The sequence below is a fragment of the Humulus lupulus genome, chromosome 5, assembly GCF_963169125.1.
Source record: "Humulus lupulus chromosome 5, drHumLupu1.1, whole genome shotgun sequence".
Taxonomy (NCBI): Eukaryota; Viridiplantae; Streptophyta; class Magnoliopsida; order Rosales; family Cannabaceae; genus Humulus; species Humulus lupulus.
Genome location: NC_084797.1, coordinates 241057126 through 241117467, shown reverse-complemented (window position 1 = coordinate 241117467; position 60342 = coordinate 241057126). Strand labels below are relative to the sequence as shown.

The following is a 60342-nucleotide window of genomic DNA, read 5'->3' as shown; positions in this document are numbered from 1 at the left end:
CATTGGCCTCATTTCCCGACCGCGGACTTCTCGAGCGAATTGGGAGAGATGCTTTCCTTTCTCTCCTCGGAGGAAGGATGCCTGTGGGCAGTGGCACTTCCTCCCAGCGTTCATATTTTTTACTGGACCAGTCAGAGGTTGACTGGCCCTGTCCCAACAACCCACAAGCTCGTAGCTTGTCCTCATGTAATAGAAATGAGAGAGACCTCCTGCCGTAGGGGAGTCAGAGCAGGGCCTCTCTGTGCTCCTTCATTGTTTCGTCAGGGGTGGGACGCTGAAAGTTAGCTGAAAGACGAGGTACACTTCAACTAAATATGGATTTTAGGGCTAAAATTCTGAGCTTAAAAATAGAAAGTAACGAGAACACTTACGAATCCGCCTGAACGAACGGTGTCGAGACGGGGACAGACCGTCTGTCCAGAAAAAAGCCTTCTTGAAGTCAGGAGGGTGGTTCGGAAGATCTTCAAAGATCTTTGTCTCTTTGGGGTAGCTCGAAAGATAGTAAAAACCATCTCCTCCCCGAGCTCGGGAGGGATTACTCTTCAAACAAAAGAGATATAAAATCTCTTGGGGTGAAGGCCTTGTCCACCCTAGCTCGTGGAACAAGGACCTCAGGGCAGACAACACCCTGTATGAGTTGGTGTTGAGTTGGAATGGAGCCAACCCAACGAAATCAATGAAGTCTCTGAAAAAGGACTTCAGGGGCAGCAAAGCTCCTGCCCTTATATGTTCCTGGCTCCAGGCCGCGTATTTCACACTGGAATCGCGGCCCCCAGGAGCGAAACAGCTCCGTTCATGCCTTGTCGGAGCTCGACACTTCAGTGTGTCCAACGAACTAAGGCCATGGAGGGCCAAGATATCAGTTATTTGGTCGGTGGTGGTAACCGAGCTATGGTAGAATTCGGCTTCAAACATCCCCCTCCTAGGCTGCGAAGACGAAGGCTCCGCCATTAAGGAAAACTGGAGTTCCCCTGGGTGGTATGCAACCGTGACTTTTAACGCTGGGTCGAGGGGAATTGGCCTAGGTCCAGGGTTGGGCTCCGGATAGATGGCTTCCCGAAGAACTCTTCTCTTCTTTTCAATGACCTCGTCTATCTGACGACGATAGTGGGCTCGAATGTCCTCCTGCTCACGCGCAAGCTCGTATTCTTTTATCCGACGTTGGTCCCGGGCAAAGACCGATTCCGGGCTCGGAGATTTGGGCTCGTAAGGGATTGCTCGTAATGACCCCCACCGTCTTTCCGGATTCTGTGACATCTAACGAGAAAGAAAAAATGGTGAGGGCCATGTATGCAAGAGTCACGAGCTCGATGGAATGAGCTCGGAGATTTAGGAACGAGACTAAATACTAAGACCCTTTATTGAAGTGTCAGGGGCGTGTATTCCACGAAAAAGAAAAGGAGTGTGGATAATTTTTTGAAAATCCCGAAATTCAAGGGAAAGGAGAGTGGCGGTTAGCCAGGAAAAGCCTTTTTGGGTTTCGTGCATTTGTCAAAGCCCATGTTTTTATCCGAAAGCTTAATGTACAAGAAACGCTGCCTAAGAATTTCAAAACCCAGAAAATAGGAACCACATTCAAACGTCGAAACTGGGTATAAACCAGAGACAAACATCCAGAGTGAAAATCCATAAAGCATAAAAACCTATCGGTTCAAAACCTCCTATCGTATCATGCTAAGAACGTAAACTAGCATACACAGCAAATACAGTATAAAAAGAACAACAAAAATGGCGTACTTACACAGTGATGGTGATTGCAGCGAAATCGTCGATTGGAGAAGAGGTTGCAAGAAAGAACTCACTGACTCGAACAGACCAGGATTTCTTTGTTTCTTGGGTCGAGAAAACATGCGCAGGACAGAAGCTTCTTAAGAGAGTCTGGTTTTTTGGTTGTTTTTCTTTTCTTGTTTATGATGAACAAATGTGAAGAAGAAGACAAAGAGGGGGGTCTTGTACATATAGGTGGAAAAACTAAATTAATCAGGAGCGTTGATTAAAATTCTCAACAGATCGAATGGATGGGGATCGGTGACAAGATGGCGCCGAAAAGTTGTCAGACGAACGATCATGGGCGTGTTCCCAAGGTACTCAAGTACCTAAAGTGAGCAATACCCATCTGGCACGTGTCCATTTTCAAGAGTGTGACGGTATGGTTCCCAGAAAGAGTAGTTCAAAAGTTTCCTTCTCTTAGGATTCGAACAAATACTTTTGAGGGGGCAAGATGTTATACCCAGATTTCGAGCCATAGTAAATATGACCTCGAAAGCTGAGTTTGCAACAAATGGTCTCGTGAGGATTAGAGTGATCTAGGATTGTAAGTTGAGCCTGCAAAGTATAATATATGATCTCGAATGCGGTGATCTCGATCTCGAAAGGTAGTTCCGAGAATACCTTCATCTTCAGGAACTTCGGAGCATGGGTCTTGAGCTCGATATCCCATCTCGAAAACAACGTTAGCTCGGGAGATGTCAGTGGCTCGCATAATGACATGAAACCTGAAATGCTAAAGCCTTGGAGATACGCTATAACCACCTTGAATATCTACAAGTATTGTAAACATGAGATGTAATCCTCATTTATTGATGTAAATCCCCAAGAATCGTGAGATATTATTTAGTCAGTTATGCGTTCCCTGGTCTTCAGGGACGTTTCCTTTTTTATCTGATTAAAGGCATTTAAAGCCATTTATTTTTATTCACAAAAGAGTAACTACCCAAAATATGTGGGATAGTATTCTGCATCCTTCTCTATAAATAGAGAAGCCATGCACTATTGTAAGGGACCGAAGTTCTGATCCTTGAGAGAAAACTCTGTAGAATTCATGCTAAAGAATTGTTCAGAGATAATCTTGAGGTTAATAACAGAGACTCGTGGACTAGGCAGATTTAACTGCTGAACCACGTAAAAAACCGTGTGTTTGATTCGTTTGTTTCTTTTGGCCATTGTCTTTAATTGTTTACGTGCTATCTTCTTTTATCTGTTGACGAAAAACGGCGTCAACAACAGTGATATTGTTTTTGGACAGATATATATACATATTATACTCAAATAATATGTGCATCCAAAATCTGCACCAAAACATTACATACAACAACGTGACACAACTTTTTAAAATAGTGGGTCCCAGATTTGATAAATATGATTGGCTAGCTTAAACTAGGGCTGGGCATCAGTCGGTTTGGGCTGTTTTTTTCTATTCTAAAATCCAGATTTTGGTTTTCGGTTCGGATTGGTGCGATCCAAAAACCGACCGATTTAAACCACGGTTCGGTATGTTAAAACCGCCCAAACCGAACTTGATTTTTTTAATTTATTTTTTAAATAATTTTTAAGGAAATTTAAGTTAAAAACATGTAGATTATTAGAATCCATTTTTTTAGCTTTTTTTTTTTAATATGAAATTGATTTATTTAATTTGTTAACTTAAAGATATTAATTTTATGATTTGAAAACCTAAACACATTGTTACAATGTTATATCCATAAATTTGGAACCTAAGCATATTCGGTCGGTTTCGTTTTGTACGGTCGGTTTGCGACCAACTTATAAACCGACCGATTTAATGTCGGTTTTCGCCAAGGCGATTTTAACAGTTTTTTGTTCCGTCGGTTTCGGTTTTTTCGGTGTTCGGGCAGTCGGTTTGAGCGGTTTATTCGGTTTTTTGGATTTTTTGCACAACCCTAGCTTAAACTGACACATCACTATGTATAATGTTTGAGTGCATATTTTGGGTACACATTCTAATACTCATATTATTTATACACCTAGCTAGTTAGGTCCGAGTGGTCCATTAGAGATTCCAAAACCCTTTGACAAGCCACTAATATGTAAGCTAGAAGCTAGTATATGTCTTTTCTATATAATTAAAAATAAATAATAAGGGCAAAAAAAAAAGGTATGTAAAACATAAATTTATTATCTAAATTTAATTTAATATGGAGGTTAGGAAGGTAGCTAGTATTACATAAATTTCTTAAGTAGAAATTAACATATCAATATAAATTAGTGGACTCTGTTTAAACACGTGTCCTAGAAATTAATGCATATAAATACTATCAAATCACCTCTCAATTATTATTTTTTGGTATTTTAATTAGTCTATAATCAAATAAAATGACTTCATTTTTTTTTTTGAAAATATGAAATGACTTCATTTACCACCTTATATTGTTACTTGTCTTAATTAATTTATATATATTTTCTTCTCATCACACATTTTGATTTCTTGCATATTATATACTAGATTTTATGTTATGTTATTAAAATTCACTATTGTTTGATATAAGATCGAGCGAGTCACTACATAAAAAAATGTATCAAAATTATATGTATCATTATTTATAATTATTATTATTGCAGCATTTATAATTATTGAGTAAGTCTAATTAATGGCTAGAAAATATGATTTTTTTTTTAGATTTCGACAAATAAAATAAGCACTCTTAAGATATAAACAATGACCTAAAATGATCACTTAATACTTATAAATACTTTAAATACAAAAAATAACAAATTATAGTAAAGATTAAATTAGCATGTATTTTTCTATTTTTAATACATATATAGAATAACTTTAAACTACGATTTCAAACTCACACACTTCAAGAAAACGATAAGAAATTTAAAATAAAAATTAATCGATTTATTTTTGGAAATGATTTCGTACTTGTTTTCTGTGTTGTAGAGAAAATAATGGAATATAAATTGATTTCCATTAAGCTCGTGAACATCGATTCAAGGCTCATATAGTCTCTATTCAAATGGGAGAAATGAGTTTGAACATTATTATATGAGTCACAAAAATGTAAATCTTACCTAATTAGTTTTAAAAAATATATAATTTATCAAATTAGTTTATCTATCTATAAAAAATGAAGGTTCGTATATTATTTTGTCCGAAAACATTGAAAGGCTTATAAAATAAATAATAATAAAAAAACATAAAATATATACATTGTATACTTGACTAGGCATATTTCCCAAATTTAATTGTAGTTACCAATTTTTTTTTAAAAAATAATATAAAAGAAAAGTTTATTTCTTCATTAAAAAAGCAAAAAAATTATCACGTACATGTTATTTTCAAGAGTTATTACCAAATATATTTATACTTTACTAGCCAACGATTAAATGTAACAAAGAACTTTTTATGTCTCATAGAGCAAGATATAAAATGCTCCCTCAACTTTTTTATGTCATCCAACATAAAATAGTGTCATTGTTTCTATAAATTGTAGTAGTGTTGTTTTTTTTTAAAATATTAAAAGTATAAAAAAAAAGAGTAATTGGTGAAAAAGAAAGTTCATTTTGCAAAATGACATTCATTTGATATTTTTTTGTTTAATAACACCTCTATTTGGAATCTAACCAGAGTGTCAAGAATTTCTAACAGAATATCGAAGAAAATCATTATAAAAAATTATTGAAACAAGACTTCATTACAAAATTACTATAAAAAGAATAACCCTAAAACGAATGTGTTACCAACACAACACATGTTATGGACTTTTTAATATCATAATAACTTCAAGATACAAGAACATGTTAACAATCAATATTCAGACACATATATTAAAATTTATATACAAGAATATTTCAAAGAAAAATAGTTTTGTATTTTAATATCATAATAACTTCAAGATACACTCTCTTGTCGTATGGAACAAACTATTTATCAATCAAGCCTCTCCTCAATAAAACAACACGCATGCTCAAAATCCTTTTGAGCTACATGAAGGATGAAAAAAAAAAAGTTATTCTCTTCAAATAATACATTTTTTTGAAATATTGACTGCTATAATACACGAATTTTTTATTAAATTTTTTTACAAATCTAACAGTATATTTAATGGAGTGCTAAAAAAGTAGAGCATTGTTAAATTTAGCATATTTGAACAAAAAAATCACTCTCGTGGGATAAAAAATATGTCAAATTTGACACATGCTAATAGTTGTGATATAACATGGTTGAAATTTGACCCAACAATAAATATCAATTTTTTATTTACCATATTGATACTAATTTATTAATTAACAATTAATTACTAACCATCTTACTTTTTAAAATGTAAAATGTAGCTCTCTTAGCAAAAGTAGATACAACTGCTAACACTATTGCAAATATAGGTTTTCTCAGCGTTTTTTTTTTTCAACCTTAAATAAAAAACGCAAAAAAAAAGTTTGAGTGAGTCTAAAATATCACATTTTATACACACGTACTATTTTATTGCGGTTCATTGAAAGATCTAGTTACAGAATCAAATCCATCGCCACCATCTACTCCACATATTTTTCTTATATAACCGAATCAATTACATGGATTATATATATATATATATTTACATTAATTATTATATCCAAATCAATCTCGATGCCTTAGCACCAATTAAATTGATATTATATAAGGAATAATGAGAATATATACCAGCAAAATGATATCATAAGATATAAGATACATCAATATCTTGTTGTTAAATCAACCATATTTTAATTTTTGTGTGCAACAATAATTTAAAAAAGCCTCCCCTCAATGAAACAACATGCATGCTCAAAATCAATTTGTTAAGTAAGAACATTTTTTAGTTAATATCCTTATAGAATCACTTGTGTAAGTTTTTTTTGAGAGATAATATATAGTTAGATCAAAAGTCTATTAATTGATTGCTTTTTTCTGATACAAAAGATGATGATTAGAGATTTATTTATCTCCTTTGTCTTTTGTTTTAGAATTATTATATACAAATAAACTCTTTAACAAGTACTAAATCACATATATTCTCTAAAAAATACATATAAAATGATATATTATTCTTCATTATTGTATGGTTGGTCATCTTTTTGTAGTGATTAAATTTATGGCTCATTTACGTGTGTGGCTAGCATTAATTTATTACTTGTGTCCCAATATAGGGATAACTTAGATAAATATTGAAATTGACCAATCTACTTTTTTTATTTTTATTTTTTGTTTACAGATGGCAAAAGGCATCTCAACAAAAATTTGTGGACCAAACCCATTATATATATATATATATATTTCTTTCTAATTTCAGCTTTCACTTTGGAATTGGATAGTGATGTTTTTTTGGATAATCTTATCTGAAATATTATTTTGGCATATTTATGCAAAAGTCTAAGGCATTTTGGATCACAAATTTAGGAAATGAATGAATATGAAATTTCATTGCTTTTACTTTTCTTGTTTTCTTTATCTATTAACACTTATGCCTTTCAGACCTTATTCATGGGAATGTGAAACCAAAATTAGTATATAATTTATTAAAAAGCAAAATAAAAATAAATAAAGAAAGGTAATTAAAAATGAAAGAATAGAAAACTGTAAAATAATTTTGTGAATGGCATGAAATGATGGGATATTGGTATTAATATATTTTATTTTTACTTTTTTTTTGACAAAAGATATTGGTAAAAATACTCACTCTGTTCGGTAACCATTAAAAAATCAATTTTTTATTTATTTAATAAAAATTTTGAAAATAAAATTAAAAATTGTGTTTGCTAACTGATTTTTACTTTTTAAAATTTTAATTAAAATGTATTAAAATTTGAAAACAGAAATTTCTTACTTCTAAAATTTTTTAAAATAGATTTCTCAAAAAAAAAAAAAAAACAGAATTTTTTCTTCACATTACTCTTCACGATCTATGGCTCTCTTTCTCTTCCATTCCATGATGTCTGTTTTTTTTTTTTGAACAAAAATAAAAGTTTCAAAATGTATTTTTTGTTTTTTGTTTTCAAAAATAAAAAACAAAAATGGTTACCAAATACATTTTTATTTTTTTTAAAATCAAATAACAAAACAAAAAAAAAATTTCTATTTTTGTGTTTAAAAAATAATTTTTTTACCAAACACCACCATTAAATTAGAATAAAATTCTGATAATTTTTCTATATATTATTTAATTTTAATAAGATTGGACGTTCCTATGCAAACAAGCTGTGCCGGCCTCACCTTAAGGCACGTGAGACAGTTGCCCTAAGCCACCGAACATACGAGGCCTCATCTTCTATATATTATTCTATATATGTATACATTACATTTTATATAAAATTAATGTATATTAATAAATGACTAATGTAAAATCACGTATAAATGTGTGGAAAATATAATAAAAATAATAATAAGAGAAAGACAAAACAAGAAAGGAAATTGAATAAGAAAATGATAAACAAGATGATTAAATTATAATAGACTGTTTTTTTTTCTGTTTTAAAATTCTCATTATTAGTGTTAGATTATTTTGTATCAAATGTCAAAATTTATTATTTATAGAAAAATAATTAGCTGAAAAATGACATATTCTATGTAAGTACATCTCAGTTTTATAGGTAATAGTTTAGAGTTTCAAATTCCCAATGAAAAAAATATGCATAAAATTATATTAATGTTAAAATTTGAAAGGAAAAAAAAACTTAAAAGAAAAAACCTTTTTTTTTTGTGTTCGCCTATGGTCCCGGATTTGCTCGGACCGACCCTGCAAACAAGTTATTACTTTATTACCTATCTCTTAACATAAAATAATCAGTCATTTTCAAATAAATAAATAAAATAATTCATAATAAAATTTAATAAAATAGAGTTTATGAATTGAAAATTTGTTAGTAAATATGATGTTTTCAAATTTAAATTTCAAAATTAAGAGGACAATAATTATAGCACAACATTATTTTTATCTTAAAAAGAAAAAAATATTAGAAAGAACAACCAACATATTCGAATATACTAATTTATACAAAATTGTATAAATATGATTACATACAGTAACATAATATGTAAAAATTGAAACGAAATTAATGGGACAAACTTTTTAATTTAATTTTGTGTAGAATAGAATTCTTTTGTTTTCAACATCGATAGAGAAATGAAAATGATCACTCTTATTAATCACTTTAATTTATATATTTTCACTCTAATAAAAAAAAAACTACAATATTTTCATGCAAAATATCACCAAATCTAAAATATCTATTCATATTTATAAATAAATATATATTTTTAAAAAATAAAAAATATGTATATATTATATATAAGTCCACATCGAAACGACACCTCTTAATATAAAGGGTCGCCGAGCCAAAATTAACAATTTCAATTTTCATTTATTATTTTTATTATTTTCGTTCAAACCAATAAAACGGCTCCGTACGTCCGGTTATATGGGAGCGTACATTCTCCGATAATCCGTCGAAAAATCCGCCGATCGCCGGCGGAATCTACTCGGTGGTGCGGGTTCCGGCGACGTTATTCACTTCTAAATAGTGTTATTTAGGTTTCTGATATGGCGTCGGAAGACGCGGCGAGAAAGACGACGAGTGAGTCTGCCGTCTCCACGATCGTCAACCTGGCCGAGGAGGCAAAGCTCGCTAGCGAGGGAGTCAAGGCTCCTAGCCATGCTTTCGTTACCGTTGGCAAGTCCCTCATCGCCGGAGGTGTCGCTGGTGGAGTGTAAGTTCATGTCAATCTTTCGCTTTCTTCATTTCTTTAATCTTGGTTTAATTTCTGTGTGTGATTTATATTCTGTTTTTTCTTTTAATTTTTGAAATTTTATATGTAAATTCTACTCTTTGGTTGCTTTTTGAGAACCTTAATTTTTGTATTTTATACTATTAATTTTTGAAGTCTATATTTTTTTGTTTAAGGCATTGTAAAGTGGTTTAGGTTTTGATTTTAAGGTTCCAATTTTGATTATTCGAGTAAACTGTCTTAAGTGCATAGAATTAGGACTTATAAAAAAGAAACTAGAAATAATGCTAAATTGGAAATGACGAATATGAATTTTGGATGAATAAAATTACGGTGAACTGTGTGGTTTACTGCATTTTGGCTTGTTCTTTCGCAAGTTTCTAACTTGATGGATCATAATTTTTCATCTGGGATGCTTGAAGACTTGGATTGGATTTTTGAGATTGTTAATCATAGTTGCATTTATATTATGTATTATAATTCTTAGGCCAGTGAATTAAGATTGAAGTTTTCATTGTATCTAAATGTTTATCAACTTGGCTGCTGTAGGTCACGCACTGCTGTTGCTCCATTGGAAAGATTAAAAATTTTGCTCCAGGTTCCTCTTCTAGCTTTGAACTGGAAACTGGGGGTTTCATTGTTAAAATCTTTAATTACTAGAGTCAGAATATATTTTAGCATTAGTTACCATAGAATCACCTCCCATTGCACTGTGCAATTTATTTATGTTTTGTGTGAGGAGGTGGAGGGCATTTATGGTGCTTGTTAATTAGGTTATGGAGTTGGGTACAAAGAAATAATAAGGCTACTTTTTATTATTTACCATTGACTACAATGGGATTATGTGGTCATTTTTAATTAAGTTAGAGTAAATTGATTTGCATTCGCATTATGCAGGTACAAAATCCTCACAGTATCAAATACAATGGAACAGTTCAGGGCTTGAAGTATATATGGAACACTGAAGGACTCAGAGGATTGTTTAAGGGCAACGGTACTAATTGTGCTCGCATTGTTCCAAACTCCGCTGTCAAATTCTATAGTTACGAGCAGGCATCTAAGTAAGTTTCTGCTTGTCACTTTATTTCTCCTTCCTCCTTCGAAAAATCATATGTTCATTGTCTGTATTTGTTGTTAAGACTGACTTTTATTTTTCATTTCTTAACTTTTTGCCGAGCAGGGGCATTCTATGGTTTTACCGGCAGCAAACTGGAGATGGTATGAATAATTTTATGCTCAACCCATCATATGAATGAGTTAGACCTGTGAATTTATTATTCTGTTCAATTTCTTAGCTTTGAAGGCACTATGTTGGTCATGATATGGTTCTATATTATTTGGATGTGTCAAATGAGAAGATTTAAAAAAAAATTATTCTGTTGTTGTTGTATCATTATTGGTGCTTTGTTGTATCGTACTCATCTGCTTTTATTCAGAATTTTGGGGGTATGGGAGGAAGAATCAAATAACTTTTTAACTGTTATAATGATTCTTCTTTTGCTCTTGCAGAAGAGGCTCAATTGACACCTCTTTTACGGCTTGGAGCTGGAGCATGTGCTGGAATTATAGCCATGTCAGCAACTTATCCAATGGATATGGTACGAGGTCGACTGACTGTCCAGGTATCATTTATGGAACTTTACTATGAGATAGAACCTTACTTCGTTCCATTTAATGTAAAGGTTTTATTTTAGGTGGATTAATTTCTTTTTAACCTATATTTTCACCAGACGGAAAAATCTCCTCACCAATACAGAGGAATCTTCCATGCTCTTTCAACAGTTCTTCGGGAAGAAGGTTTTCGGGCTTTATATAGGGGCTGGCTACCTTCTGTCATAGGAGTTGTAAGTTTATTTATCTGAAAATTTTCTGTACACATATATAGTCTGCTACTATGTTATTAATTTTTTGACTTGTCATTCGCATTTAAAAAGGTACCATATGTTGGTCTCAACTTTGCTGTCTATGAATCTTTAAAAGACTATCTGGTCAAAAATAAACCTTTTGGATTAGTTAATGACTCTGAGCTGAGTGTGACAACAAGACTTGCATGTGGGGCCGCAGCTGGAACCGTTGGCCAGACAGTTGCTTACCCTCTTGATGTTATTCGGCGAAGAATGCAGATGGTGGGCTGGAAAGATGCTGCTTCAATTGTGACTGGTGATGGGAAAGGCAAGGCCGGACTTGAATACACTGGGATGGTTGATGCATTCAGGAAAACAGTTCGGCATGAGGGATTTGGAGCTCTGTACAAGGGCTTGGTGCCCAATTCCGTGAAGGTGACTTTCTAATGCCATGATCAACATCTTCAAAATCTATTAGAACTAGTAATCAAAATAAACAAGTCATGGTAGCAAATCATATTTGAGCAAATGTGTTGTAATAAAATGCTGATCATTCTCATTAGATTATGAACAATCACAAGTTCAAATGTGAATTGACTCACTCATGTACGAGACTCACGGTACATAACCCACACATATCTGATCTTTGGAATAATTTTCAGGTGGTCCCATCTATAGCAATTGCATTCGTGACTTATGAGGTGGTTAAGGACATTCTTGGAGTTGAGATGAGGATATCTGACTGAATCAAGAAAACTATCAATCTATTTTGAGAAGGTAAATTGGTGGATTCTTTTTACCATGAATGTAGAAGCCAAATTTGAAAAAAGCTCTTAGAGCCCATTTTAACCCTTCCTTTGTGAAAAGCCGATCTAGTTTTTTTAGGTTGTTATATTCTTGTGCTTTTGCATCGTGGAAGGAAATAAGAAGTTATGCTTCAGAGAATCATTCACTATGAGGTGCCTTTCTGATGGCTTTGTAGAAAATGTAAGAGAATTACTATCGCACTCTCAGTAGATGCCCTATTCGATCTTTTAAAATACTTCACCAAAACACTAATTTTTATATTTCAACTCAAATATTTACATTACATCATACAATTTCTCTATTTGTTTCTCTATATCATTTAAATATTATATTTTTATTCATAAAAATAAAAACATATAATATAAGAAAGAAATGAGAAAAGAGTGAGAAATTAATAAAAAAATACATATGTAGCTAAGGAATAGTGCATATGTAAAATACATATGCATTTTACCTCATTTGTTGGAGCTGAATTTTAGCATTTTTTAGCTAAATATGTAGCTATTCTGTTGGAAGTGCTCTTAGTTAAAACACTTTGTGGCGATGATTTATAGACGCATTTTTCTACCATTATGTGCATTTATTCTCATTCATATATAGAGTAAAACCTCTATATAAGAATACTCAATATAAAAATACTCTACATAAGAATAACTTCTATTTTATTATAAAAAATTTTGATCCCAATTTGGGTTAGTTATAAATAAGAATAACTTCTAAAAATGTAATTAGTTATACGTTTTTTATGTCTTCCATTAAGAAAGTATACCTTTATATAGTAATAATTATATATACAGTCAAATAAATATATATATTAAGTTATTTATTTGTACATAAATGAGAAAATTAAATATTTATTCTGTATTTGAATTACTTAAATTACTTTTAAATACGCAATAGTTATTGTAGAGTTTCTATTGTCATTGTTGTTAAAGTTGATATTTTTGAGTGTTGAATTTTTTTTTTTGTTCCAATACTTCTATTCAGTTATAACGTGTATAATCAATGCATCTTTAGTTGGGGGTGGTTGTGAAGCATGCTAAAACACAAACCATATGATAATTGATTTTAGGATAATTTTTCTGAGCAATTTGAATGATAGTGCATCATTCATGTTGTGTCAGCAATTATGATCAAAATTTTGTGTATCCATAATTTAGTTTCGTTATCAAACATTTCAATGTTGGATAATTTTTTTTAATTGAACATGCTTTACATTGTTAAATTTATATTCTTCTTGTTGGTTTGACTTGAATTCGAATATGATAATGAATAGTGATGTCAACTTACCTCGTAGGGTAGGGTCCTTGTGGGCTCTCGCCTGGCGGCGGGGTTGGGACATGACCCATTTTATTGTAATTATTTTTTAATATAAGTATTATTAAAAATATGTAATATAATAATTTATATAAAATATATTTTTCTTAAAGGTATAATTTATTTATTTATTATTTTATATTAAGAAGTATTAAATTATTTATTAATTTAAAAATAAAGTATATTTTTTTTAATTAAATGGGTAACTGATAGCCCCACCCCTATAGGCGGGACATGGATGGGGAGCTATCTTCGATCCCACCCCACCCACCGTTTACATCCCTAATGAATATATTTTGGTAAAATCTTAAACCAAAATGGGAAGATGATCTCATGATTGTATTAAATACTAATCAATAAGGTCATGACTAAATAAGCATGTGCATTTTTTGTTTTGGTAAGGGGAATGATAAAATGGATTCGTAATTTATAAATTACAAATGTACAGGATCTGAAATATATAAGTGTTGTTATTAAGTATTTTAAGGTGTCTAACACTACATAAATTGACATCTTATGGTTAGTTAGCGATATTTTATAATACTTATTAAATTCAAATATATGAGACCCGATATTGAATTACATTAATAACTTTATGTCATCTTATTGTGGTATTGGGCACCAACAGTGAGCCTTGGCATTTCTCTAAAATATAATAATAACTTTCTAATTAATATAAACAAAAATAGAACATGATACTATCACCATTCTTTACTCGATGAATTCCATATCTCGTAAGCTCTGAATATCTAACCAAAACAAAAAACAACGTAAAAGAGTATATAATAGAAATAGCAGTCTTATTAGTGATGACCAAACTAGCAAAAGCAAAATTTGAACCAAACCCATATAATGATATGAGGTTTTGTTTTACTAGTTCTAAAAATTTACACAAAGCACACTGACTTTCTTTTCGACTTTCAACTTGAAGAGTGAAAAAAAAAATTGAAATAATATGAAACAACGCAAGCAAGCAAGCATTTATAACAAACTCCTAATCAAATGGAGCACATGATATAAAAGCAAATTAAAAATTTACCAAGAATGAATAAACATAATAATAACTGGGGCAAGAAGAACTAGGCTGCCCTCTGGCCTCTCAACGTCGTCGTTTTTGACACAACTTCCTTGAGATAATCATATCGACTCCTGTGATAATCAATCCACACACAGAGCTGTCTAATGGCCTCTCTCTTCTCTTCTCCCAAACCCATAATCCCCTTGTTCTTCTCTTCCATCATTTTCTCCAATTCTCCCACTTTTTTCACCAAATTCTCTTTCTCTCTCTCTCCCTTTGTCGTTATTACCTCCAACTTCTCCACCCTGTTTGACAACTCCAACTCTTGTCGTTTCGTCTCTTGAAGTTGTTCACTTAGGTAACTGACCTCCTTCTTCAGCTTCTCCTTTTCGTCGTTTCTTTCTCTGACCCAATTCTTCGCCACTTCAACGTCATACGACACTACGGAGATAGACTCAACGTGGCTTTTGTATTCCTCTTCGAATTTATGGATCACTGTTTGGAGTCCACTAATGGAGTCGTTTGCTTTTTCTGATATATCTTTGATCATTCTTTGATGAGCAGTTATGGCTTCGGACAATGCAGTTACTCTGTCTTCGAGGGCTCTCTTCTCTTCGAGGTATTTCTGTTCTGCGATTCTGAAGCTTTCTTCTTTCTCAGTTAATAACTGCTCTGTTATCCGAAGCTTCTGGTTTGAGAGGCGTAGCTTGACTTCAATGTTTCGAATATTATCTTGTAAAGTACGATGTTCATCTTCTTTAACTTCCAACTCTCCTCTCAAATCTTCGAGCATTATTTCCATATCAGCTACTCTTTCATCTTTGGATTCGAATTTTTGACTGAAGTCCCCGACCATTGTTTCGATCTTCCTTTCTGCAGCTTCGAGTTTCGCTTTGCAGTCATGAAACCAACCATGGACTTGAGTGTGTTCCTCGTTCAACTTGTTATGCGAATCCTCTCGTTCTTTCAGCATCCTCTGGTGATCGGCTATTGAGCTCGATAATTCGACCTTGTGATTCTCCAGTTCGGTTAATCTTTCTGAAAGCTCTTGCTTTTGAGCTTGCACAGAATCCAACTCCTTTTGCAGATCACTAACTTGTGCTGTTAAGGCTATTATCTGAGCTGAAGCTTCATTCTCTCCTGTACTAAGTTTCTCCAGGAGGGAAGAGAATTCACTCTCTTTCTCTGCCAAAGTTGTCTCTAACTCCGAAACTCTGTCCTTTAGCCCCACCGTTTCTTCTCTCAACTCACCATTCTCATGGATTTTGCTTCTTACTTGCTCCTCAATTTCATTGTTCTGTTTCTGAACAGATTCAATCTTGAGCTCCAAATTCTGATTCTCCGCAGCTAAACCTTCTTTCTCTTCTACAATTCTCTGCTGATCCATACTCTTGCTTGTGATCTCTTCTTTCAAATTTTGTATCTGTATCAAGAACTCGGATATCTCTTGATTTTTGCCCTCTAGTTCTGCTGCCAAATCGCTTTTCTGCTTGTGGAGGGACTGCAGTTCTTGCTGCAATGAATTCACCTGATCCAATAATCCTTTGACTTGAATCGATGCTTCGTCGCCTTTACTTAAGATCTGCTGTTCCAGTTCCACTTTATGAGCACGCAAAGAATCCATATCGGCTAGCAGATTATTGATTTGTGTCGTCAAATCTGCTATTCTAGACGTTGATTCATTGTTGTTGTCCTCGAGGGTCTTCGTGAGAACTGAAAGTTCATCTTCTCTCTCTTTTGACATTGACTCAAGTTTCAAAACTTGGGATTGAAGCTCCATATTTCCATCTCTTAACTGAGTTGTTTCAGCTTCCTTACTCTCTATCCTCACTTCCATATCTCTGTTTTCACTTCTTACAGATTCCAGCTCCAGTTCCAGGCGTGTCACTTGTGCCTCCAATTCTTTAATTTGAGCTGATTTTTCATTTCTGTGTAACTCGTGCATCTCGGAAAGACTTGAATACTCCCTTTCCTTCTCACTGAATTTCTCCTTCAACTGACTAGTTTCAGCCAAGAGCTCTTTAATTCTGTCCTGTGCTTGATGAATTTCATTTGAAATCTCTGAAATTTGGGCCTGCAGTTTCTCATTGTCCTCTCTTAGTTGTCTTGCTTCAGTTTCTCTACTCTCAATCTGCATATCCGCATCGCTTTTCTGACCTTTAACGGATTCGAGCTCCAATGCTAGACCTGCCACCTGTGCCTCAAACTCCTTAATTCTATTTGATGTCTCATTTCGATGCGTGTCATGCGTCTCTGACAGAGTTGAGTACTCTCTTTGCTTCACCCCAAATTCCTCCTTCAGCTGACTTGATTCTGCCAGCGCTTCTTTAATTTTTTCCTGGGCCTGTTGAATTTCATTTGAAAGTCCTGAAATCTGGGCTTGTAGCGTTACATTTTCCTCTCTCAGTTGTGTTGCATCAGTTTCTTTATTCTGCAGCTCCAGTTCCAGGCCTGTCACCTGTGCCTCTAATTCCTTAATTCGAGTCAGTGTCTCATTCCGATGCGTGTCATGCGTCTCTGAAAGAGTTGAATATTCCCTTTCCTTCACACCATATTCGTCCTTCAGCTGACTAGATTCTGCCAGTAGTTCTTTTATTTTGTCCTGAGCCTGTTGGATGTCATTTGAAAGTCCTGAAATTTGGGCTTGTAGCATTACATTTTCCTCTCTCAGTTGTGCTGCATCAGTTTCTTTACTCTGCAGCTCCAGTTCCAGGCCTGAGACTTTTGCCTCTAATTCCTGTATTCGAGATGATGTTTCATTCCGATGTGTCTCATGTGTCTCAGAGAGAGTCGAATATTCCCTTTCCTTCACACCAAATACCTCTTTCAACTGACTAGATTCTGCCAAAAGCTCTTTTATTGTGTCCTGAGCCTGCTGAACCTCAATTGAAAGTCCTGAGATTTTGGCTTGAAGTCCTGCATTGTCCTCTGCCAGTTTCTTAGCTTCAGTTTCTTTGCTCTCAATCTGCAGCTCCAGCTCTCTTTTTTGACCTTCAATGGACTTCAGCTCCCGATCCAGTTCTGCCACTTGAACCTCAAGTTCCTTTATTCGACTCGATGTTTCACTCCGATGTGTCTCATGTGTCTCAGAGAGAGTCGAATATTCCCTTTCCTTCACACCAAATACCTCTTTCAACTGACTAGATTCTGCCAAATGCTCTTTTATTGTGTCCTGAGCCTGCTGAACCTCAATTGAAAGTCCTGAGATTTTGGCTTGAAGTCCTTCATTGTCCTCTGCCAGTTTCTTAGCTTCAGTTTCTTTGCTCTCAATCTGCAGCTCCAGATCTCTTTTTTGACCTTCAATGGACTTCAGCTCCCGATCAAGGTCTGCCACTTGAACCTCAAATTCCTTTATTCGACTCGATGTTTCACTCCGATGTGTCTCATGTGTCTCAGAGAGAGTCGAATATTCCCTTTCCTTCACACCAAATACCTCCTTTAACTGACTAGATTCTGCCAGTAGTTCTTTTATTGTGTCCTGAGCCTGCTGAACCTCAATTGAAAGTCCTGAGATTTTGGTTTGGAGTCCTACGTTGTTCTCTGCCAGTTTGATAGCTTCAGTTTCTTTGCTCTCAATCTGCAGCTCCAGCTCTCTTTTTTGACCTTCAATGGACTTCAGCTCCCGATCCAGGTCTACCACTTGAGCCTCAAGCTCCTTTATTCGACTAGATGTTTCATTCCGATGTGTCTCATGTGTCTCAGAGAGAGTCGAATATTCCCTTTCCTTCACACCAAATACCTCTTTCAACTGACTAGATTCTGCCAAAAGCTCTTTTATTGTGTCCTGGGCTTGCTGAACCTCAATTGAAAGTCCTGAGATTTTGGCTTGGAGTCCTGCATTGTCCTCTGCCAGTTTGTTATTTTCAGTTTCTTTGCTCTCAATATGCACTTCAAGCTCTCTTTTTTGACCTTCAATGGACTTCAGCTCCCGATCCAGGTCTGCCACTTGAACCTCAAGTTCCTTTATTCGACTCGATGTTTCACTCCGATGTGTCTCATGTGTCTCAGAGAGAGTCGAATATTCTCTTTCCTTCACACCAAATACCTCCTTTAACTGACTAGATTCTGCCAGTAGTTCTTTTATTTTGTCCTGACTCTGCTGAACCTCATTTGAAAGTTCTGAGATTTGGGCTTGGAGTCCTACGTTGTTCTCTGCGAGTTTGATAGCGTCAGTTTCTTTGCTCCCAATCTGCACTTCCAGCTCTCTTTTTTGACCTTCAATGGATTGCAGCTCCCGTTCCAGGTCTACCACTTGAGCCTCAAGTTCCTTTATTCGGCTAGATGTTTCATTCCGATGTGTCTCGTGTGTCTCAGAGAGAGTCGAATATTCCCTTTCCTTCACACCAAATACGTCTTTCAACTTACTAGATTCTGCCAAAAGCTCTTTTATTGTGTCCTGGGCTTGCTGAACCTCAATTGAAAGTCCTGAGATTTTGGCTTGGAGTCCTGCATTGTCCTCTGCCAGTTTGTTAGTTTCAGTTTCTTTGTTCTCAATATGCACTTCAAGCTCTCTTTTTTGACCTTCAACGGACTTCAGCTCCCGATCCAGGTCTGCCACTTGAGCCTCAAGTTCCTTTATTCGGCTCGATGTTTCATTTCGATGTGTCTCATGTGTCTCAGAGAGAGTCGAATATTCCCTTTCCTTAACACAAAATACCTCCTTTAACTGACTAGATTCTGCCAGTAGTTCTTTTAGTTTGTCCTGACCCTGCTGAACCTCAGTTGAAAGTTCTGAGATTTGGGCTTGGAGTCCTACACTGTCCTCCGTGAGTTTGTTAGCTTCAGTTTCTTTGGTCCCAATCTGCACTTCCAGTTCTCTTTTCTTACCTTCACTGGATTGCAGCTCCCGTTCCAGGTCCACCACTTGAGCCTCAAGTTCCTTTATTCGGCTCGATGTTTCATTTCGATGTGTCGCGTGTGTCTCAGACAGAGTTGAATATTCCCTTTCCTTAACACCAAATACCTCCTTTAACTGACTAGATTCTGCCAGTAGCTCTTTTATTGTGTCCTGAGCGTGCTGAACCTCATTTGAAAGTTCTGAGATTTGGGCTTGGAGTCCTACATTGTCCTCTGCCAGTTTGCTAGCTTCATTTTCTTTACTCTCAATCTGAACTTCCAGCTCTCTTTTTTGACCTTTAATGGACTGCAGCTCCAGTTCCAAGGCTGCCACTTGAGCATCAAATTCCTTTATTCGAGTCGACGTCTCATTTCGATGTGTCTCGTGTGTCTCAGAGAGAGATGAGTATTCCCTTTCCTTCACACCAAAATTCTCCTTTAGCATACTCGCTTCAGCCAAAAGTTCTTTTACTTTGTTCTGTGACAGTTGAATCTCATCTGAAATTTTCAAAGTTAAAGATCTGTTCTCTTCCTCTTTATCTTTCAGAGTGTGGTTTAAATCAGAGACTTGCTGTTCTGTAGACTGCAGTTGCTGTTTTACATTGAAAAATTCCTCTTTAATAGCTTCCAGTTCTTGCCCAAGTGCCGCTTTCTCGTTGTTTAGTTGATCAGCAGAAGATTTTAATTCTGCTGCAACCTGCTCCCCCTCTTGAATCATTCTGATTGAAGATTCTTTCTCCATGATCAAGCTATTTTTCTCATTCTCTGACTCTTCTAATTTTTTATTGAGATCAGCTTCTAACTGACGGGAAGCTTCAAACTGTGTATTTAGTTCTCTGTTATCACTGAGAAGCTGTGTTCTTTCACCTTTTAGCTCCTCAGCTTCATTCTTTAAGTCCACAACTATTTTCTCAGCTTCTTGTATGTTGCTCAAAGCTCTCAAGTACTCTGAATTTAAAGCTTCCTTTTCTTCGGTTGTAGCTGCCAATTTCTTCTTTAAATCAGCAACTTGCAGATGTGATGCTTCAAGTTCTTGCTTGATGCCATCAATTATTTGATGTAGTTCACTTTCCAACCGTCCGTTTTTGCTGCTTTTTTCTTTTGACGAATGATCAGAGTCAGAGTCTGAGCTAGATGAAGAAGAGTCGTCCTTTTCTTTTTTGCCATGAATTTTTTTCCTCAGCTCTCCCGTCAAATCATCATAACGTGCATAGAGTGATTGGTACTGCTTATGGAAATCCTTGACAAGCAGTTTAAGTGGTTCTTTATTGGAGTTTGCTTCAGTATTGCTGCCATTGTCCGTATGTTCTTCATCTTTGATAAGCTCCAAGATTTTATTCACTTTATCATCCATTTCTGCAATACAAAGCAAAATTTATTAACTTGCCATTTAGTCATTTAAGATGCAACAGCAAGACCTTAAAATGAGTTGAAAGGTCTGATAAAAAATTACCTAATTTAGTTCCTTCCATGTCTTCATCTTTATCTTCTTGAATATGATTTCCAAATAAGGATTTGATAGAATCCCTCACACGTCGTTTTCTTCCCATCCTTGCAATTTTCCGACCACCCTAACAACTCCTTAGCGACAAGGCAATTACCATATCCAGAGTCTGAAACACAACAAGTTTTTTTTTAATCATTTGAAATTTAAATACCACAAAAATAACAAATGTATTTAAAATACTAACATATGAACAAATGAGCAGATACTGTTCTTATTCTTATAATTCCTCCATCCAAGTTTCAGTACTTCAGGCCTCACTTCTTTTCATCATGGTAGTGATAAATTTAGATGAAAGTTAAACTGTACGAAGGAGGCTATAATGGTGATATATGAAAGTCAAATATACAATTTTTCAAGATAATTCATTATCATTCAATTATCTTAGGTTTTATCGCCTATAAATATCAGTTGACAATTTTAGTACTGAATTAGCTATTTTACGGCTTTCTTTTTTGTCATTTATTATTTGATGTATTTACACAAACAAGAGATACTAACAGTTATTCATGTAATGAATCATTAAAGTACAATAAATTTGACGTTTTGGTGAATTAAAAGACGGAAGTATAGAAATTAAGCAACGTATAATGGTCCCCAACACATTCGTTTTATTTATTAAACCAGGTACTTCAAACTGCAGGTTCTTCAGCTACGTAGTTATGTTAAAGGCATACCACTGGCACTTCAGTTCACACATTTAAAACCAGTGGTAGTTTTATGAACACACAATCACATTTACAACCAAGCAAATTAAGTAGCCCCCTATCAATTAATTCTACACGTCCCAGGCTATTCATTTCTTGGACCTAACTGAGCTTAAATCAAAATGAAAAACAAAGAAAAATAAATAATAAATAAGATAGAAAATGTATTGGGCAAATGAAGTAGAACCTAACGCCGTGTTAAAAGAAGGAGACATCTAATATATTAAATTAATATTGTTGGAAAGAACTGAAAAAGGAAAAAAGAAGGCTGGTAACGTAGTTTTTCTAAATGATTCTAATCCTCCGCCACGTCAGATTTTATTAATTTTTTAAAGAATTTCAGACGAATCACCCAGGCTCAGAACATGATTTTTTTCGTTCAGAAAAAGACAGATATCATATCAGAAGAAAATGAGCTGTTCTTTTTGTTTTCTTTCTTAATCTTTTTTATTTAATGTATATTTTTCTAATTTATCTGGAAAGACCTCTTCTTTTTGTTCTCTAATCTTTTATTAATTATCTTCATAATACACCACACTATTATTAAAAAAAAAAAGTACCGGCGTAAATATATTGCTGTAATTTTCACAGAAAAATGATCAAATGACTGATGAGCCCTTTTCATTACACATAAAGAGTCAAAATCGGGAAGAGGGGAGGGGACTATTTACCTGAGATTTTCTTTCACTTTCCCTTTGGATTTTCCTCGGGAAGTTTCTCAAGAATCGTGAAGCTCAATTTCCTGAACAAAGAAGAAGAAAAAAATGAAGAGAAACAGCTATCAAAACCGATAATTGAGACAATAAAGCTAAAACTTAAACGAATCTAACACAGCTAAAACTATATGATCAAAAGAATATTAATCTCAGCTGAGCAATTTACAGTCATTGATTTGAGTTTTCAAAAAACAGTGATCGACTCCATGTTTGACAAGAAGAAAAAGAACTCAAAATAATCAGATTTAAATTCAAAACCACGATAACAATCAACAAAATAAGACAGAGAACACTAAAGAAAAAATTTCAACAAACTCGCAAAAAATTAAATTATTCAGTTAAAAGAGCCACGATCTAATAAAATCCAAACAATCAGAGCTTCTGTGACTAAACCGATGATGATAGATAAGAAGATAGAGAGATTTCTACTGGAAACAATACTTTCAAAAACTAACTTTCTCGGCCAAGAAAAGTACGACTCAGAGAAGAAAATTTCATCGAAAAAAAAAATTCAAATACGAAAGTTATTACCGATTAAAGAGTAGAAAACATTACCTGAGATTCTGATGCGAAGTAGACGATCAAGAACGAAGATGAAGAGAGCACTGAAAATTTGAAAGAGTTGAATTGAAGCTCTCCAATCAAAAATAGAGAGAGAAAAAGAATTAATAAATGAAAAGGAAAAGAGAAAAGAAAGTGGTCTTGTTTGGCTTACGAGAGAGAGCTGTTCAAGTGACTCGTCCACCATTTCTAGCTTCAAAATTTTCAGAAGGGTGGAATCTTTGGAGCTATTTTTAGTAAGTTTACCCTTTGCTTTGTTGGTTATTTACCGTAATTGCCATTTCGAGGCTTTTATAATATATATGACCTGGCATAAGGATAGTTGCTTTTTCTCGATATTTTGAGTCAATATCGTGAGATATTGTCCTTTTCAGTAAATTCGGCGAGGCGCGTAAATACGATGATGGTATGAAATGAACTGTATTTTCTTGTCTGTCTTAAGGGCTAAGGTCATAATAATATATTTTGATAATTATTATCTTACCAAAATAATATCTACGTTAAGGAATTAAAAATAATAAGAAAAAAAATCATATTTAAAGTGAAATAATTGGTAAAATAAGTTATTTTAGAAAATAATATTTTTTTGATAATTTCTTTTATGTTCGAAATTCATATTAACAGAATACTAAAAAAAAATTCAGTATTGTTTGGAAGATTTTGTAAAAAATTATCAAAAAAAAAGTATTATGCAAAGTATAGAAATTAATAGTTTTTAGTAGTAAAAACAAGTATATCTACCATTCAACAAACAATACATTGTATGTATATTGTTTGTTTAGCTGTACCAAACATGGTTAAGGGTGTATCCCATTTTAGATTTATTAAACAAATAAGGCCAACCTTAACAAAGAGGATGTGGTTAATTACCATACAACATCTATTAATAATGAGAACAAAAACCTAGCCATACACAACCTTATCGCAATGTTCGGTTGGGAAAATGGTATGGAAATGAATCAATTTTTATTTCATTCATTTGTTTTGTTGCATTTTAGAGAATTTAAATGTTATTTCAATGGAATAGTTTTGCCATCATTTTGGTGGAATGACTATTCCATTTGAAAATAGAAAAAAAGATCATTCTAACGTAATATTGAAATATATATATATATTATTTATCAATTTTTTTTATTTATATTAATTTTTATTTCATTTCATTCATATTCATTTTCCTATTTTCATTTCCTTCAACTAAACGACACTTAAGTGTTAAATTTACTCATTATCGGTGCAACGAAGAAACTATGTGGTAGGTTGATCGATATTCAAAAATATTTCATTAATAAATTGTAAAATTACATACTATTACTATCCGATTCACCATATTCAAATTTAGTATATAAAAAACAAAAACAATGAAGAGGGCTAACCTCACTTTTCATAAATTTTACAGAGAATTATTATGTCAGATGAGATAGTATGTAAGAAAACAAAAAGCTATGTATAAAGAAAGTGAATGTAGAAACAAGTGCAATACACACATTTCTACACAATTTTATTCTATGACTAAAAATAAGCAGCAACAAGGGCCAAATAAGCAGCATTCTTTTTTTTTTTAGATTGACTACCAATCCAAAAATGCCACAACAGCCTCATAATAAATCTTGCTCAAGAATTTTAGTATTTTTTTATGACTAAATACACATTAAACCACAAAACTTGGTTATGGATGGTAACTAGTTCTAATAAACTATAGCCCTCAATGTAAAATTTTAAGAAAATTAATAATAAAGCCTCCTACATTTTTTTTATACACAATTAACCGCCTTAAAAGAATTTCTGGCTCCGTCACTAGTAATCTTTGTGCATTTTAAACTCGACATTGAGAGGAGTTGTTTGAGATGGTCAAAACGGATGCGATGATAGTCAACCAACATACAAAGTTGCCTTATAGCCTCCCTCTTCTCATCCCCAAGACACAAAAGCCTCTCTTCTTTCTCTCTAATTTGCTTCTCATATTTCCCAACTTTTTTCTCAAGTTGGTCAATCTCTTGCATCAAGTTCAACTTTTCACCTCCTTCTTTGCTCACTTTAGCTTCTAAATTCCACACCTTGTCTCTCAAAAAAACCTCTTCTTCTTCTTTATCATCTAGCTTTGCCACCAATGAATCCACATTATGCTTCAGTCTTTTCACTTCATCACTTGCAAATTTAACATCATTTGACACTTTTGAAATATGGACCAAAAAGTCATCATTTTTCTCCTCAAACTTGCTGACAATAGACTCCAAATTATTCATTGCAGACTCTGCTAATGCTGATATAAGTTCTTTTTCTTTCATATTATTACTATTATTTCTTTGCTCAGTTTCATAAGCTGCAACCTTTTCTTCCAAGGCTTTAGTTTCTTTCTCATACTTCTCTTTCATCTTCATGTACCTTTCTTTGTTCTCATTGTTCAATTGTTCTGTTATCAAGATTCTTTGACTAAGCAAACGAAACTTGTTTTCGAAACCATCTCTGAACTTCTCAGCCAAATCTTCCATCTTTTTTGCTACAATTTGAGGGTTTTGCCTAATCTCTTTACTCAAAGCTAAACCCTTCATTGACTTGTTACTTTGGGAGTGTTCTTTGTCCTCTTGTTGCAACTCCAATTCTTCTTTCTTGCTCTTCAAGGAATCCAACTGTTTTTCCTTCTCCAATCTCAACTGCTCACTCTCATTGACTTGATCATCTTGACCCTTTTGATCTTCCAGCATTTTCTTCTCAACTAAGATCTTTCTAGCCAGTAACTCTCCATTCAGAGATTCAATCTGAGCCATTTTATCTAAAACTTCACCTCTTATAGACTCAACTTCATGCTTCATAACATTGATATGTTTCACTAAGTCCTTTACTTGAGCCACACCATTTGCCCTTTCACATGCCAACATTTCTTCCAACTCACCCTTTTGAGCACTCAAACAATCAATCTCCACTCTCATATTGCCAGCCTGCATTTTCAGCTCTGCGATTTTCGACTCGAAACTGTCCTCATTCTCCTTGAGTTTCTTCATGAGAAGAGAGTTTTCACCTTCTCTATTATCCAATTCCAACCTCAAGTCCTCATGAGACTTAACTTTCTCCAAAAGTTCTCTACCTTTCTCATCCAATTCGAACCTCAAATCTTTGTTCATGATCTCCCCTTGTCGTAATTTACTCAAACTAGCTTCAGAATCTGATCTCAAAGTGTCGTTTTCTTCACTCAAAGAAGCCAGTTTGTTCTTCATCTCAAGAACTTCAAGACTCACAGCTTCAAATGCAAATTTTTTGCCATTGTTTGGGTCGATTTCTTCGGACGAATAGTACTCGGAGTCTGAGCTAGAACTAGAAGAACACTCCTTGTGTTTTCTGCCACGAACTACTCTTGTTCCTGACTCTGATATAAGCTTATCATACAATTCATAGAGTGACTGGTAGTCCTTGTAAAAGTTCTCAACCAGTCCAAGTAGTTCTGTGTCTTTCTTGGTTTTTTTCCTCTTTCCTTGGCCTTCATTCTTGATTAGTCTCAACATTGTTGTCACCTTCTTTTCAATCTCTAAAATATACACACACAACAAATTCTATCAGATTACTAAACTTTTAACCTTAGTCATATCAAAGTTTAATAAGAATTATCTGTACTAATAATGTGTGATACCTTGTAAGATGAGTATTTTACAATAGTGCTCTAAAATACTCTAAAATTAATGAAGAATTTTATTGTCAACAAAATCATTAGTTAACTAGGTGGTTTAAGAAATTTTATAATGCATGCATGAGATTTTCTGCTAAAAATTACACCTGCTTTAGTCCTTTTCAGCTGTTCTGATTTTTCAGGATCAATTTCTTGATTCCCAAATGACTTTGTTATTTCCATCAGCCTGTTAAACATCTCTACTTTGAGTATTTTTGGTTAGCTTGGTGATCTGAAAAGAAACATATAAAAAGGAAAAAAAAATGAGTATGGGGAAAACTTCACGGGATAACTTGAGAAGCACCCAGTTTTAAAATTAATTAACTAAAATTAGCCACTAAATATATTTAGTTTATATTACTCATTTTGATAATCACATTTCTCATAGTTTCACTTGGAAAGTACAATTGAGTTGTGAATGTTTGAGCAGAAAAAATGGTATAACATGAATAGTAACTAAAATACTGGGTATAAAAAGAAAAAATTTCAAAATATGGCTACAAATGAGAGAAGATCACTTAAAATGGATATCCTACGTAATTTTTACAAACAAACACCTTCATGTTACAAAAATTAAATAACATATTCTAAATGCATGTATAATTAATAAAGGCAGTTATTACTTGTATTGTTTTATACAAAATGTTCATGTTGGGTGTTTATTAAGGGCCAAAAAGAGAGATATTTTTGCTTGTAGTGTGACTAGTATTAAGGTTGGGACTTTTAGCAATAAATCATTAAAATCCTTAGGTATCCTTAGGTGATATGATGATTTTCAACTTAAGCTTACAGAAAAGGAGAGATGAACTAAATTTGAACTTTTAGAATGAAAATTAATGGACCACCTTTATACTTGTGGAACCAAACACTTTAGTGTTCTCCTCCAATGAAAATGAATGTAACAAAAAAAATCATGCATAAAGAGATTGAATAAGAGATTACAAACCATCTGTTTGTTTTGGCTAATTAAAAATTAGTTCAACATTTCACATCATTTAATAAAATTAATATTTAAAAGTACCTAACACTACTTAACGTGGTACACAGTGATTGCCACAATTTAATATCGTGTTTCACCAATCAATCAATATTAATCTACACTAATCACCGTATGTCGCATCAAGTAGTATTATGCATCATGTAATGTCTCGTAATAATATGAAAACAAATTAAGATCTGATTTTGATATAAACAAAATGCATTAACTTTTTAAGTGTTGAAGGGACCACAAGTTCAGTTATATTTTGGCAACATAACCAATCTTTATCAAGACACATGTAAATATAATGTACCTTGGTATTGCCTACATTGAAATTAAGGCTTCTACTTTAAAAAAAAAAAAATCAAAAGTTTGGTTTAGAACTTTGACTTGGTGCTCATTTTACCATTTTATTAACACTATTTGTGATTATATTGCCTCTTCAAATTGAAACAAACTCCACATATTTAAATAAAAAACAGAGAAATACAACCAAATAATGAGTGACATTGAGTACTGAACTGTCAAGCAATAATCTTTTCAAAAAAAATAGAAAGTCTTGTTTATCAATAGAGAAAATTGCCAGAGAATAAATTTGGTAGACCAAAAAGCTACACTAATTATATCACACTATGATAATATTTATTTATGTTAAAACTATAGACAATATCAGAATTCTCTTATAGGATCTTCATTTTAAATCTTATTGGTGGGACTTTTAGTGTTCTCGACCCGTGAATAGTTTTCGGCGTAATTTTTGTTATGACCGTGTATATTGTAGCTATTTAGAGCATCCTGCAAATTTTCAGAAAATTCTGAATAGTTTAGAGTAACGAAAACTAGGTTCAAATATGTTGCACGCTTCACTAATTTTTTTTATGCGCATGGAAAATAACATGTTTGAACTTAGTTTTCGGTACTGTAAACTATTCGGAATTTTCTGAAAATTTGCAGGATGTTCTAAACAACTACAATATACACGGTCATAAAAAAATCGCACCGAAAACTGCTCACAGGTCAAGAACACTGAAAATCTCACCAATAAAACTTAAAAAAATTGACATGAATTTATATATATATAGTCAATAAGAAGACACATACTGTGAAAAAATACATATATACAATGATGATATTTATCCAATAAATTTGGCTAATTCTATTTTGTCCAATTACAAAATTATGAGTGTTGAGAACTTAAAAAAGGGAATAGAACCATCATTTTTTATTTTATTTTATGTTCTGTTTCTGGTAATGGAAGTATGACATGCAAATAATAATGGAATAAATTCAGATAATTCAAACTTTTTCACAAAAGTCATAACACTTTAATCAAATCAATCTAATCCCCAAAATCCCATAAATTCAGATAGAAAATCACAAACAATTTCTATAAATATCAACTCCAACAAAGAATTTAAAAATAAAAATGAAAAAAACAAATATAATTTCATAATTCTATAATAAAACAAATCTGGGTTCAAACAGAATATATTGCCACAAAAAATGCATTAAATGCTCATTCGAATTAAGGAATCAAAATATCGAATCAGTAATTAAAATTTCATTTTAAAAAAAAAAGGAATATCAACAAGAGAAATCGAAAGGAATTTACCTGTGAATTTATTGAAGAGGAATAAAAGAAGTGTTTTTTTTTTGTTTTTTAATTGAGAAGAAAATTACAGTTTTTTTTTTCTGTGCTGGGATTGGGTTTTGTCTTTCCCAGGTGAATCGAAATCTTGGCGCTTCTTTCGATGAAAATGCCCCTAGATTTCCAACAAATTACAAAAATACCAATTTCTCGTGATGTCAAATTCAGTCCCCAATTTTTTTAGAAAATAAATAAAAAAACAAAATAAAATAAAATAGAGCTATAAATTCCATTTGGCAGAGAGGACAATTATTGGAGTCTCTCACCTCTGACGCCACGTGGGATATTCCCGCCTTTTTTTTTTCTTTTCTTGTTCTTATGTGGAATTATTATATACCAAGTTGTTACATTTATTTTATTATTTATTATTTTGGATTAAAAATAGGTGTATTTCACGTTATTCTTAATTTTAATACATTAAGACATTTACATGAAATTCTTAGTACTAGAACTGTTATGATTATTAAAAAATTATCATGTGCACTGACTGTTTGTACAAATTTTTATTTAATTAATGTTTTAACTCTTTGTTAACTATTTTTCATTAATTGAATAATTAATTCATTTTAAACTCTATACAAAATAATTGTGAAACTGATTATTCACTCTTTTATTTTATTTTATTATTATTTTACAGTTGAATTCTGCAAATTTTGAGGTCATAAGTGTCACTAACTTGAAATTTATTATTATTATTTTTATAAAGTTTTTTTATTTGTATTTTGTCACATTATTTGTTTGAATTCTTAATTTTAATAAATTATTTTTTGAATTATATATTTTGTAAAATTATTCCACTCAATTTTGTTCAATTTTTGTTTAACTAAAATCATAAATAATTTATCAGACTAACAATTCATAATAAAAACACAATCACTTTGTTTAATAATCGTGTTGTTATATTCAATTTTTTATTTATCAAAATCAAATTTTTAAAAGTCTATATAAACTATTTTACAAATAGAAGATCTAAAAAATAATTTATCAAAGCACAAAATCAAAAAAATACTAGATAAAAAAAATATAGGATTAAAAAAAGTATACTTTTTTTTATAACTATTAAAATATAATTTAATAATTAAATAATTACCTTTTTACATAAAAGACCGAGCAATAGCTTAAATTCTCTTATCTGTTTAAATATATTTGAATTGAAACTTGAAATTCAAAAGGGAATAATATACTACTGATTATTAAATAATTAAGCAAATAATAATAACAATACCATTGTGATAATGACGTTAGATTGAATTAAAAAAAAAAAAAAAAAATACCTGTATAATCGTAGGCCTAGTATTATTTCTAATATGGGTATTTTTAAAACTCAAAAATCTCCACACCTCAAAAATTCAAATAAAAGCATGACAGATTTATTCGAACTAAAAAAGTTGTTAGAAAAAAGAAGATTAGTTAATAACATTATTTTGTTTCTTAATCCCTAAGATGACTGTTGATCAATTCTAATATTAAAAAAATATAAGAAAAAAGAGCTCAATATATGCTGTCCAAGAATTTAAGAAAATAATAATAAGATGGGGTCGTTCTCAACTTTTTTAAAAAGAAATTGTTTTATTTTTTATTTTTTTATGAAAGGGTCGTTCTCAACATTCAAGTGAATGTTGAAACCTTGAACAAATTGATATTTGAATTCTTGTAATAATTATATTTTATATTTTTTTAATGTAGAAATAGGGGAAAAAATTAACCTTGATTGTATATTAAGTCTTATATATATAGTAAATTAAGAAGACTAAGCATATTCCAAACAGAGACTAAGGATCATATAAATAAAATTTATATATATTTAAATTTTTGCCACCAAACACACTTGTGATCTCATCATAATTATCTATACCCAGATCGATTATTATTATTATTATTATTATTTTGAGGAAGACAAGAGGGTTTATGAATATGAAACAATACAATAACAACTACCACTGTTGTAATCCTGTATATGTGTCTTTTCAAACTAATAAATATGTTTTTTTAAGTAAGGGTAATATGTGGAAATAGATCATTTATAGTGTCACTTCGTAAAATAATATTATTTTGATAATTTTTTGTTAAATTGACTTTTGTTTGGAATCCAAATTTAATATTCGCAAATTTCTAATCGATTCTTTGGAATTCCCAACGTCGGTGTTAAATTTCCGAAGACCATTTTATAAAAATCAAAACAAAGCTATTATTGAAATTTATTATATAAAAAGAAGGTGATTTTGCTTTAACTACTTTAGTAATAATATTTGCATACAAAATATATAAAATAGGAAATTTTTTTGGTAGGGCCATAAAAAAAGGCCTACCGGTGAAGTTCTTTTGTGTTCTTAATCTGTGAACAGTTTTTAGCGCAATTTTTTTATGACCGTAAATATTGTAGTTATTTAGAGCATCCTGCAAATTTTCAGAAAATTTCAAATAATTTACAGTATCGAAAACTAAGTTCAAACATGTTATTTTCCACGCACATAAAAAAATTAGTCGCGCGTGCAACAACCTATTTTTATACTAGTTTTCGGCACTGTAAATTATTCGGAATTTTCTGAAAATTTGCAGGATGCTCTAAATAACTACAATGTACATAGTCATAAAAAAAATCACGCCGAAAACTATTCACAAGTTGAGAACACAAAAAAACCTTACCGGTAGGACTCTTTTTGAAATCTCTACCATAAAATTATCCTATAAAATATTACGTATGATGATAAGACACTGTTTTTTTAAATATTAGATTTATTTTTAAATAAATGTGATTAGTTAAAATAACTATCACGTCACCTCGGATAATATTTTTGTGTATATTTTATGTTTATATATCTTTTTTTTATATTAATTTATATCTACATTAATTAACTTATGGTGTAAATATATATGGGTAGAGACAGCTCACGTCCAAGGTTTTTAGTATAATTAAGAATTTATGTTTTTATAAAATTAAATATAATATTTGATTTTGATGATAGAATATTTGGTCTAGTATAGTTTCTGTTATTCGTGAAGAACTAACTCAGTCTTTCTATATGTATGTATAAATTTGATTTTGAGAGGATTATTTATTCATTCTTAGATATGGTGAATACTATTTTGGCTCTTTATGTTATGCAAAAATTATCAATTAAACCCTCAATTTTGTTAAATAATGATTCGAACTTTGAGTTTTGTAAAATAGAACAAAATAATATATTGAGCTCAATTTTGGTCTAAGTAATTTCAAATATAAGATAAATTATCGGGTCCTTAAAGATACGATAGATTAAGAGAAACGGATAATGTAGTCGAGGAGCATAGAGATAGATATTATATTTAAAATTATTTTAACTAAAATGAAGCTTATGGTATTATTTTGTTCAATTTTGTAAAACTCAAGCTCCAAATTGTCATTTATTAAAATAGAGGATCTGATCAATAACTTTTGCGTAACACATATGGGCCAAAATAGTATTTATACTTCTTAGATTAATCATTATTATTAGATGTATTTTGTTTTTGTTTTTTTATTTTATTAATAGTATTAATAATGAAATTATAATAAAGCAATTTCAAATGATGAAAAATTTCTATAGTATATTATAATAGATTTGGAACAAAATAAAATACTATTTTTATTAGAGTTTATAGTATTTAGATTATGTGTTCTGATAAATTACTATTTGAACTATGTGTTGTAAAATAGTTTAAATAGATCTCTAAACTTAATTTTAATAGAGAAAAAATTGAATATGACAACACAGTTAGTAGACAGAATAATTGTGTTTTTATTCTGAATTATTAATTTGGTGAATTATTTATTATTTTAGTTCAAAAAGTTTAGACTAAAATCGAGTTTAAAAATCTATTTTAACTATTTTATAAAACGTAGAATCTAAATAATTAATAGGGTCCAATACTTATTTTTGAAGAAAAAAATATTGGATCATGCTCCCAAATATATGTCGCACTCTAACAATGGGATTAAGGGCCCACATGAGATGAGGATGAGGGAGGTTAGTCCAAAATCAATAGTGGGCAAAGAAAGAGACTGAAAAAGTAGAGGGGCCAAGGGAGGGCCAATGAGTTCAAAGTCTTAATATAAATAATTAAAAATATATTTAATGAGCTCTATTATATATTAATAATTTATTTTCTTATTTATGTGTCACATGCAAATTCCACGTTATCATGTGATGTGGATGCCATCATCATCATCATCATCATTTTCTTCTTTATTATTTATTACTACTATATATTTTTTTTAATTTGAAATATTGTTGTTTGTGATCATATCATGCATGTCTTTTTATTAAAATGGTCTAAAATCTCATACTAAATGGGAAAAGAGTGAAAACCAATTATCTATGATGGAATAAGCTTTTTGGGCTTTTTTAAAAATAAATTAAATATTTGGTTACGTGGGACACAAAAATCCAATCTAATATATACAAACCATTTAACTTAATAATAATAATAATAATAATAATAATAATAATAATAATAATAATAGGTTGATGGTCCAAAGAGATTTCCAAATGTCAATTCTATTGGGAATGAGATGAGATAATATTTGGAGAATCTTTTTTCTAGGTGTACGAGTAAGACAAGAAATGGAATACTTGGGGGATTATTCGACTGAGGAATATTTTACTAAATATTAGTTTAAAAAGTTCAATGAAAATTCCTTTAAAAAAAACTTTAATGAATTTTTTTTTTTTTGCTTGAACAACTTCATATATTATTAGGGTTTAGTTTTTGGTTCCTTGGGTGCTAGGTAGGTTAAAATGAATTATTTAAAATTAAGAATAATTAAAATAGTTTTACATTTTTATTTAAATATTTCAAATGATGTAGCATGTATTTATTGGATAGATACGAATTAGGGTATTTGAATTGGATAGACTTTGAAAATCAATTCTAACATGATATAATTAACCTATATGTCTAATGTTCATACACTATTAATTTACACACAAAAATTATATACTATAATTAAGATTAAATACACATTATAGTGTATAAATTAAAAATATGTATAGTATTACTCTTAATTTATAATCTCAATATAGAATTAATTTATGCTGTGGTTGTAGTAAACATGATAATATGTATTAGTAATTAAAAAAAATTACGAGTTATTACAATTTAAAATAAATATATGTCTATCTTTTATTTATTTTTATTTTTTTGTAGGGATATATGTCTATCAATGTCCTAGTGGATTTGGTATATATATTAATTGCAGCTTAATTAAAATGAATAGGAATAAATCATTTGAGAAACTAATGAGGATGAAATATATAAAAGAATATTATGATGTTTTCTTAAATGGTGAGGAAATAAATTGGGAATAATTGTATTTGGTTTTCCTAATTAAGAAATTAAAATAATGAGAATAATATTCTTTTAGATAGAAGATTATATTTTAAGGCTGGATATATATTCACTTTCTTAATTCTTTTATCATAATTTTATGTTGCCTTGTTAAATCCTTTCCTACCTAATTTTCTATAGATACGTGAATTGTAGTCATGACTCATGACTATAGAACCCATTCTTAATTATTTAAATAAAGTTCATATGATAAAAATCTCAATTAAATTAGAAATATCAAGTCACCGCGTGGGGAATTTTTGCTTAATATCTAAGCTTTGGTTTAAATTGTATATATAGATAAGTTTATAATTTTCCAAAAATATTTAAATTGAAGAAATTCTTTGATAAATTAAAATCAAAGTTAGGTGTTTGGATGTATTTTTACTAATTAAAATTTCGACTAAAATAAGAGTTTTTTATATATAAAATAACAATTCTAAATAAGGAATTTTTTGTTTTGTCAGGATTAGTCTTTATTACTATTCAGATTGAAAAACGGCATAAAATTACAATTTAAACTTATTATCTAAGCAAATAGCATGCAAAGATATCTCGAAAAATTAAACAATAAAATATTAAAAAATAAAACACTGAAAGCCCACAAATTTGGTCACATCTAAAACTCCCCGAAAAAGCGAGATTTCAACTTGAAAATCAAATAAAATTTATAAGTTATCATAATATACTTTATATAAGTATATATATATATATTGGGTAGATTACTGACTATTCTAGTTTTAGTTAGATGTTAGAAAGCTCCATTAAAAGAGTAAATGATTCTCCTTGAAATGTCAATTAGATACTTGTATCATCGTACCAACAAAAATAAGAAACTTCTTCTAAAAACAGTTAAACATAACAAAATTAGTCTAAAAAGGCAAAAGAAAAACAAACAAAGAAGACTTTTGGTGCCCAAATAGAGGTTTGTAAGACTGAATGTATAATTGATTGATAAAGTTTTCTAGTGCTTCTATTTTTTCTTCAGAATATATTTTATCATAAGAGGAGCACCGACATCAGTTACCCGAGTTGCACAATCACCACGCACACAAAGTCTAGCTTACAAACGAGTACAAACCAAGCCTACAAACAAGCATAAGTCAACCTACAAACAGACACAAAAAGCTTACAAATAGGCACAGGCAACCTACATGCACACACAAAAACAAGCTTATATAAGCACAAGATATCCAAATAGGGAATTTGACATTCTGATAAAAAAACTTGTTACCTAACAGGAATTCTCCAATATTGTCTCATCATAAATTAAGCAATGATGGTAATGATAAATGAAAAATCATTCTTACCCCGCACTATTTACTTCCCTAACCAAAATTAAGATTGCTAATCGAAAAACAAAAGGAAAGTGAACACAACTTTTATAAGAATTCAAACAAAAAATAATATTTAATAATAATGGTAAATGAAAAATACCCGCACTATTTATGTCCCTAACTAAAATTAAAATTGCTAATCGATTCCTAACTAAAAGTAAGATTGCTAATAAAAAAACAAGAGGAATGTGAATACAGCTAGAGTTGAGGAATGTGAATACAGCTAGAGTTGTAAATGTTGGTCGACCCGGCCAAGCATAGCCCACATTTTCGTGCCTCCGGCCCGACCCATATTTGAAATAGCAAGTCCAGCACGACCCATGTCGTGTCGGGCCAACTCACTTTCCTTATTATTGCCAAAAAATGTAAGGATGAGAAATTGAACCACCCCCCCGCCCCTCCTCTTTAACAAGCAATTGACTTACCACCAATCCAAATCCATTTATCTATTTAAATTATGGTTTGAGATATTTTTATATATTTTTCAACAATACTTTATATAAAATTATATCAAAAATAATTATTATAATTTGAATACCTACTAATAAATGCTAAAAAATTTAATTCACAAATCTTAAAACAAATTAATATAATTATAAACATTGAGAAACATAATAGACTTTTATTATCATTTTAATTTATATATAATTGACAAATAAAAATTTATTATCATTATTAATGTCAAAATATCAGATTTTTTATCGTGTCGTGCTTTCGTACTTGTCATGACGTACTCAAGCCCATGTCGTGCCGTGCCAATTTTCAATTCGTATCACGTCTGGCCCAAGCTCATATTTTTTCGTGTCGTGCTCGTGCCTCCCGGGCTTGTACCGGTTTTGTGCTGTGCTAAAAAGTAAACGAAAAATTGTCCCTACCCCCACACTATTTACATCCCAGCTAAAATTAAGATTGCTAATCGATTCCTAACTAAAAGTTATAGAAAAGAAGAGGAAAGTGAATACAATTACAACTTTTATTTTTATAGGAATGCAAAAATAGACTTTAGTAACACTATTGGAAAATAAGTTGATAGCCCCAAATAGTAAAACAAATCCAAGATAAACTAAACTTAATAGTAGAGAATGCTGGCTATGGGGTTCGAACCCATGCGCACTCATGTGCAGAAGATCTTAAGTCTTCCCCCTTAACCTCTCGGGCAAACCAGCTACCATGGGGAATTTTACCAAGTTTAATTATAGTCTTTAAATAAATGATAAATAAAGGCTGTTATCCTTGGGAATTTGGACACCCAATTAAATTTCAACAACTCTAATTCCCATTTTAAAAGATCAAGATCACATTGCCCACTAGTATTGTCATAAATTTTCAGTTTCATTATAATGTAATTGACTAATTAGAGTATTATGAATTTAGGATTTGAGGTATGGATTGTGTAAAATAGATGTTCTTTCAAATATATATAAAAATAAGAGATATTTGGCATAAATATTTAATGTTTTCGGTTTTATGCACTTATATATTCAATTTTTTTTTACGGCAAAAGTATCGAACGTTACGTTTTTAACAGTTTTGTCACTATCAGCTCCGTTAAATACACATAAGACTGATTGAGTTGTTACGTGTCACTCTATTATTTGTCCACCTCATAAAATTTTAAAAAATATTATTCGTCCACCTCATAATTAATTATATTTTTTAAATATTATGAGGTGGACGAATAATAGAGTGACACGTGGCAACTCAATTAGTCTTATGTGTATTCAGGGGTAGACTTAGAATATATTTTTACTGGGGTCAAAAAAAAAAACATCTATTAACAAAAATACATATGAATAATATTCTCATGAATTAAAAGCAAAATACATGTGGTAAAGTTTGAAATAAACAAACAGAACTGTAAAATCTTAAAAAAGAAAATGTAAATATTTTAGTGGGGTCAATACATTTAATTATTAAAATACTTAAAATATTACAAAAATATTAACATATGTACATGTAATTTCTAAAAGTTCACTGGGGTCAGTTGACCCCACTCGACATACATTCCGTCCGCCCCTGTGTGTATTTAACGGAGCCAGTAATGACAAAACTGTTAAAAACGTAACGTTCAGTACTTTTTTCATCGAAAAAAAAGATTAAGTATATAAGTGTATAAAACCGAAAATATTAGATATTTATGTTGCAAATAGCCCTAAAAATAATCAAAACAACACTATTTTTTTTTACATTATACTAGTGGGTCTTCTCTAATCTACATATACATTACTATTTATTTTTTTAACTTTTTTTAATAATATTTTTCTCATTTTTTCCTCTCTTCTCTCATCATTTTTTCATATTTGAAATGAATAAAAAAGATTAAAAAAATATAATATCTAAATTATATATATGTATAAAATAAAGAAGTTCATCTATGGTGTAAAGTAAAATATATTAAGTTTTGGTAATGTATATAAAAGAAATAATAAAGAAGTCATTGAGAATGCTCTTAAATAATACAAATTAAATAATTAAAAAATGGATAGAATTATAAAAGTATATTTTTTGTTAACTATGAATGCATTTTAAATAAATTATTTTAAATCTAAGATAAAAATGGAAACATACATATGTAAGTTACATTCTTAAATAAGAATTATATTAAATTACAAACATAAGAATGAGTAAAAATTTAGTCATAACACTAATTGATAAAATAGTAATTGAATTGAGTAAAAAAAATACTAATAAAATTATATTATCCATACACCTAGTTGTTTTAATTATTCATTGTGCAAGTTATAAAATGCTTTACACGTTGTCATCACTTGTATCATTCTAATCTCAATATGGGAAGACTTTGTTTTCTGTAGAGTTATTAGCATTACTGCCCCTTAAATTTTCACAAATTAGCAAAGTGGTCATTTAATTTTTTTTCTTAGCAATTAACTCCAATTTATAAAATTTTGGCAATTATATAATATTTTTTTAGAGATATCTTCAGTTGAAGGATTATATTGTAAATATATAACGAATTCAAGAAGCAAAATAATAATAAAAAAATGTTACGAGTTCAGCAATGCTGAGTTAATTACTACAATTTATAAATTTAGGAAGCTAATTGCTTTATAAAAAAAATTCTAAAGATCAATAAATTCATGGGGGCAAATATGCATAAAATCCCTACATTTTATGTTATTTTACAAAATTTAAAATATTTCAAGATATATTAAAAAAAAAAAGAATATATATGGAAGACTTCTCGATGGTTACTACTCATAGATGGGTACTAACAATTATGATGATGTGACAACATAGTGACTTGGTATAGCAAGTCATCAACATGTAAATATTTTTAATTTATATTTAGAAATTGACATGCATTTAAAAAATAAAAAGTTTAAAATATTATATTTTCATAATAAATACACATTTTTTATTAAGTAACCTTTCAAAAAAATCAAATTTTATTTGAGAAATTATAGTAAATGATCCAAAATAATGACATGAAGAAACTAATGACCTTTTTAAAATTGTAGAGAAATAACCATTTTATATTGTTGATTACCTAAGTTATCATTTTGCACCAAGTCTCAAGTGAATATGGGTTACCTAAGGCTAAAGAGGTTGAAGAAAAGAAGGATAAATGTAGAATTTCGCTATACTTATTTGTTGTATTGGGCTGTTTATTGATTTTTTTTTTAAACTAGAACATTTATCTAAATAATAGTTGTTTTTTGAGCTATTTTGCTGGTTGTTCCATTTTATTTTTATAAATATTAATTAACAACTATAAATATGGATCATTAATTTTAATTCAATAATTAATATTAAAATATCTATGTTAATTAAGGGTGGCACCTATATATATATATATATATATATTAAATCTTTTGAAATTTTAAGAAATTTTTTCCTCTGAAAATAATTCATTATTTTGTCAATTGGCTTCACAAGGTTTCCCATTTTTTTCCTAAAAACGAACTGAGTGCTATAAAGTACAAGGCCAACACGTTTTGCTAAAAAATAAAGTGAATAGTCAGACTAAACCATTATGGATTTGGATTTATTTTCCATTGACTTTGGATTAGGAGACGATTATAACAGCTCAAATCAGTCTTAAAGAAGTTGAAACCCTTGAAAGAATGTACTTGTGGGAAAGAAAGTTCAATGTTACTGTGAACTGTCTTATGAGTATAACAAATCTCGATGAGAAATGTTTGTCATTTGAAAGGATTTTAAGTATATGTATTGGAGAAAGAACAATGAGAGAAAAAACTTTTAATATCACAGATAAAAAGATGTAGCTAATAGTTTTCAGTACACAAATAATGTTTTACTTTCAAGACATGGTAGAGTTTTGCACTAGCATATATCATAACAAAGTTGCTGGAAAAGAAAAAAAAATGTATACACCAAATTGAAGGGACAATATCTAGCAAGATAAAACAAATAATCAAATTTATCTATACCACAATACACTGGCTTCCTACATGTTCAATTTACACAAGTTCGACAAACAAATGAGAAGTTACAAATATGATTCATTTGAAAAACACATTCGAATAACAGATATATAACTTAACCAAACACTCAACTTGTTCTAGCAAAATCTTGACAAAGAATGTTCAATATCGGCTATTGATAAGATCAGCAGTTGATATAGGTCAATGGTCATAAACTAGGCATGCTTGCCCATCATTTTGTAATATTTCTGATACCAACTCAACGAAAACATGGGAAACTACACTAAACATGTTCGATGACATGATTTGAAACCTTATTGGTATAGTCTAAACAGAGCATGAAAACCTAAATAAACACTTCAATATTACTGATTTAATCAATAATATATGGTCTACTTAAAAGAAATATATGGTCAACAAGAGGGGTTTTTTTTTCAAACGAGAAGTTTATTTTACACTACATGTTGTGAAGAATGAGATCAAAACTTTGGAATAAAAGATAATATACGAGCAGAGAGGGAGTAGAGTTTTCTCTGGCTCTCAAAACACAGGCTTAAAGCAACAAAACTTGAAATACACTCTGTTTTTTTCCACATGTTATTTATATACACAGAAAAATGTCAAATCCTGGTCTCAGCTTGTTCAAATATACCATGCATGCATACAAAGCAATATCCATAACCATAACCATAGCATACATTATATACAAACACACACATACATTTATATATATATATATCTATATATAATAAGTGTGTAGATAACGGAAATTCTTGATTTTAACGATTTTTATTTTTTAAAAATTAACTTTAACGAAATATTATTATATTTAACTGTAGTTTGTAAATACTTTAACTTAAATAAAATAAATAAATAATTAAAAAATTAAAGTAAGATATTTTTGAGATATTTTACCATGATAAATATTTAAAAATATTAAATAATTAAACAAATTAAAATATGATATTTTTGAGATATTTTATAATAATTATTATTTAAAAATAATAAAATCATATGTTTTATAATTTCAATAATATTTGATTAAACTTAAATTCACTTATTATAATAATATTATATTAAACATATAATATAATTTACTGTGAATTAACAAGAAGTTATTTTTTTTTTTAAAAATTAGCAAGAAACTTAAATTTAAAATTTACGTATAATATTTAATAATTACATTAAATATATAATATATAATATATTGTTGTCACCTCCACATACTTAAACAAACACTAGAACAAACATAGACTTAAACAAAAATAAATAAATTATTTAATTAAAATAACATATTTATTTCAAATTTATTATACGACATTAATATAAATTTGATAAAAATAATTAATAAATTCTATAAATAAAACTATATATATATATATATATATATATGAGCAAGTAAAAAGACTACAGCTTGATTGGGGACAAACAAAAAACTTGATGCATCTTATGTGTTAGTGATACTTCTTGCATGGCAATTAGAAAAAAGACTCATATTAGCATCAGAATATATTTTGCAGGTTATATAACAAACATCATACAAAAAAAAAACTAGTCTAAAGAACAAAGGATGATATTGTTATACATAGGATGCTAGAGGGTATCGCATGATGTGGTTGGTAGGTTTTACACTCCATAAAATCAGAGAATAATACAATTAAAATTTGAGCCATATTTTGCTCTAATTTTCTTAATTATTGTAGCTTCTAACCCAGACATATATTTATAATTATTAGAAACCAATAGAAGGTAGAATAGAAAAAGCAATATTGACTATTATAGTAATTAAACCAAGAACTTCGAACTCTATTGCATGTGTCATCAAACAGAACCATTTTCTAAATCTTTGAATTCAGTCTTTATCTTAACTCCTGAAAATATAGAGCAGCGTAACAAAACAGTTTGGTATATGGAAAATAACAATATCACGGTGATCACAGCAACATAACAAGAAATTACAGCAGCAACTCTGTTAAGAGTTAGTATATAATTAAATATAACATAGGCAGAGGTAATAACCTAACAAACAAGTAAAAACTCAACAAAGAAGCCTACTGATAATGAAATTACATACGATATGCATTACAGACTACAGTTTACAAAGATGAACCCTTTCTCAATAGCTACCAACTAAAAATCAATTTCTACTCCCTCGCTCAGTTAAATACATGATTAATTTAGCTCTTTTTTCTTTTCTCGTTGGAATTTTCCCCAGCTTTGTTGATCACTCAAAGGAGAAAATAAAAAAACAAATCAACAGTCAATGTCCAATCATCTTTCAGCCAATTCCCAAAAGCCCAAATCTCGGAAAGAGATCAATCAGAGAAAATAAATAAAAGAAAACTCATGCACAAGCAAAAATAAGATGAATATCTCAAAGCAAGGAACAAAATTAGGTATAATACAAGAACAAGGAAGAAAAGCTTACCACCGTGCATCATTTGAATGAAACGGAGGTGAACAAGATAGGAAAGAGTGCCAAGGACTGATTCAAGTTGAGTGAGGAAGCAACAAGGCCCAATCCCAAGTTCTGAATGAGATTGTTTAATCCCTTTATAAAATGGAAATTCAAATGTCAAACATAAGAATAGTTTCTTAAACTCATTATTATCTGAAAATCCTAAGATTTGTTAGCAATGTCGTAGACTATAATCAGTTCATAACTCTGTGTAGTTGTTCTAATCGTAATGTGTTAAGTTACGCAGTTAACAGGATATTCTAGAAATGTTGCAAAAGTCTAAAAGAACAAAACTACTAAGATTCTCACCACAATTAATTACCAGACTTTTTCTCGATCTCTCTTGCTACAAAGAAATGTAAGATACAACTCGGTGATACTTAGCTTTTTATCACGAGATATCATCCATTGGATATTGAGCATAAACAAAACAAAAAAAACAATTCTACAACAAACTAGATTTGTCATATATATACAAAAAATCATGTTAATCATCATCTGTAGAAACTTTTTGCTTCTTCCATTTGTAGGCAGCTTCCAAAATCTTGAGATTTGTGGTCTGAGTTTCCTCTGGGAATATGTAATCTATGTACTCCTCGTACCTGGCAATTCAGAATTTTGTTAATATACATGTGAAAGGGTAAAAATAAGATAGTAAGACCCAATGTTATGAAAACACCCAGAAAAATGATGTGTGCGCCTGTCTGAACTGCAGACTTAAATAGGCCTATTCAAACTATAAAAATAGCTAGGAATGACTTAAAAGGTAAATTGGTCACATACCCAGCCGGTCCATCCTCGGTCATCAGTTGCTTCCTCTTTTTGAGTTTCTTTGGCAGCTTCGCCTGGACACTGTTAACATCACCAAGTTCACCAAAGCCAGCCTCCATGTTTAACCACTTCTCTAGTAACATAGCCCTTTCTTCCTTCAATTCAGGTGCTGATGTTCTAAAGTAGTTAACAGCTTTCTCGAAAACCCCTGGTACACAAATAACAGTAAGATTTAATTCCTCGGTTCGAAATACTAAAATATTAAACATTGGAGAAATATCAACTATAACTATGAAACAGAAAAACTTTCAAGAATGCCTACTTCTTGCACGCTGAAGGCATTGTTTCTTTTGTTCACGAAGATAATCTTCCATATCCTCCTCCTCCAAATCTGTATTGCTATCTTCAATAGCGGACGCCTCAAATTCTGCATAACTGATCCATACCTTCAGGTGCTTTGTCCGGTCTAATAGTCTCTCATAAAGTTCTCTGGTTCTATCAAATTCATGCTCTGAAATTTCGAAGTCTATGTAAGCCTGTAATCAGACAAACAATATAATATCAGTGCTATTGACTAATGCTTAGTATCAGTAATTCAAGAAGATTGAAGCAATAAAAAAAATCAATGAAAATAGGATTTGGGAACAAGCTTTGATTTTAGATTGTCACATATCTATAATGCAATGCAAATACCTTCCAAAGTATTTCCGGCATGTCTAGTGCTGGTTGAGCAATAGCAAGTTCAAATATGCCTCTTGCTCGTTCTGTCTCACACAGAGACTTTTCTAGTTCAGCATACTTGCTCCATGCATAACAATTCTCAGGCGCCCACTCTAAATATTTCTCATACAATTTCCTGCCACGATCTATATTTCCTAGCTGGAGTTCAATCTCAATATACTTCTTAAATATCTGATGTTAAGAACAACAAACATAAATAAAAAAATTATTAATGCAGTGAATTCAGCAAATTCTAATACAAAATATAGCATACACTTTCTTAGCAAGGAAAAAATAAATAAAAACATTACCTTATCTTTAGGTGCCTTTCCAATTGCATTACCTAGGATCAGTCGTGCACCTTTGAGATTAAGCTGCCGAATTTCAAACTGGGCAGCAAGAAGCCAGATCTTTGCAAATGAGAACTTTTCATGAGGAATGAGCTTAAGACACTCCCTGGAAATTTTAATGGAAATAAAACATGAATACTTCTACAAGCGTACGAGACTCATTGCTACTCAATAGAAAAAAACATATTGAATAACCTAAAGACTATGAAGATTAAACAAGTTCATTGAAACTATCATTAATTACCAATAACTACAGCAAAAATAGGTTCATTAAGATCATAATTTATGAATAATTATAGCAGAATTACAGATTACCTGTACACATCTCGTGTTCGTTCGACATCTCCAGCATCAAGCTCCTCATATAAAGCATAATTAATCCTATAAATTGTGAATAAACAAACAACAATTAGACAAATAAAGACAACCCTATTCCTCCAAAACAAACCGACAGAAATCTCAGATAGAAAACTTACCATAGATAGATGTATCGCTGCCAGTACCGCTTCTCCTCAGCCGGAGGACAATTGGCTATGGCTCGCTCATAAACTTCTCTTATCCTTTCCTTACTCCCCACACTCTCCTCCAGTCTAATATAATCGAACCATGTATCATAATTAAGAGGATTCTTTCGCACCTCTTCCTCATACTGAAACCTTCTTTTCCCCACAATAGCATCTTCAATGCCTTCTCTATCTCCATGTTGCTTCTCAAAGGACACAAATTTCCTATACAAATCCTCAGCCCTCCCTTTGGGTATATGATCAAGAGCGAACTTGTAAATACACCTAGCTCGTTCTGCCTCTTTGCATCTTTCTTCGAACTCAGCAAAGGCCACAAACAACTGTTCTGCTTCCTCATCGTCTGCCAATATCTCCACTGCTTTCTCATACACCTGCCTTGCCCTACCAACTTCACCATTCTTCATTTCAAATTTGGCAAAGCGAATCCATGAACTGACTTTAGGGTGACACCGTACAAACCTCTCAAAAATGGCTCTAGCCCGTTCGACCTCGTTGTAGCGAAGCTCAAATTTGATGTAGGAAAGCCAACCCTGTTGGTCTGGCATCCATTCCATCCACCTCTCGAAAATCTGCCTAGCCCCAGCCACATTACCCAATATCTCCTCCATGTGGATGTACTTATACCACAACTGGTCCACCCTCGGCAAGAGCATCACGGCTCTGTCCCAAACGTTCCTGGCATGATTAATGAACTTGTTCTTCATCTCGACCTCGGCATACTTGAGCCAAAGCGTGTGGTTCCGGTAGTCGACCTCGAGAGCTCGCTCCCAGACGGACCGAGCACGATCGAAGTCCTTCTGAGACTCCTCCCACTGAGCGTACTTGATCCAGACGCTGGTATTCCATCGAACTCGCCGAATTAAATCCTCGTACTCCTTCCTCTTGCGAAGACGATAATCAGCGAGCTCAGTCGAATCAGTGATTTTCTGCTTGGGCGGTCGAATCTCAGCCTCTTGACGCTCCCTAGCTTCCCGGAGAATCTGCTCGGCAGTGATTTGTACCGGAGCTGGGGTTTTGTTCTTAACCCTAGTGGGACGTGGAAGCTTCACCTCTGTGTCTTTACGGGTAAGGTATCCCAACGAAGGGTCCGGATCTTTGTTTGAAGCCATAGCTGAGACCTGAAAAAGAGAAATTAAAATCTAAATGTAAAATAACGTATTAAAAAAGGTTGTATATATTGGCTTGGTTATTTTGTTGTATTATATATAGTGGACTAAACATTACTCATTTGCAGACTGAATATTTTTCCCTAAAATCCAAATATAATTTATATTGCAATTTGGACCCATTTTCATTCAAACTTCAAGCTTCAATTACAAAAAGTATTTCCTTGATTTTATCTTTCACATTATGTTTTCACTGAAAAGCAAAGACAAAACAAAGTACTCAAGCAAATAAAAGTTACAATAAACAGCACTGTAGAAAGCATTTCAAAATCTATAGCCGATTGGGGGAAAATAAATTTTGAAGAAATTACCTACAGTGAGCTACGACAAAATCAATGACGTAGACCGACAAGGAGCTTCCTTCTGTTGCCGAAGAAAACACTGGCTGTTGCCGAAGAGAGAACACTGCTAATGAAGAGAGAGAAAAAAACGATGAAGGGAGGAGAAAATGATTTTAGCCTAAATGTAATTATTCGCAAAATAATATACCATGCACATTCTATCTAAATATATATGATTAACATACACAGCACAAAGTGATCTGTTTTAACTCATCAATGAGACTAACCGTACAAAAAAAAGGGATAGCATTCTTGCTTGCTCAACTCAATTATCATAATGCACATTTGAGCAAGACTAGCTACTTAGAAGTAATTATCTTATTTTAATTAATAAAATTAATCACCACATAGACAATTCAAGGACCAAGTTGCTAATTCATAAAAAAGAAAAACAATTAAGCTAATAACCCTTCTAATATGTCAAATTTTACTTTATAATTTGTCCTTGTTTTCTTCTTGAGTTATTCATGACAATAAATTATAAATAATAATATTGAATGTAATCACAGTTAAGAAAGTAATATTCCAAAGTTAAAATTGTACAGTCTACCACTTACAAGAATCTGAAGATCAACCATACAAGACAATTACTTCTGAGTTCTGACCAAGACTCATATGTAAATCATAATCTACAAGTAAGAAATATTACAAGAAGAAAAAAAAATAGAAACAACAGGGCTATTCATATAGGCGATAGAGCAGAGGGGAAAATAACAAAAGAATCAACTGAGATTTAGGCCACTCCGAAGCTAATAGAAGATCTATGCAGTCATTTTATGTATTATATAATATATTGGCTATTTCAGTTAGAAGTAATTACGCCTAAGTTTTAAATTCTAACACTAAACAAGTTCTCATAAAAATCACAGTTTCTCAACAATAACAGCATCAAAACTTCTTATTATGTCCACTCAATAATAACAAGCAAAGAACTGAAGATAAAAGTTGAATCAACCAAAAAAGAGTACAGAGAAAGAAGATGAGTACCTGAGGTAGTCGGCAACGGGAGCTGGTCGGAGGGAGAGTTCGAGGGATCTGCCGCTGCCCTGCTGTCGGCGCCGTCTGGGGCGAGGCTTGCCGTTGCCGAGAGAGAAAAGGAGAGAGTCGATAGGTCGGGAGGAGGGAGGGAGAGACCTAGAGAGAGACGGAGTGAGAGGAGAGAGAGGGATTTAGGGCTTCTTTTCTATTTTCTTAAATTTTATTTTTTTTAAAATATATAAATGGTATATTTTTGTATATACGTAAATAGGAAACTTTTATTTAAAAAATACGGTCATTAACTATTTAATTCTTTAGTATATAATTTTTAGTTTTTATTTAAAATACACGGTGTACAGTTGAGATTTTCACTCTCACTTCTCCCACTCTCCCTCACACTCCCTTCTACACAACTTCACTTCTCCTATCTACACAATCTAATCTTCTCTTCTCTACCAGCTCCAGTGTTAGTTGTTGTCGAAGCTTTAAATCTTCGAAAAGCAACCATCAATCTTCTCCTGTCAAACCCAAATCACTATATCAGCCTAAGTCACATTGAAAATTAAAAAACCGACAAAATCTTAGCAAAATATGCATTTAGGTTGAAATCTTATTGATTTTTTACTTCAAAATCAAACTCAATCACTCAAATCTCTGCAATTTCCAGGTAAGTTCTAAGATTATTCACTTATAATATGATTTTAACCTCTGAATTTTGTACACGTTGCTTATGGATTGCTCTGAATATTGTACATGTTGCTGAATATGTTGTTTGCTAGTTGCTGAATGAGTTATAAATGTTGCTGAAAAGCTAGCTTAAGAGTTGTTGTATTTGTTGTATGTATTTTGTATTGATTTGGTTGAATATAAATGAGTTGCTTTAAATGGTTAGGTTACTGCAATAATATTCATAAAACAAGCAATTGGAAGAAAATGTGAGAACAAGCGATTGCCAAATTCTTGGGATTTAAGGAGGAGTGATCTAAAGGTGGTAAATATGATTTTATACTTTGCTAATTTCAATTGGTAGCTTAATTTTCTTTATTATTACTTTTGTTGCTCTGTTTTTTTGTTGGGTGTTTCAAATGTTGCTCTGAATTTTGTACACGTTGCTTATGCGTTGCTCTGAATATTATACATGTTGCTGAATATATTGTTTGCTAGTTGTTGAAGGGGTTATAAAGGTTGCTGAAAAGCTAGCTTAAGAGTTTATGTATTTGTTGTATATGTTTTTTATTGATTTAGTTAAATCTAAATGAGTTGCTTTAAATGTTAGGATTATAAAATTATACTTACAGTAACACAGTATTCAACAGTAGTATTTAACCCAAATTCCCATAACGTAATCGTGTTACTAAAAGTGAATAAATGATAAACCCTAAAACATGTTTCTATAAAACCTTTGCTAAATTAAAGAAAAAAAAATGAACATAATAGCGGAAGCACTAACCTGAAGCCATTGATGGAGATTGCAAGAAGAATGATGGAGATTGAATCAAGGCAATTGATCTTCCAAGAAAATCAGTTTCTCTCTCTGTGTATTTCTCTGCGATGGGGAAGAAGAGAATACGAAAGAATACGTTTCTTGGGGACCACTACCTATTTAAATAATAAACTGATTATTAAATCAATTTTGGATATTTATAATTTGGCTCCTCATCAAATTATAAATACAACTTATGGTATCTACACATTATTTCCATGACATTTTAATACCTATGATACTTATAACATAATTGGTCACTTTATTTTTGTATCAAACTTTATAATAGCATCATACATTAATACATATGTGCCCATAATAGGATTTTTAATCCAACAATCTCCCACTTGGGCAACATATGTTTCCTTATAAATGTATAACTTTATGAGCTCAAAATTTGCTATCATATAAAGATATTCTTTAACAATCTTGTCCATCAGCCATATCCATATAGAATCAAAGCGGTCTTTGTCATATTAATCATGACTAAACCCATCAATGGTCACATATACAAATACAGTCAAATGACATAGATCAATCATGGATGTGTAGCATGGAAGTTACATGCCATGTGAACCAAACATGCATATTTCCAATTGGTCCTACTTAAACTTTAGTGAGGTCAGAATCAAACATGACAAAACAGAGTGAAAAAACTGAATACTTCATTCTGATAAGAAAATAACTAAATACATAAATGTCTGAAGCAAATATAAAGCAAATAAAATACAAACTCTGACTAAATCATGATATCCTCAAACAATACAACACCCATACGAGTAGTATGCTCATGAAAGACCTTGGGTGGCAATCCCTTTGTGAGCGGATCCGCTATCATGGAGTTTGTCCCAATGTGCTCTATGGATATCTGTCCACTCTGTACTCTCTCTTTCACAACTAGGAACTTTATGTCAATATGCTTTGACTTTGATGAGCTCCTATTGTTGTTGGAATACAACACTGCTGAATTACTGTCACAAAATAACTTGAGTGGTCTTTCTACATTCTCCAAAATGCGCAGCCCAGTGACAAAGTTACGTAGTCATATTCCATGATTTGATGCCTCATAGCATGCTACAAATTCTGCCGCCATTGTGGAAGAAGCTACAAGTGTTTATTTGACACTTTTTCAGGATATAGCTCCTCCAGCTAACAGATAAATATAACCTGATGTAGACTTTCTGCTGTCTTGGCACCCAGCGAAATCAGAATCAGAATACCCTACAACCTCCAAACGATCTGATTTCCTATATGTGAGCATATAATGTTTTGTTCTCTGGAGATATCTCATAACCCTCTTAGCTGCTATCCAATGGTCCATACCAAGATTGCTTAAATATCTACCTAACATGCCAACAATATACGCTATATCTAGACGCGTACATACTTGAGCATACATTAGACTCCCAACAGCTGATGCATACGGAATCTTTTGCATTTCTTGAATTTCAAGGTTACTTTTAGGGTATTGACTAAGATTGAATTTGTCTCCTTTAGCAACAGGGGTATCACCTGGTCTACAATCTTGCATGCCAAATCTTTTAAGCACCTTATCGATATAGCCTTTTTGTGATAATCCAAGAATACCCCGAGAACGGTCTCGATGTATTTGAATTCCTAATACAAAAGAAGCATCCCCAAGATCTTTCATCTCAAAATGCTTAGATATAAATCTCTTGGTTTCATGCAATAAGCCTATATCATTAGTGGCAAGCAATATGTCATCGACATATAGAACCAAGAATATATATTTACTCCCACTGAACATTCATCTCAAAACCGAATGAGATAATTACTTGATGAAACTTGTGATACCATTGGCGAGAAGCTTGCTTGAGTCCATTGATAGATTTTGTCAATTTGCAAACCATGTTCTTTGGGTCTCCTGACACAAAGTTTTCTAGTTGCACCATTTAAATTGTCTCATCAATGTCGCCATTGAGAAATGTTGTCTTATCATCCATCTGATGTAACTCAAGATCGAGATGAGCAACAAGTGCCATAATTGTCCTAAAAGAGTCTTTCGATGAAACTAGAGAGAAAGTCTCTGTAAAATCGATGCCTTCTTTTTTAGTATAGCCTTTTGCTACAAGACGTGTTTTATACCTCTCTACATTACCATTTGCATCCCTCTTGGTTTTAAATATCCATTTACAACCAATTGGTTTTGCACCTTTTGGTAATGGGACAAGTTCCCAAACTTTATTGTCTTGCATGGACTTGTACTCCCCATTCATGGCATCCATCCACTTTTGAGAGTTAGAACTTTTTATGGCCCGATGAAAGTTGATTGGGTCATCTTTCACCAATCCATTGTCATCCTCATGTTCTTGGAGAAATATAATATAATCATCTGAAATAACACTTATCCTTTCTCTCGCGGACCTCCTTAATGGCACCAGTTCTTGAGGTTATTGAGTTTGTTCTTCTGGAGCAATTACCTCATTTTCATTTTGGGGTTTGTTGAGGTTCCATATTCACTTTCTGATCAATGATAGGTGTAGGAACCTGAATATTGTCAAAAGTGATAGCAGAAATTGGGTTTGAATCCAATTCCTCTTCAAAAGAAATATCTCTAACCTTATTTCTTCCCCCAAACTCAACATCCTCGAAAAATGTTGCAGTACCCATCTCAAAAATATTTTTAAGTGTGGGATCATAAAACTTATAGCCCCTAGATCGATCAGAATAATCAATAAAGTAGTTGCTCACTATTTTGGAGTCCAATTTCTTTTCATGTGGCCTATAAGGCCTTGCCTCAGCTGGACATCCCCAAATGTGAAAGTGCTTTAAACTAGGCTTTCGGCCTGTCCAAAGCTCATAAGGTGTTTTTTCAACTGCTTTAGTTGGTATTCTATTCAGAATGTAAGCTGCTGTCTTTAATGCTTCTCCCCAGAGAGACTCAGGTAAGGTAGAATGAACAATCATGCTCCTTACCATATCCTTAAGATTCCTCTTGCGTCTTTCAGCTACACCATTCATGCTAGGTGATCCTGGCATGGTGTACTGTGGGACAATACCGCATTCCTCTAGGAATTTTGCAAACGGTCCTGGACGTTGTTCGCCTGAGCCATCATATCTATCGTAGTACTCACCACCACGATCGGATCTGACGTTTTTAATCCTTTTGTTGAGTTGATTCTCAACTTCAACTTTATAAGCTTTGAACACATCCAGAGACTGTGACTTTTCATGAATGAGATATAGGTACCCATAACGCGAGTAATCGTCTATGAATGATATGAAATATTGTTGACCATTCCATGATGCTGCAGGGAATGACCCACAAATATTTGTATGAATCAATTCGAAGACATCTGTAGATCTGTTGGCACCTAATCTTTTAGTTTTGGTCTGTTTTCCCTTGATACAATTGACACAAACATCAAATTTTGTGAAGTCAAGAGACTCTAAAATGCCATCAGCCACAAGACGCTCAACTCTACCTTTTGAGATATGACCTAAGCGCTTATGCCATAATGACGCTGAATTTTCCTTATTTAATTTGCATTTAGTACCACGTGATTCCACATGCAAGGTTTCATTATAGGATGCAATTGTTTATAGCAAATAAAGGTTGTCATAAGCATTTAAGTAACCAGTTCCAACAACATTTGAATTTAAAGACAAACTAAATTGATTGTTTCCAAAAGAATAACAATATCCAAATTTGTCCAATAATGAAACAGAAACTAAATTCCGTCTAAAAGACGGTACAACAAAAGTGTCTTTTAAATCCAAATAAAAATCAGTTCCTAATAACAACCTAAAATGCCCAATAGCTTCAACTTCTATCAATTGTCCATCGCCCACAAATATGTGTCTTTCACCATCACTTGGCTTTCGGTAGCTCAGGCAACCCTGCATAGAAACACTTATGTGAGTAGTAGCACCAGAATCTATCCACCAAGTGTTTCTAGGTACTAAAGATAAATTAACCTTAGAACAGACCAAAGGAAGAAACATACATTTCTTTGCACGTCATGCGTGATATTTTGTACATTCCTTCTTCACATGTCCAGTCTTGCCACAAAAGAAACAACCTGTTGACTCCTTATGTTGTTTCTTTTTTACTAGACCCTTAGCAGCTTCATTCTTATGCTTTCTTTTCTTGCCCTTATCCTTAGAGGCACTGGCCAAGTGAGCACTTTCAGTTTTATCTTGCTTCAACCTTTCTTCCTCTTGCACACAATGAGAAATGAGCTCATTTAGAGTCCATTTCTCCCTTTGTCAGTTATAACTGACTTTGAACTGATTAAAATGTGCAGGAAGAGATACCAAAACCATAAGAACAAGCAAATCCTCAGAGAGCTCGATCTTTAATGCCTTAAGTTTTGAAGCAATTTGGTACATTTCCATAATGTACTCCCTCACATTTCCTCGACCCTTATACTTCATGGACATCAATGAAGCCAGAAGTGAAGTCATTTCAACCTTATCGTTTCTAGCAAAACGTTTCTCAATTGCATCGAGGAAATCCTTGGCCTTAGTGATCTCTTCAGATTCAGTGCCCCTAAAGGCTCCTGGAATACATTGTTGCATGATCATTAGACTCATACGATTAGAACGGTCCCACCTCTCAAAATCCAATTTTTCGTCAGGAGTGCTTTCTACAGTGAGAGGTGAAGGTTGTTCTTGCCTTAATGCATAATCTAATTCCATGCAACCAAGATTTACAAGTAATTTTCCTTTCCAATCCTTGAAATTTGTCCCATTAAGCATGGGAATAGAGTTAATGTTGGCAGTTATTGTGGCAGGGTTAGATAAACTAGCTGAACATAATATACAAAATAACAAAACAAGCCCACATAAGAATCCATATAAAACAAACAAATTCAAATAATGGTTAATCACATCTCAAGATACCAAACACAACATTAATATCGAGTCTTTAGACAGTAATATTAATTGTAAGCGGTACTCTTGTTGTAGTAATCAAATATTAACAATAAATCATGTTAAACAATATGTCAATCTTTGGATAAACATAATATTTACATAAAAAACCTTATAATTGTTACATATTTATCACTACAAATATGCATGAAACTCTGCCAAATATTAAATTACCTTTGGGTCAACTAATAAATGCATGAATTACATGCACATAACTATCTAGATATTTTAATTGAATTAATCTACACAAAAAAGATCACTTTGGTGATATTTTGTTTCAATTAATTATTTTTAAAATATTAGATATTCTTGATAAAATTCCTAAACCAAAATTTGAATTTGATGAAATATTATTATTATTATTATTATTGTTTTAACTAAAACTACTATATATTTAATAAAAATAATAACAATAATAAAACAAAACTAAATTTAAAATGAATCAATAATTGAAGCCATAATGGTAAAGCAAAAAATAAATAAATAAAATTGAATACAATAGATATATCCATAGATAAAGTTAAAAACCTGATTGTATATATATAAATATCTTAAACGGAATTATCTATATATGCATTCAACCTTATCTATATATGTATACAACTATATATCATGATGAGAACCATTTATATAAGAATAGATAAATATACAAATAAAAGCAATCATTTATATAAATATACAAACTGAAGAAACCGAAAACAAATCGGCGGGGTTTGATTTCCTAACCACAGGCATATATATCCTTAAATATATATGCTACATCACTGAACCCAAGCAAAATAAAACAACAACCAGAAAATTATTGATCCACGCCCAAAATAATGAATTCGATAATACACACATATATATATATATATGAAAAATTCCAATCAAAACATATGTATATGTTAAAGAAATGAATCACAGCGGAAAATTTTAATATTTTTGAAATCCCAAATTTTCTTGAACAAAATCATCAAATCTTCAATAAATTTAGCAAAGATGGCTCTGATACCACTTGTTAGGATTATAAAATTACACTTACAGTAACACAGTATTCAACAATAATATTTAACACAATTTCTCAGAACTTAATCGTGTTACTAAAAGTGAATAAATGATAAACCCTAAAACATGTTTCTATAAAACATTTGCTAAATTAAAGAGAAAAAAAATGAACATAATAGCGGAAGCACTAACCTGAAGCTATTGATAGAGATTGCAAGAAGAATGATGGAGATTGAATCAAGACAATTGATCTTCCAAGAAAATCAGTTTCTCTCTCTGTGTATTTCTCTGTGATGGGGAAGAAGAGAATACGAAAAAATACGTTTTTTGGGCACCACTACCTATTTAAATAATAAACTGATTATTAAATCAATTTTGGATATTTATAATTTGGCCCCTCACCAAATTATAAATACAACTTATGGTATCTACATATTATTTCCATGACATTTTAATACCTATGATACTTATAACATAATTGGTCACTTTATTTTTGCATCAAACTTTATAATAACATCATACATTAATACATATGTGCCCATAATAGGATTTTTAATCCAACATTAAATTGTTAGATTGCTGCAATAATATTCATAAAACAAACAATTGGAAGAAAGTGTAAAACAAGCAATTGCCAAGTTCTTGGGATTTAAGGAGTGATCTAAAGGAGGTAAATTTGATATTATACTTTGCTAATTTCAATTGGTAGGTTAATTTGCTCTACTATTACTTTTGTTGCTCAGTTTTTTTGTTGGGTGTTTCAAAGATTGCTCTGAATTTTGTACATGTTGCTTATGGGATTCTCTTAATATTGTACTTGTTGCTGAATATGTTGTTTCGTAGATGTTGCATTGTTTATAAATGTTGTTGAAAAACTTGCTTAAGTGTTTCTCTATTTATTGTATATGTTGTTGATTGATTTGGTTGAATTTAAATGGGTTGTTTTAGATCGTTAGGTTGCTCGTGTTACTTATAATGATTTGAAAAGGTTGCTTAAGAGTTTTTTTATTTGCTTAATGGGTTATAAAAGTTGTTGAATAGGTTGCTTCTTAGTTGCTTAATGTGTTAAAAAGGTTGCTGAAGATGTTGATTAAGAGTTTCTTTATTTGTTGTAAATATTTTGATGGACCCAAAGTGAGAATGTTTTAACTATTCTTATAAATTTTTAATTAATTTTATTTAGTTTTCCATGAAATATTAATTTGTACTCAATTTTGTGTATTTTAAGGACTTAAATGTAAGATTTGAAGATAAATGGTGTCAAAATAGGAAAAAAATTAAAGCAAACTAGTGTTAAATCCCTCACTTTGCACCACACTTATTTTCCTGTGCACACATCCTGCCATAACTCAATCATTATTAGCCACCTGGTAGAATGTCCAATCAATTAAAGAAGAAAAATGTGATGTAAATATATCACATAAAGATGAAGGGGTTGACCTGCTATTAATCTTTTACTTTACTCAGTTTTTTTGTTTTCTATTGAGAAACCGTGCATTAGAGAATTAATTAAAGAGGAAACTGTATATTTGCAAAAAATAGTTTATAAAAATGAAAAGAAAAAGACGCAAAAATAGAAAATAATTGGTAAAAAAATAATATTGGGTAATTTCCCTATATAAATTATGTGTGTATAATATAGGTCAGTTCTCCTCAACAATCGTGTTCATAAGTCAATATTGTGTCCACTGTTCCAGTGTACACTGTTTTCACTCATAAAATGTGAGAGTTTTCCCAATAGAATTAGAATTCAATTATGTAGATTTGGTAATTTGTGAAATATATTTTGTATTTACGACAATTCTTCTATAGAGGCTTTACTTTAAGCCCTACCGGTGGAGCTCTCAGTATTTCTCGACCCGTGAACAGTTTTCGGTACGATTTTTTTTATGACCGTGGATATTGTAGCTATTTATAGCATCCTGCAAATTTTCTGAAAATTTCGATTAGTTTACAGTACCGAAAACTAGGTTCAAACATGTTGTTTTTCACGCGCATAAAAAAAATTAGTTACTCGTGCATCAACATGTTTGAACTTAGTTTTCGGTACTGTAAACTATTCGGAATTTTCTGAAAATTTGCAGGATGCTCTAAATAGCTACAATATACTCGCTCATAACAAAATTCATGCCGAAAACTATTCACGGGTCGAGAACACTTAGAGTCCCACCGGTAGGGCTTAAAGTGAAGCTCCTATAGGAGAATTCCCCTGTATATATAAAGACTATAATAATTCACATCCCAAAATCCAATTTCTCCATAAATAAATTAAAAGGATCACACACTTTATAAATTTCAATGAACCTTTTTATGAGTTGTATTTTTATATTTAAATTAATACTAAAGGGAAAGTTGAGTTTTTATGCTTAATGAGGGGTTCTAAGTCAAAAAAATGATAGTCATTTAAATCATTTAAAAAAAATGACAATTCTTTTGACAATACCAAAAATACCCATTTCATAATTTTTCTCATTCACTTCATATTCTCTCTTCCCTCTCTCTCTCCCTCAACTCATTCCTCCCAACTCTCTCTAGAAAAAAATTCACGGGTAAGGTAAAATATAAGAGAACTTAATGTAACGACAAGTATTTCTCACTTAAGACACTAAAATACTACATTTCGAACAGATCTGAGCATGACTTTTGGGTTTTTTTGTGATTTTTTTTTTAGATCTGAAACTTTGAAATCTGCAGAAAATCGACGTGGTTCAATGGGGCCTTCAAAATCAATATTTTAATGAAAAAATCGATGTTGTTCGATGGTGGTTTGATGGTGTTCGATACGATTCTTGCAAGATACGTAATTTTTCACTAGGGTGTCTGTTTGGAGTGTTTTTTTATATTTTATTTTGGGTATTTTTCCAATATCTACACGTTTGAGATGTGTATATACACATTTGTGAACTGTAAATCTTGAAAAAAAATGCAAAATGAAAAACATACCTCATGTTCAAGATATATTTTGAAAATGTGTATGTGAACATTTAAAAAGTGTACATCTCAAAACAATACTCAAAATAAAAAAAAATCACCCCAAACTGATACCCGAGTGAAAAGTTATGTCTCTTACAAGAATTGCATCAAACCACCATCGAGCAACGTCGATTTTTTCATGAAAATCTTGATTTTGAAGGCCTCATTGAGTTGGCATTGAACACTATTGAGTTGGGCATAATTTTTTAGTTATTTTTCAGATCTGAAACTCTAAAATATGTAGAAAATTGACTTTGCTCGATTGTTGCTCGATACCAACTCGATGGGGCCTTCAAAATCAAGATTTTCATAAAAAAAATCGACGTTGCTTGATGGTGGTTCGATGTAATTATTGTAAGAGGCATAATTTTTCACTCGGGTGTCCGTTTAGGGTATTTTTTTTATTTTGAGTATTTTTTTAGATCTACACGTTTTAGATGTTCACATACACATTTTCAAAGTTTAGAACTTTAAAACATACCAAAACATATATTGAACATGAGGTATGTGTTGACTGTGATTTTAGCCAACGACGTGAGAACGTCAATAACGACAAGCCTTCAAGAGAATATAAACGACACAAACGGTATAATAAATAAAATAAAGAACACACAAGAGATTTTTATAGTGGTTCAGCCCCGATTGTCGGTAATAGCCTAATCCACTTAGAGTTGTGATTTATAGATCTATACTCAAGATCAGATGGACTGAGCCAACTGAGTTTCTTCAGTACAGATTGTGAAAATACAAGAGTTCTCTCAAATATCAGCACTTTCTTTCTCTAGAATACACAGACCCAATTCTCTCTCTCTAGAATACACAGTCCCAATTTTCTCTCTTTAGAAAGAAGAAGCCGAAGAACCCCTCTCTAATCCCATAAGCCCTCTATTTATAGGCCTGGGATACTCAACTGATATCCCCTTTAGATAGGGATATTTTATTATTCATCTTATATTTATATTACAAGAAATATTTAAAATATAACTAATTCCTCAATTTGAGTGATGAATGAGAGATTCCCGCGTATGTTGTTGAAGCTGTCTCTGGGAACCTTGACTTAGTCTCCTCTAGCTAATTGATCCACCTCCTACTGACTACCCATGCAAGTGCTGGTCGAACGTGCATGGTGGTAGGACTTGTGCATGTTGATTACTCCTTCTAGCTTTCCTTGGACCAAGGTGATACAAGCTTGGCTCTCCTCGGACCAAGGTGGTCCGAAGCAACACCCTTGCTTCTCACCTCGGACAAGTCCAAGCATACCTTCTCCAATCAAGGTCCGTTCGGACCTTGTGGCCTTCTCCTCGGACCAAGGTGGTCCGAGGCATCCTCCTCTTGCCTTCTCCTTGGACCAAGGTGGTCCAAGGCATCCTCCTTGACATCTCTCCTTGGACAAGCCTGAGGCACTCCCCTTTAGCATCTCCCAATTATGTCCGATCGGACATTGTGTAGGCTCTCCTTGGTAGAATCTAAGTCTCCATTCTTGACTTGCATGGGACTCCTCCTCCTTATCTACTTACCTTGGATACGTTCGAGCCAACACTTAGGAAACCTTGGGAGGCTTACCTAAAACACACCCTTGGGGTCTCCTAGGACCACATCCTCCTTGGGGTCTCCTAGGACCACTCTCCTTAACTCTCCTAGAATGCATTCTCCTTAGCCTCCTAGGATGCATTCTCCAATTTTGGGGTATAACAGTATGTTTTGCATTTTTTTCAATATTTACATTTCACAAGTGTGTATATACACATCTCAAACGTGTAGATCTTGAAAAAATACAAAAAAAAAGCACCCCAAATGGACACCCGAGTGAAAAATTATGCATATTGCAAGAATTGCATCAAACATCATCGAACCACTATCTAGCAACATCGATTTTTTCATGAAAATCTTGATTTTGAAGGCCTCATCAAGCTGGCAACGAGCACCATCGAACCACGTCGATTCTCTGCAGATTTCAAAGTTTCAGATCTGTAAAAAATTGCAAAAAAAAAAACCTAAAAATCATGCCCAAATCTGTTCGAAATGCAGTATTTTAGTGTTCTAAGTGTGGAATACTTGCCATTATATTGAGTTCTCTTATATTTTACCTTACTCATGGATTTTTCTTCTAGAAAGAGAGTTGAGAAGAATGGGTTGAGGGAGAGATAGGGAAGAGAGGAGATGAAGTGGATGGGAAAAATGATGGAAGGGGTATTTTGGGTATAGCAAAAAAATTTGATATATTTTTTTAAATGATTAGAAGACCTAGTATTTTGTTTAGTTAGGACATCTCATTAAACATAAAACTCAAATTTTTATTACTATATATATATATACAAAAAAAAAAAGTAGTGAGTGAGGGTTGGACCCTCCTTATATTATTGCAACTCGTACCTAATCTATCTTATGGCGGGTTGGGTTCAACTCGACCTAATTTCAGCGGGTTCAAAGCGGACGAATTTTGATGAGTTGGCCGGGTGGGGCGAATTAACGTTTTTTTTTTGTGCACCCCTATCTCACATCAATACTTTAAATTTCAGTCTAAACT

The 60342-nt window shown here is 32.0% G+C and overlaps 4 protein-coding genes and 1 non-coding gene across 9 annotated transcripts; 1 reads left to right on the top strand and 4 right to left on the bottom strand.

Moving 5' to 3' along the window:
* Positions 1 to 9114: 9114 nt before the first annotated feature.
* On the top strand, positions 9115 to 12436 carry LOC133778566 (mitochondrial adenine nucleotide transporter ADNT1-like). Of its 2 annotated transcripts, XM_062218539.1 has the most exons (9): positions 9115 to 9466; positions 10034 to 10082; positions 10382 to 10545; positions 10665 to 10702; positions 10994 to 11106; positions 11215 to 11328; positions 11419 to 11763; positions 11991 to 12105; positions 12248 to 12436. In XM_062218539.1, exons 1-8 carry the CDS (start codon positions 9300 to 9302, stop codon positions 12072 to 12074), a joined length of 1074 nt encoding a protein of 357 aa, XP_062074523.1. In that variant the 5' UTR covers positions 9115 to 9299; the 3' UTR covers positions 12075 to 12105; positions 12248 to 12436. The 2 variants fall into 2 exon arrangements, with proteins under 2 accessions (XP_062074523.1, XP_062074522.1); XM_062218538.1 differs by having other exon boundaries at positions 9116 to 9466; positions 11991 to 12436.
* Positions 12437 to 14235: 1799 nt separating this feature from the next.
* LOC133778565 (COP1-interactive protein 1) lies at positions 14236 to 22950 on the bottom strand. The gene is made up of 4 exons (XM_062218537.1): positions 22789 to 22950; positions 22189 to 22259; positions 20760 to 20919; positions 14236 to 20662 (listed from the first exon to the last, which is right to left on the bottom strand). Exons 3-4 carry the CDS (start codon positions 20854 to 20856, stop codon positions 14532 to 14534), a joined length of 6228 nt encoding a protein of 2075 aa, XP_062074521.1. The 5' UTR covers positions 20857 to 20919; positions 22189 to 22259; positions 22789 to 22950; the 3' UTR covers positions 14236 to 14531.
* Positions 22951 to 24545: 1595 nt separating this feature from the next.
* Positions 24546 to 26650, bottom strand: LOC133780181 (COP1-interactive protein 1-like). The gene is made up of 2 exons (XM_062220053.1): positions 26560 to 26650; positions 24546 to 26314 (listed from the first exon to the last, which is right to left on the bottom strand). Exons 1-2 carry the CDS (start codon positions 26648 to 26650, stop codon positions 24546 to 24548), a joined length of 1860 nt encoding a protein of 619 aa, XP_062076037.1.
* Positions 26651 to 36845: 10195 nt separating this feature from the next.
* TRNAL-UAA (transfer RNA leucine (anticodon UAA)) lies at positions 36846 to 36928 on the bottom strand. The gene has a single exon. It is a non-coding gene; the product is annotated as a tRNA-Leu (tRNA).
* A 5937-nt stretch (positions 36929 to 42865) lies between these two features.
* On the bottom strand, positions 42866 to 47688 carry LOC133778563 (uncharacterized). 4 transcript variants are annotated; one of them, XM_062218534.1, is made up of 9 exons: positions 47486 to 47688; positions 46469 to 46565; positions 44944 to 46109; positions 44783 to 44848; positions 44429 to 44573; positions 44091 to 44309; positions 43720 to 43933; positions 43410 to 43605; positions 42866 to 43228 (listed from the first exon to the last, which is right to left on the bottom strand). In XM_062218534.1, the coding sequence occupies exons 3-9, from the start codon at positions 46098 to 46100 to the stop codon at positions 43114 to 43116; spliced, it is 2112 nt and encodes a 703-aa protein (XP_062074518.1). In that variant the 5' UTR covers positions 46101 to 46109; positions 46469 to 46565; positions 47486 to 47688; the 3' UTR covers positions 42866 to 43113. The 4 variants fall into 4 exon arrangements, with proteins under 4 accessions (XP_062074518.1, XP_062074520.1, XP_062074517.1 ...); XM_062218536.1 differs by having other exon boundaries at positions 46473 to 46565; XM_062218533.1 differs by having other exon boundaries at positions 46469 to 46562.
* Between the last annotated feature and the right edge of the window lie 12654 nt (positions 47689 to 60342).

What these genes read in the sequence shown, in the direction of transcription:
- LOC133778566 (XM_062218539.1), top strand. Translation starts at nt 9,300, where the DNA reads ATGGCGTCGGAAGACGCGGCGAGAAAGACGACGAGTGAGTCTGCCGTC. An exon ending in GGAGGTGTCGCTGGTGGAGT is followed by an intron (nt 9,467 to 10,033) that starts GTAAGTTCATGT and finishes TGGCTGCTGTAG; the next exon opens with GTCACGCACTGCTGTTGCTC. An exon ending in TGGTGCCCAATTCCGTGAAG is followed by an intron (nt 11,764 to 11,990) that starts GTGACTTTCTAA and finishes AATAATTTTCAG; the next exon opens with GTGGTCCCATCTATAGCAAT.
- LOC133778565 (XM_062218537.1), bottom strand. Translation starts at nt 20,856, where the DNA reads ATGGGAAGAAAACGACGTGTGAGGGATTCTATCAAATCCTTATTTGGA. An exon ending in CATGGAAGGAACTAAATTAG is followed by an intron (nt 20,663 to 20,759) that starts GTAATTTTTTAT and finishes TTTGTATTGCAG; the next exon opens with AAATGGATGATAAAGTGAAT.
- LOC133780181 (XM_062220053.1), bottom strand. Translation starts at nt 26,650, where the DNA reads ATGTTTAACAGGCTGATGGAAATAACAAAGTCATTTGGGAATCAAGAA. An exon ending in GCTGAAAAGGACTAAAGCAG is followed by an intron (nt 26,315 to 26,559) that starts GTGTAATTTTTA and finishes TGTATATTTTAG; the next exon opens with AGATTGAAAAGAAGGTGACA.
- LOC133778563 (XM_062218534.1), bottom strand. Translation starts at nt 46,100, where the DNA reads ATGGCTTCAAACAAAGATCCGGACCCTTCGTTGGGATACCTTACCCGT. An exon ending in CGAACACGAGATGTGTACAG is followed by an intron (nt 44,574 to 44,782) that starts GTAATCTGTAAT and finishes TAAAATTTCCAG; the next exon opens with GGAGTGTCTTAAGCTCATTC. An exon ending in TGCCGGAAATACTTTGGAAG is followed by an intron (nt 43,934 to 44,090) that starts GTATTTGCATTG and finishes GTCTGATTACAG; the next exon opens with GCTTACATAGACTTCGAAAT.